Source organism: Gossypium arboreum, chromosome 3 (assembly GCF_025698485.1).
Source record: "Gossypium arboreum isolate Shixiya-1 chromosome 3, ASM2569848v2, whole genome shotgun sequence".
Lineage (NCBI taxonomy): Eukaryota > Viridiplantae > Streptophyta > Magnoliopsida > Malvales > Malvaceae > Gossypium > Gossypium arboreum.
Window position 1 is genome coordinate 122,208,660 of NC_069072.1, and position 72,089 is coordinate 122,280,748.

Here is a 72,089-nt window from a genome sequence, read left to right on the forward strand (position 1 = left end):
CTGAGACACACACCCGTGTGAGCAAAAATAGGCCATTTACAAGGCCAACTTGCCACCCATTAAGGGTCCTCCCTACAATCATCAAACAGGCACAAATTGCATATCAAATTCAAACCATTTCATAACCAAAACATACACCATTTATGCCAATGCATTTTCAACAAATTCTATTTTCAATTCATCAACCAAATCATATCAAATCTAAACTAAAATCATACCAAAACATATGTTTCAAAACTTCAAATTTACATCATACAATCTCATAACCAAACTTACCATTTTCTCAAATAAATATATATATCAAAACTTACCAAAATTGACCATTTCAATTGGTCATCCATAAGCACATCACATATCATATACCAAAATCAAACATAAGATCAACTAAACGAAGCCATATCACATGGCCAAATATATACATCTCAAAACATAATCAAAGTACTTCTAGCCTATACATGCCATACTTTAATATATACATTTTCAAAATGTACCAAATTAAGGTTTGATAGTGTGGTGACAATCCTCGATGATCCCTGAGCTCCCGATAGCTACAGTATCTATAAAATAATGCAAACACACACAAAGTAAGCTTTCAAAAGCTTAGTAAGCCATATACAAATAAACTTATCATTTAAATCATATAATCATCATCAATTTGCATATAATTCATAGCCAAATACTATCACTAACCTCAATGTTCATATACATTTCATATATTCCAAATTCTTTAGCACATATAGTATATTTTCTTATGCTTTTATCATGTATCAAAAATTGATCACTAAAGTACATTTACTTACCTTTTTACATCAAATATGATACCCATTCCAAACGTACCTGAATCGGATACATGTTCACATCATAATTCATTTTCTTGGGATGCCCGTTCAACAGTTCAAAATCATAAGGATATGCGGATAGCTCGAAAAGCTCGTACAATGCCCACGTCCCAGACGTGGTCTTACATGTAATCAAATATCGATGCCACTGTCTCAGACAGAGTCTTACATGAAATCAAGTACGATGCTAACTTCCCAGACGTGGTCTTACATATAAAACTTAAGTAGATGCCAATGTCCCAGACGTGGTCTTACACTATAACACATATCGGATCTTATGTCATGACATATGTATCCTAGCTATTCCTAAGGTTCGTACGGGGCTTTTCAGACGTCGTAACTTTGTCGATGCTTTCTCGAATATCTCATATTCAGCTCTCATATTATCATTTATCACAATACAATGAAAAATATACATGAATAAATCAATTCAAGCACATTTATTTGTATATCGACTTACCTCGTATGGATTCGGATGACGGAATTAGCTACTCGACAACCTTCGACTTTCCCTGATCTAATTCCGTTTTCTTTAATTCTTGATCTATATAAATTCAAATTTAACTCTTTTATTCACCAAATCACTCAAATAAATCCACAAACACATATTTAGGGCATTTTCCAAATTAGCCCTCACATTTTTACATTTTGACAATTTATTCCCTAATCACAAAAATCATATAATACACAAAATTTGCATATACCCAAGTTAGGCCGAATTCTCATAGCTTTCATATAAGCCCATATGTTTCATTTATTTCACATTTTAGTCTCTCAATTTACAAATTTCACAATTTAGTCCAAATTACTCAAATTTTTAAAAAATTCAAAGACAAAATATACTAATCCAACACATATCTTTAATTTACCAACATCAAACTTCTTAAAGCTCATAGTTTCATCAATAGCTCAACTCAAAATCATCAAAAAAATCAGAAATTGAGACATGGGCTTGATAGTATATTAAGCAACGATCACAAAAATGTAGAAATTATCAAAAATCAAACAAAAATACATACCTAAATAGCCAAGATGAGTGCCTAAACCCTAGCAAGATTTTTATTTTCTTTTTCTTTCAATTTTCAGTAACAAAAGGATGATAATGGCTAAATTTTATGTTTGTTTTATTTTTATTAACTTAAATACTAATTTACTTATATAACCTTAATTATAAAACATGAATTACATTTAATTCATGTCTATAATAGTCCACTCACCATGAAATTGGCATAATAAGAACATAAAGACCTCACATTTAATAAGACAAATCAATTAAGTACTTTAACAAGCAGCAGACAACTTTTACATTTTACGCGATTAGGTCCTTTTATCAAATTGAGCACACAAACGATTAAATTTTCATACGAAACTTTCAAACATGCTAATTCACATATCATAAGCATGGAAAATAATATTAAAATATTTTTTGACTTAGATTTTTTATCTTGAAACCACTATTTCAACTAGGGTCTAAACCGGACTGTTATAGTACTAGAGCCAGAACGCTCTTTCAGATGGTGAGCATAGGATGGCCATTAAGCACTTTAACAAGCAGTAGACAACTTTTACATTTTACGCTATTAGGTCCTTTTATCAAATTGAGCACGCAAACGATTAAATTTTCATACAAAACTTTCAAACATGCTAATTCACATTTCATAAGCACGAAAAATAATATTAAAATATTTTTGACTCAGATTTGTGGTCCTAAAACCACTATTTCAACTAGGGTCTAAACCGGACTATTATATAGTACTAGAGCCAGAACACTCTTTCAGATGGTGAACATAGGATGGCCATGAAAACAGGTGGAAATCGCCTTGCTTTTGAGTGAAAAAATGGTGTCAATTTAGTGCCTTACCCTTAAGGTGAAGCATCATAGTCCTGATCTTGGCATGATCTAGAATTTATTCTCCCTTGGAATATTGCTGCAATTTAGCCCACCATCCTAAAAAATCTGAGCCATCATGTAACCTCCCAAACCCGGCCTAGATGTTATGGCTAGATTGTACTTTTAAATACTTTAAATAAACTCATTTTAGAGAAAATCGTAATTGTACTTTGAGTTAGCTTAAAAGCATTCATTCATTAGGTCGTGTATGCTTAGGATTCATTTTATTGCTGATAGTATTATTTTAGAAAAATCGGTTGCTTATCGCTCTTCTTTAAAAAAAACTCGATGTTAAACTAATACAACAGAAAAATCATTTTTCAAGTCATTTTGGAAACTTAATTGCTTTATCGATTTGTTTTTCAAAAATGGTTCCCTTGTAATGCAGCAGAAACTAGGAAACAATATCAAATTTTACTTAAGCTCGATATCATGCATTATCCTGTTAATATGCTTAAATAATTCATGCATGTAAATATACTAGAAGAAAAGTTACCAAACCATAAACCAGAAGTAATTAAAAATTACAAACCAAAACCATTAGAGATTGATTAATACTTATTAAAAAAATAATCCGAGGTCCAAGGTGATTCTCCGAATGCCGAGTCTAGTCTTAATTTCAAGGTTTACCTGAAAAGTTAAACACTATTGGGCGATTGAGTTTATGAAAAGCTCAGTGTGAGTCGAAGAATTATTTAAACAAACATAAATATCGAATACAGTGAAATAGATTAGCTTTAACAGAAGAAAACAAAACCATAATAGGAATTTCATATCATTACATAGCCATCATCAAATTGATGCCAAACGGTGTATGAGCATAGATCATCATTCATTCGAGTAATAATCATTAATTTCGATACCATTCAATATAATCAAATACAATACATAGCATAAATCAGTAACATTCAAATATGTCATGGACATGATGCAATGCAAAAAGGTTCCTACCCATACCATCCGCTACACACCACGAGCTCCCCAGAACCCGTCATTCAAACTCCAAAACATTATGGGCTTAAGCCCGTTCTGATTAAAACCACCGATAACAATATGTAAAAAATTCTGCCAGTAAAAATACAGACAAGCTGCGGCTAAAAAGCTAATTTGCCATTCCCCTCGGTACTCTAGGTGCAGTGCACTAACTATGAATAATACGAACTTAATATGCTATCAGTACTTCACGGAACTCCTTTGTCAACCACAAAATCTCAACCCAATGCATATGCAATATGTCACACAATCTCATACATAATTATATTCATTTGACATTCTCAGCATGTCCTCAATAATCACATACTTTCAATAAATGGAAACACTATTCCAATCTTTCAAATTACCATTGTGTTGGTATCAATCAATATCGTTCAATTTCACTACATTACGGATTTTCATTGTGCATAAATAGCACCCTTTTCAGTACACAATATAACAAATATCTCATGCATTTAAATCATACATAAGCTTAATATCTCAACACATTATATCATTTAGTCAAACATTCTCATATCTCATAACTCAAATATGCAATTACAAACTCAATCAAACATTCATACTATCAAACTAACAATTTTGCCAACATGTCGATCTTTTAAGGCTCGAAACATACATGGTTTGGCCACTCACAAAATCAATAATTTGACTATTAAGACAATCCAATCAGCAAACTAATTTATCAAATATAACATGATATTTAACATTTTCAAGCAATTTTATGAGTTTAGGACCTACACCTTATTTTTCGTTTCCTTGCAACACACGAGTGAGTCTTCCAATTTTCCTTAATAATTCCTTAAAGGAACCTAAACCAAAATTCAGTATAAATTCAATAAATTTTCCATTAAACCAACCCCCAAACACCCACTTATGAGTTAAAACCAATCATTGATATTGTAACTATTTTATGAATCCAAGCTAGTTAGATTCTTTACATTGTATCGATATGAACCATACATACTATTGTTCTTCGTCTTTATGGATGATTTGGGGCGTTTGGGTCAGCACATAATTCAATAATATACTATAAAATCAGTAGCTAATTAATTATTAAATTCCTTCATTTAATCAATTTAAAACCTTTACCCAACTCTAAATAACAAACTAGTTATCCTTAATTGCACTTACGCTTCATGATTTGTGAGTTTCGAATGACCAATTGATCAAGAAAATTTTCCCTAATTGACATGAGTTTAAAAGCTAATTAAGAGGGTTAAAGAACTCAAATTAAGGCTAGAATTAATTGGGCAAGGTTTAAGAAACAAAACAACCACCTTTCTTGCACATAGGCGCACACAACACCACCCATGGTGCCTAAAATTGGGGTTGAATTTTAAAACATTTTGAGATCTCATTAAAATATAAAAAAAAAACTTGAAATCATTTAAAATCTCCAAAATTCTAGATCTGAAAATTTTGGTTTTTAATTGACAAGATTAATATAAAATTGAAGAGAAAAGAGATATTACCCAAGCTAGTTGAGAGAAACAACAATGACACTTTGTTGGCAATGTTTGAGATCGATCTTGGGGGTTCAATATTTCAGATTTGGGGCTGATTTAGATTAGTATAAATGACAGCAATATAATAAAGAACATGGTGCAAAATCTTGATGCAAAAAGAAAAAGAAAGACATTGTAAAATGGGAGGAGTAGGCAATGTCATTAATGGAGGAAAGGAAAAAAAATAAAATTAAAGAGAGGGAGAGGAGGAGATGAACAACTAGGGAAATGAGGAGGAGGATTAAAGGCTGATTATTTTTGAAAAACTAATGTTTATACCTAGGGTTACAAGGCTTGGGTGGTACACATATTAAAAATAAAGGATTTTTGCCAAAAATTAAATTATTTTACAGTAGAAAGGATTCGAACTTGTGACCTCATTTAATTTCTATAATTTCTCATATTTCTTTTAACCATTAGAATTTTTCCTCATTCTTGAAATAAATTTTTAATATTTATTTTAAAAACAAGGCATGTTGCATATTAGGGTGTAAGGCAAAATTTGTAAAATAATAAAAATAGTAAGAGAGAAGGGATTTGAACTTGAGTTTCAAGGAATGTTTCACTAACACTTATCCAACAAACCAATACCTCATTTATTTCCTAAAAATGCATAGAAAATCTTAAAAATTAAGGCATGATCACTCTCTCTTGATTCAGAAACCCGATTCTACTAACCTCTGATTTTTGGGATGTTACACATCAAACCTAAGGCACTTAAGCTTGTATCCTTTATTCTATGAAACCTAGATGTTAAATCAAAGTGTAGCTCCCAAGATGCTCATATCAACCACTAGTGGGAGGGGGAGTTGTTCTTTGTGTAGGAGGCCAGGTGGATGACCTCCCAATACCCCCTTTTCCTTATCAAGTGAAGAAGTAGTGGATGTGACTGGTGCTGAATTTAAATACTGTTCAAATATCCCCTTTGACTCAAATATGAAGTCATCCTTGAAATCCTTCATTCGAGCATCTAGCTTACTTTCCATTGAAAAACCTCCTGTTGGAGCTTGGTCAACTCCTACTACCAGTGTACTACATCTTTTTGAGAGCGAGTGGTGACTCCGTCGTTGACCATGAGGAACCTAGCTCTAATACCTTTAATACATTTCCAACACAAAGAAGAGAAAAGAAAGTAGAGAATAGCACGAGAGAATGAGAGAGAAAAGAAGATTCAATTCAATTTCTGCATGACATTATTCCTTCCTAAAACTAATAGAAATAAGAAAAAGAAAAAGAGACTGTTGTAAAATAAATGGCTCCAGTTATCAAAACTAACAAATGAAATGCATTGTTCCATTAAAAACTTAAAAACATTAAAACGCACCGTTTTACTTAAACATAAAAACACATCGTTTTATTTAATACCAAATGTAATTAAAGGCAACATTTTGTTAACTGCTTTTAACGACCATATCACGTCGTTCGTTTGCAAAAGTGAGAAGATCCTGGGTATTTCCGAACCAACACCTCATTTCTTTAAATATTATTATTTTCCTCTTTCATATAATATTATATATAAATAAATTTAAATTATAAGTCCTTGCTTATGAATTTCTTGAAATGAATAAATTTTAAAGAGCACATGAAAAATAGTGAGAAAATTGACACTTATTTATAGTACAAGTGAGAGCTATGAGAGTGTTCTCTAGTGAATGTAGGGAATTATGACACTTCCCTTCCTATAAAGAGATAAAATGGTTTTTTTTTTAATTCATTATCACATAAATGCTATTAATTTCTAAAAAATCAAATTATATAATTGTAAAGAAGTTATAAATATTTTTTATTAATAGTGGGCCTCACATATTATATTAATATTTTTAAGAATATTATATATAAATAAATATTTTCAAATAACTATTTTTAATTAGTATAAAAATTTTAAATTTAAAAATTGAAAGGCAAGGGTTTCATAAAATTCTATTGAGAATAGTTATTTCCCACAATGTGTAGAACCAAAAAATAACTATTATCAAGATATATCCTACACGATTAGTAAATACTATTTTCAAGATAAAATAAAATGTTTTTTCTCGAACAAAGCAATTCTTATTACAACTATATACGCCACAGAAAGGTGATTAAGTGTCGTTTCAAAAATATTGTAACCTTTGGATGGCTAAATACATCGCATTAACTCATCGTTTTAGCCTAAATTTATATTTAAAACATTATTATAATCACTGCTATTAATTTACAAATATTTCGAGTTATTTTCAAACCAGTACCTCTTTTCTTTAAACATCATTATTTCTCACTTTCATATATATATATATATATATATATATATATATATATATTCTAAATTATAAGTCATCTCTCATGAATTTCTTCAAACTAACAAAATTTAAAGAGCTCGTAAAAATAGTGAGAAAATTGACACTAATTTATAATGTAAATGTGAGTTATGAGAGCATTCTCTAATCAATGTAAAGATGAGAAGTGAGAAAATTTATCAACTATATTTTTACTCAATCTTATGTTGCATTATATTAGACAACTTAATAAGTTCCTAGTTTTATCTTCTTCATAAAAAAATTATGTCTTAACAAATCGTAATACTAAAATATTAATAATTGTGTTTCAACAAATAAAAATTAAAGGTTTAACTTTTAAAGTATTAAGTATAGTAATTAAATATCAAATTTTGTGAAAGGGTATAACCATATTTCTAAAAAGAATGAAAAGAAAATCATATATATTAAATAAAATAAATGTTATCTTAGGATAAAAGACCACAACAACACTTCATGTTGATAGAATTTCAATAAGAATTCAATAGAATTCTAGAAACCCTCATTTTTCAAAATATTTTATATTCGAAGTTGAACCTTCGGGATTAGGTCTTAGTAGCTTCCTAGAGTTTTGGTTGTTGAAGGCTCTCAATTGTTTCTTTTATCGTCAAGGAAGTTCATATTCTGTTGGGTACTTGTGATAGAGCTGGATCCATAATTTGTTATGGTTAGTCCCATGGTGTTGTTGTTGAAGGTCCTAGAACCATCAGAAGCCCTAAATTATGGAGACTAGCTTGCAAAAGGACCTAAATCATCAAAAATTTGACGGCAATGATGTTCCGGTATAGAATTGCTTCTTGCCTTCCATTCTTCTTCTACAAGAATTCTTGGCTTTGATGACTATAATCTACTAAATTTGTCATGATCTGATCATCGATAAAGACTGAAGATTCAGTAGCTTTCCTTCTCTATTTTTTTCCTATCAGAAGAAATTGAAATAAAAAGCTACAAATAGACAATGCAAAATTAACAACTTTTTTTCCCAAAAAATTAAATTTAAAATGGTTAAAATATAATTTATAAATTCATATCAAAATCTATCTTTTACATTTGTTTTTTTATTGTTGGGGATAAACCCAGTTAAGAACAAGTAAAATAACAAAGAACTTGAAAAGATCAAACACAAATATTTTACGTGAAAAAAATCCCTCCGAAGAGGATAAAATACCACGGGGAAAGATAATTTCACTAAAACAGCAAAAAGGTGTACAAAACATAGAGAGAAAACTCAACCTCAAAACCCGAAATAAGAACCCTCAAAACATAAACACAAAATTCTTTAAAAGCTTGTAAAGACTAATATCTAAATGTGTAATGAGTTGTTTTTCTAGGGTGGAAATATGGTCTAAGGTCAAGTAATATTAAGATAACCTAAACTAATCAAAGTTTAAGTGGGAAACTAAAAACAAAATTTAACTAGGAGAAGAAAATCTGAAAAATACGAGGTATAACTCCATAAATCTCTGAAAATTGCAAGGCACATGCCTGACATCTAACAGTGTCCTAATTGTCCCGTTGTGCATCCTAATATGAACAGTACCAATACTTGTTACCTTACTGGGTGAACCATTCCCCATACGCACAAATCCACCTTTAACTGAACTGTATGTGGAGAACCAGTCCCTATTGGGACACATACGAAAAGAACATCCTGAGTCTAGAATATACTCGAATTTAAGTTCGGAGTTTTCACTTGTTGACACCAACAAGAAATCGTCACCCTTTTTATTGGCCAAATTAGCACCAGTTAAATCTTCCTCGTTGCTCTCAGCAGCACTTTTATTTTGTAGTTTGTATCAATTTGACTTGATGTGACCTAACTTCTTACAATAACGACATCTTTTGTTTCACTTCCTTGATGCTACCAAAATTGAGGCTTGTCTATCTAACTTGCTATTCGAACCAAACTCATTGTCAAGTTTGTCTTTGCTCAATAGATAACCCTTCACATTATTGAATAAGAGATTATTTCTGCCATAAATTGGGGTTTCCTTGAAAGACTTGTATGAAGGGGGTAAAGAGCCAAATAATAGCATAATTTGATATTCATCGTTAACCTAAACTTCAACATTCTTTAAATCATTTAAAAGAGTAATAAATTGACTGATGTGATCTCTGAGGTGTTCACATTCGCTCATGCGAAACGTGTACAACTGTTGTTTTAGCACTAATTGGTTAGTCAGAGACTTTGTCGCATAAAGGGTTTCTAACCTTTTCTATAAGGCGAATGTTTTTTCCTCCATCAACACCTCCTGCAACACATTATTGGTTAGACATTATTGAATCGTGGATAAAGCCTTTTTATCTAACCTATCTCATTCTAATTTATCTATGTCTACATGCTTTTCTCTGTAAGGATCTTCTCAAGATTGTCCTAAATCAAAATTTTCGTCATCCGAACTTGCCACAGATTCAATTTTGTGATGCCATGAAACTTATCAATATCAAACCTTGTTCCTGCCATCTCTGAATGGGTTGATTACGGAAATCGAACTAGCTCTGATATCAGTTTGTTGGGGATAAACCCGGTTAAATAACGAACAAGTAAAATAACGAAGAAATTGAAAAGATTGAACACAAATATTTTAAGTGGAAAAACCTCTCCGAAGAGGATGAAAAACAATGGGCAAAGATAAATTCACTAAAATGGTAAAAAAAATAGTATAAAAGATGGAGATAAAACTAAACCCCGAAACCCGAAATAAGAACCCTCAAAATGTAAACACAAAATTCTTTGAAAGCTTGTAAAAGTTAATACCTAATGTGTAATGGGTTATTTTTCTAGGGTGAAAAATAACCTATTTATAGGCTAAATTTGTAGATCAAATAATATTAAAATAGCCTACACTAATCAGGGTTTAAGTGGGAAACTAATATTAAAATAACTTATACTAATCAGAGTTTAAATGAGAAACTAAAAACAAAGTTTAACTGGGAAAAGAAAAGCTAAAAAATACGATGCATAACTCCACATTTATTTAATTTAAAATTTAAAAGAATAAAGTTATATAAATTTATTATGAGTTAGTAATTTAATATATATACAAACTAATTAATGAATTGTATAAATAAATAAAACCCTAATTGAGATTTTAAATTTTATATAAGTTAAAATGTATAAATTCAATAAATATAATATTTATAATATTGAACATGTGAACGAAATTAAGTAATTGTCTATTAATATATTCTAAATTAACTATAATTATATTCATAGGAATAAAGTATTCCAAAATCTCAAAAGAAAATTTTTTTTCAAAATTTATGACATTAATTTTTATATATTTTGTTATTGACTACACAATAAACGGCACAACATCTATAATATTAATATTTAAATAAATATTCAAGATAGAAAGATTTCATGAAAAAATTAAAATATATTATGAAAGTTTGATTGAGTAAGAAAATTTTTACATTTAATTTATGAATTGTATTCTTTAATAAATTTATATTAATAGAAGTTTTAAATAAAATTAAATAATTAGAAATATTTTATTAAATATGGGTATAATCTAAAGAAAAATTTAATTTTGGTTTAGTTATAGAGATTAAATTGAATGATCAATGTTAATGAAGGACTAAATTAGAAATTAATCCTTTTAAGAATTTAGACAATGAATTATTGAGTTTGATGTGAAAGTAAAAGTTAAAAAAATTAAAAACTAAAAAATTCAAAGAAAAGAGAGAAAATAATGTGAGGTTAGATTTTTATTTTTTATTTTGTAATAGTTTAGATTAAATTTTGTGTAGATTAAGATAATTAGGAGTTTAAATTATATTATGATAATTAGAGTTTTAATTTAGTTAAGATAATTAGGATTTTAAATTAATAGGTTAGTGTTATGAAACATGCCATCATCAACCCAAAACTTGAATGGGTTTGGGTCGGGTTCTATTGAGCTTGATATGCTACTTATCATCATCGGCCCACAACCCGATGGTTCTATCAAGCTCACATAATAATGGATGTTCACAGAATGGGTACCTACATTCTCATGCGAAGTGACACGTGAGATCGTGCATAGGACCGCATAAACACATGTTAAGTCTAGAATAGGATAGATGTTGACATGTATGGAACCTACCTAGTATGTCATATCAATGAACAATACCCATATCATATAAGTAGAGAAGTCTCACAATCTAAGAGAGACAGAGAAGCAAAAAATCAAAATGGCTCACCCCAATGAGAATTTTCCCATTAATTTTTTGACAGGACAACCTGGAGTTTATAGTGCTTGTAATCAACCCGATGAGACAGATTTATTTGCTGGTTGGTTTGCCGATCGGCCAAAAAATTTGGGTAATTCAGCTCATGCAGGAGCCTCGAATTCTTTTGACTTGAATATCCCTTTTGGTTAGGGATTATCACTCCCCTCTGATTAGGAGGCATCCCCACAACAGTTTTTTGCTTTTCAGGAGCAGATGAGATTGATGAGGGAGCAGATGACTTTGCAAAATGTTAGGTTTGAGCAATAGCAAACATTTCAACAAGAGTTATTAAGGCAGAATGAAGACCTGAAAAGAAAAATACAGTCAAATAATTCTGATCTCCATGATAATACTGTGATACATGAAGATCACAACTTCTAAACAGCTTGTGACCTATGTTCACAGCTGATATTATAAAGGTTAGGTGATTTGAGATCGCATCCTAAGTTTATTTGAGTTAGCTGATTTAAGATCGCAACTCCTAAACAACTTGCTAACCTACGTTCGTAGCTGATATTATAAAGGTTAGTTGATTTAATATTGCAACCTAAGTTTATTTAAGTTAGCTGATTTAAGATCACAACTTCTAAACAGCTCTAACCTACATTCACAACTGATATTATAAAGGTTAGTTGATTTAAGATCGTAACCTAAGTTTATTTGAGTTAGCTGATTTAAGATCACAACTCCTAAACAACTGGTTGACCTATATTTGCAGCTAATATTATACAGGTTAGTTGATTTAAGATTGCAACTGCTAAACAACTCACTGACCTATGTTCACAGTTGATATTATAAAGGTTAGCTAATTTAAAATTAAAACATAAGTTAATTTGAGTTAGCTGATTTACTACCAATCATTCATATAAATTCAATATTCAATAACGCATCATGCCAAACCTTTCATAAACTTAACATAAATAACTCACAGTCATATAATTGCATCTCGTAATACAACATATACCATGCCAAACATTTCATCTATTCAGAATAATCAAATTCATAACCAACAGTATTTGCATGTCAACACTAAATGCACACACAAGACATCAACACCTCACCACAAGTTGATTTAACATTGGTAAAACACCAATTCATCATATTCAGTATTTGATGACACAGAATATATCCATTTGAGATCTGAGTCCAAGAACTCACCTAAAAGTTGACGCCAAATCCATCCTCTACGCTTCTCCCTTGCTACACGAGCCTCCTTAATCAATACAACACGATAGCTATTTCAGAATTCAACTATGACCATTCATTATAACAAAAACTACAATTTCTTCACATGCAAATGCTAGTGAATGATTATCCACTAATTTACCCCAAAACAGAACAAAAAAAAATAATTTACTAAAATCCTTAACTACCTTTTTCTTCTTGAATCTGCTAATGCAGATAGATTAGAAAACTTACTAGCATTCAAGATTTCCAATTTCTAAGGCTAAATCCTTAGTCTCTCCCTTTCATACATGAGCATTCCTCAATCTTTCTCTCTTTCATGGCAAGCCAAAGAAAAGAAGAACATAAAAAAACTAAATAATTGTCCTCTAAGAAGAATGCTTCTCCTATATATAGTCCTTTCGACCCCTATCACCCAAACCAATTTACAGTTAACTGGAATTTCCTTAATCATCATGTCTCCTACTAATATATGTGTAGTTCAATACTAACAAGATTATGGTTGAAACCTAACTTTTCTTCAACCAGCTTTCTACTTCTTATTATTTGTAAAAAGAACTTGCCAGATTAGTGAATTTTTCAACTTAGTATGCCAAACTCTTTTGCTACCTAAGATCTTACAAATCTGGGTGTGACAAAACTTGCATTTGAAAATAAACATTTTGAAAAAAAAAACTTTTAGTTATGATCATTGGATTCCAACTTATGGCCATTTGATGCCAACGTCTTAGTACTGTATTTGAAATGCAAACTTGTGGTTTAAAACAAACGTCTTAGTACTATATTGGAAAAACAAATATGCTTTTTGAAACAAACTTTTAGTTATGACCATTGGATGTCAATGTCTTACTTGGATGCCCACGCCTTAGTGTTGTATTGGAATCACCACCATTCATTTGCAAAATCTTAACATTTTGGTCGCTAAGTGCACTGTATTAGAATCACTATTCATGTGTAAAATTTTAACACTTTATTGGTTGCAAAATCTTAGTACTCTATTAGAATCACCATGGTAACTATATTAGAATCACCATTCATTTTCATTTACAAAATCTATTACCACCGTGGTCAATGTATAAAGTATGTTAGGAAAGTTCCAAGTTATTTCCAAACCAATAGAGAGATTATTATTTTATATTATTATATATCAATAATAAATAAATAAATTTAAATGATATGTCTTATCTTATAAAATTCTTCAAATGAAGAAACTGTAAAGGGCTTATGAAAATAGTGAAGAAATTAACACTTATTTATAGAATAAGTGTGAACTATGAGAGTGTTTTCTAGTCAATGTAAGATTAAAATTAATTTTTTATTTCTTAAAGTGAATCTAAAATATATCTCTTATTAATTTATTTTTAAAAATGTATCTAATTATGCATTTAATGCCACTATGGTAATTGTGATAATTTGCATTTGCAAAATCTAATACCACCATGGTAACTATAATAAAGTATGTTAGAATCCATTGCAAATTTTAGGAAAGTTATGGGTTATTTTTTACCAATAGAAAGATTATTATTTTATATTATTATATATCAGTTACATATAAATAACTTTAAACATATGCTTTGTCTCGTGAATTTATTCAAATGAAGAAACTCTAAAAAGCTTATGAAAATAGTGAGTAAATTGACACTTGTGAGCTATGAGAATATTTTGTAGTTAATGTTGAATTAAAATTAACTTTTAAATTTCTTAAAGCATCTAAAAGTATATATCTTTCTATTTTATTTATTTAGTTTAAAAATGTATCAAAGTATGTATCTTTTATTTTATTAACTTATTTATAAATTAAAATTTTTATTGAGGATATAATAGTTTTTATTTAAAAATAATAATAGGGTAAATGATTGGATTTTAAATTGACTTATAAACCATGTGAGCTACTTATTTGCAAATGTGCAAATGATACCAAGGTTAGGAAAGTTCCCAAGGAAAAAGTTCCGAATAACTGCCAAACCAATAAAAAGATTATTATTTCTATCTTTCATATAATATATTATTATATGTCAATAATTAATATGTAAAATAATTTTAAACTATAAGTCTCTTTTATGATTTTTTTAAAAATGAAATCAAATAAAGAAATTCTAAATAACTTATGAAAATAACCAACAAATTAACACTTATGACATAATAATTTTTTATTTAACAAAAGGATAATGGGGTGAAATTTTTTTTGTAGTGATAATTATTCTTGTTTTAAACTAATCTCAAAATTTTTAAAATATATATTGATTAATTAAATATAGGAATAAATTAGGTGGCAAAAGTTAAATTATTCACGTCAGTTGAGGCGGAAGACTTTGTAGTATATATGGTGTATGATATGCATATGCATATGTAATATTTTAAAATATTTTTATTTATTTAAAATTAAAAATATAATAATTTTATAAATTATCATCTAATCCTAGGGTTAAAAAAACTAAGTAAAATTAAAAATCAGCCCGGGCTAAAACGTTACGTAGAAGTTAGAAACAAACCTTATCACTTAAACCTCGCCTTAAATTAGGCAATTTATTCCAAAAATGGGAGATTTTAGACACATTTATTCTTTTCAAAAAATATTTCTATTAAAAAAAACCATTATCTGTCCATCGAAAAAACTTGTAATATATACTAGTTTTTCAAAAGAGAAATGCGGTTTCAATTGTTTCTGATCTGTCCCTCCTTAATAAAAATGAATTTTCTTTCTCTTGCTCACTGGTCTTCTTATATATTCATCTTCTCTTCTGTTCAGGCAACTCAATTTTCGCTTTCACTTTTTATTAATTTTCTTCAACAGAAACTTGTTAATTATCTCTTTCTTGAATCTGGGTTTTCCCCTTTCCTCTTTTTATTTTAGGGTTTTTGGTTGAGTTCAAATTTCAATTCTGGATTTGTGTTCCTATATCGGGTATGTTCTTTACTGACAGAACAAATACGTTATGATTGTTTCTCTCTTTCAGTATTAATTTATTCTTCATGAGTGCTTGATTAATTTATTTTATATATATATATATACAAACATTTGCAATTTAAATAGCAGAGTTTTATGTAAAAAAAAAAAATTGAGTTAAAAGTATTGCTTTCTGGTATTCATTTGCATGCATGGCAGATATGTGTTCATTCTTCACTGTGAACCTCGGGCAATCCGTTCCCTTTAAAACAAAATTAATTTTGCACTGTAATTTCATTTCTTTACGTAGAATTAGATCAAAATATGCAATCAGGAGTCATATTTTAACCTAATATTTATTTTATCACAATTTATATCTATGTTTTGAATTTTATTTATTATTATTATATTTATAATGTTCCATGAAATACTAAAATTGTATATATTTTCTCTTATGGAAAAAAGAAAAAAAAGAAAAAAAACAGGGTTTTGAGATGCAAATATCTGAAAGATAAGATACTGGAAAACCTAGCTGTTCTTGAAGCTCGATGATTTAAAACCCTATTCTTGACTTTACAGATATCGTTCCATTTCTTTTTTCTCTTTCATTTCTCTATTTATCACCTAATTTTGTTACCTTTTTTTTACAAAAGAAATTAAGAAAACCCAAAGCCAGTTTGAACGATCCAAACCGAAAACCCAATTTTCTTGTATGATGGCATCAAGCGTCGTCGTTTCTTCACCCTCTTCTTCTTTGATCAGTGATTACATCGGTTCGGAGAGTTGCCTTCATCTTGATAACAACGAAGGCCCTCGCGGCGGCGGCGCCGGTGTTGTTGATTGCAGTCAAAGTCGTGGGAAGCGAGAACAACGGCTTCAGACGATTATTAAGAGAGAGATTCCGCCACCGATCCCGTCGCTGGCTCGTAACAACAACCTGCCTTGCCCGATGCCGTGGGTGTTGAAAAGGTATTACACAAGTGACGGACGGTTGATTCTCAAAGAAGAAAAAGTTAGATTCAATGACTATATTCGAGCTCACCGTTCCAATGGTCGTTTAACGTTGCACCTTGTTTCTTTCAATGAAAACTAATATGAGATTGAAGCGAAGGTCGACGAAGTGGCTGAAGTCAGTGAAACCGATAATATTAAAAATGGCGATGATGATAACAATGACAGCAAGGCCGTTGAAACTTTGGTTGAAGAGAATGAACCCCCTTAGATTGAAGAGTCAATAGTGAAAAGTCCATTGGTGAGACTCCATAAGAGAGTGGGATTTCAACAAACTGAGGAAAATTCTTGAAATACAGCAGCAGTGTAAGAGCAAGCCCCACGTGTTTTCTTGGTTTGCCACTCCACAGTTAATTAGGGTTTAACCAAAACTCCTCCAAAAAAGAGTGGTAATGTATCGATTTTCTGGGATAAATTGGAATCTGTACGCAGTACGGTTGAGCAGCTTTAGGCTTAGTGGGGTTTTTCCTATCTTCACTTTGAGTTCAAATATTCTGTATTTTTACTGAGATCCAACTCTATATAAAACATCAATAACACTCAGATTCAAGTTCAGAGTTGAGCCTGAGTTTTTCAATATTCTAATCTAATTATCATATCCCAATTCATACGTATTAAGAGCGCTGTTCATAATTCTATGGTTTAAGGTCTCGTTATCACCAAACAAGTTACAGGAGTCCATTGTACAATTTTTTATTTGTTAATGATTTTTTTCTCCATTTATGCATATAAAAGAGAAGATGTTAAATTATTATATGAAACAACAACAAAGTATAGCACTTACACGCCTACATTTTGACGAAAAACTAACTAGTTACAATCTTTTTCATGCTCATTTTAATTTGGATTGCTTACCATTTACAGTGCTTACAATGATCTGTTTAATATTCATGACATCAAATTCGATCCATTCTTCTAATTTCAAATAATTAATGTATGGAACTCATAAAGTGTAAAATCCACGATATAATAATTGTTTTTCTTAAAAAAGAAATCCTCCAATCAGATTTAATTATTTAAATAAAGTTAATATTATATGCCTTAACTAATTCAATGGAAAATTATGAATAACTCCTTTTTATCATTTATTTTTAATTAGCAAAAATCTTAATCAAGAGACATTAATTTTTTAACCCTCTTCAGATTAGATTTGACAAATTGAGCAAAAATAACAACCTAGCTATTTTTAAATGTATGGCTTAAAAATTCATTTTTTAATAATTTACCTTATAATGGTAAAAAAAAAATGTTTAATAAATAAAATATGAACTTTTTCTTTATGAATACTGTCAAGCCTCCAACTCAAATATTAAGAATCCTACAAGCATGTAAGATGAGATATTGTACTAAACCGAAATCTAAAATATCAAACGAATCTTAAGTATTCACAAAATTCCTATTAAAACTTAACATTTTTTTATGAGGAACCCCAGACCTGAAACTTGATTCTTATACTTAGAACCAAATCTGATTCGAAAAAATGAATGTTGGTATTTTCTTGAACATCGAAACTAAATCACAAATAAATAAAAATTAAGGATTAAAGAACAATAAAAAGGAAATAAAGAAACTAAAAATAATTTAAGGAAAATAGAAGAAAAAAAAAGATAGGACCTATCCTACGGTCCCTCTAATAAACAAAGTGATTAGCAATGAGGATTATGGAACAACTTCTTACCAACTCACTTGAAAACTTATTCCTAGCAAATTGGATTATTGGATCAAAAAGTCGAAACGCCACAACATCAAAATAATTTGATAAGTAGTAAACAACTCTTCAAACAAGAAAGTAGGAAAACCTCACGGTTTAATCTTATTAATAAAGCAAAAAATCTATGAATTATAAAAAGTATACCAAGTTATGTATTTATAGCCCAAAAATCTAAGAAATCCTAAAAGAAATAAAACTCTAATGATTTTTGTTTATGCATAAGTTGCAGTATAGTGCGTCATTTGATCTATTTTAGCAAAAAAAATACATTGATTATTTGATAATCCTTAAGCCTTAATTCGAGTAAAACAAGATTTAGTTATGCAACGGAATTCCAACAAGCAAAGTCCCAACTGTTTTAGAATCGTTTCTCATGGATTATGATGAGCATCATAACAATACTATGGCTAATATTAGTGAGCATTTTGGCTGAAGATAATGATAACTTACCTAGTTGACTTTATTAATATTGGAAATGGTGGACATCAACTTGCACATATGATAATATTAAATTGTTATCCTACTTATCTGTTCAAAGGTGGCAACTACAGCAGCAACATGCATGCAACCATGCAATCATGCACGAGCATGCAAGTGACCAAGCATCACAGCTGAAGCATGCTATTGTCCAAGGAGTAATTCGATTGGCATGTCCATGTGACAGTTGACTTTTGTTGTTTCAATGTAACCTTTTGTATTTGCGAAGGTTTAGTTAGATGCGTAGTTGTTTAGGAAGTCATTATACTGATTTAACATGTTATTTACTTGCACAAGCAAGCTTTGTTTTTTACCAATGTAATCCATCTACTTATGTACATGTAATTTGAACTTTTCAAGTAATGAGAGTTGCCAACTTGTTTTCTCAATTTGTTCATCCGATTTTGCTTCTGTTTTGAGCTTTCAAACACAAAATTTCTTGCTTGTTTCATTGATCATTTGATTGAAATTTAACACATACTTCGTCCGGGATTATTGCTTTATTGCTCAAGCTTCAACAAGAGCTTCATATTTCATCCGGATAACTTTGTTTTGTTTTTCATCCTGTGAAAAATTTCAACATATGGTATCAAGAGCCTGTTGTCTTTGAGGGCCTTGGTTGTGCACAAATTTGTGGCTGACTCGTGTTTGAAAGAAAGAAGCAGGAACTGTTGTTGTTGGCCTGTTTTTAGTTGCTGTAAGTATGAGCTTTTCACCACCACCACCCCCTGTTTTTGTTAGTGAAAACTACAATATCTGGGCTGTGAAAATGAGGACATACCTGCAAGCACATGCCTGTGGAATGTGGTCCAAAATGACACTGAACCACCTCCCTTGAGAGAAAACCCGACCATTGCTTAGATCAGGCAGTATAATGAAGATTGTGCAAAGAAGTACAAGGCCATGTCATGCCTTCAAAGTGGAGTTTCAGATGTGATCTTCACAAGAATAATGGCCTGTGACAGTCCAAAACAAGCATGGGACAAACTTAATGAGGAGTTTTAAGGATCAGAGAAGACCAGGCAACAACAACTAATAAACTTGAGAAGGGACTTCGAGAATCTGAGGATGAAGGAGTCAGAGACTATCAAGCAGTATGCTGATAGGATCATGGCTACAGTCAACAATATAAAACTGCTTGGGGATGATTTTAGTGACCAGAGGGTAGTTGAAAAAGTCATAACAACCCTGCCAGAGAAGTACGAATCAAAGATCTCTTCCTTGGAGTACTCGAGGGACCTATCGACTATTCCCTTGACAGATTTGATAAATGCTCTCTATGCACAAGAGCAAAGAAAAGCAAACAGAATGTAGGAGTATTCTGAGGGAGCTTTTCAGGCCAGAGGCAGAGAAGGCTCAAACTCGAGCTCAAGTTTCAAAGGCAAGAAGCCTTGGACAGAAAAGAAGGACAAGGGCAATAAAGAAGCTACCAAAAGAAAGTTTCCACCTTGTGCTCATTGCAAGAAGACCACTCACCTTGAAAAATACTACTGGTACATGCTTGACATTCAGTGTAGAGGCTGCAAACAGCTTGGACACATTAAAAAAGTCTGCAAAAACAAGCCAAAACCACAACTACACCATCAGAATCAAGCTCAGACTGTTGAAGATGTTGAAGCAAAGGAAGAGCATGTCTTCACAGCTTCTTGTTTTGCAAGCTCAAGCAAGGTTAGCAAGATGTGGCTGATTGATAGTGGATGTACATATCACATGGCATCAAATAGAAGCATGTTCAAGGAACTTGACACCACCTTTGTGTCCAAAGTCAGAATAGGGAATGGTGAACTCATAGAGGCCAAAGGCAAAGGTAAGGTTGTGATTGGTACAAAGTCAGGTAACAAAACCATCTCTGAGGTTCTTTATGTACTTGAAATTGACCAAAATTTGCTGAGTGTTGGTCAGCTACTGGAGAAGGTGTATTCTCTCATTTTTGAAGGCAAGGTTTGTGTGATCAAAGATGCTATTGACCAGGTGTTAGCAACAGTAACCATGAATGATCGAAGCTTCACTTTAGATGTGAATCAGCTAGAACCAAAGACATATGTGGCTGATGAATCAAGTTTGTGGCATAGGAGGCTGGGCCATGTGAACTACAAGTCACTTGGCCTGCTGCACAAAATGAGCCTGGTAGAAAACATATCCTGGATTGAAGCAAAGAAGGATGTGTGTGAAATGTGTCAACTTGGTAAGCAGACCAGACTGCCCTTTCCAGTCAACAAGCTTAAAGAGCTTAAGAGAGGCTCCAACTGGTCCATACAGACATTTGTGGACCTATGAAAGCCACCTCCCTGAATAGCAACAGGTACTTTGCACTGTTCATTGATGATTGCACCAGATTTTGTTGGGTAAGCTTTCTAAAGAAAAAGTCAGATGTTGCTGACTTCTTTTGCAAGTTCAAAGCATTGGCTAAGAACCAAGCCAGTTGCAAGCTGAAATGCTTAAGGTCAGATAATGGAACTAAGTATGTGTCTTAAAGGTTCCAAAAGATATGTGATGATGCTGGAATTCAACACCAACTAACAACCATCTATGCACCACAGAAAAATGGTGTTTGTGAGAGAAAAAAACAAGATAGTTCTTGATATGGCTAGGTGTCTATTGTTTGAGGCTGAAATGCTTAACAACTTTTGGGCTGAGGTAGTAAACATATCTGTTACTTGCTGAACAGACTGCCAACTAATGCAGTGAGGGGTAAAACACCATTTGAAGCCTGGTTTGGACAAAAACCAATAGTGTCACACTTGAAGGTATTTGGTTGTTTGTGCTATACATTGGTTCCAGTAGAGAAAATGACTAAGCTTGAAAAAAGGTTCATGCCAAGGGTGTTTGTAGGCTACAGCAATATGAATAAGGGTTATAGGATCTTTAATCCATAGACCAAGAAGATCATTGTAAGCAGGGATGTAAAGTTTAATGAAGAAGGGCACTGGAAATGGGATGGAACTGATGCAAGCCTGCTTGAGGAAGACCAGAATAATCCTGACCTGCAGCCTACTGAGACTGAAGCTGATGCTGAAGATGATTATGATGATGCACCTATTCGAGACACTAGAGCACTGGCAGACATCTATGAAAGGTATGCCATGACCATAGTTGAGCCATCCTGCTATGCTGAGGCTACAAAAGAGAACTATTAGCAAGAGGCTATGGAAGCTGAATTGAGAATGATTCAAAAAAATGACACATGGGAGCTGGTCAATAGGCCTGCAAATAGAAATGTTATTGGTGTCAAATGGGTGTTCAGGACCAAGAACAATGCGGATGGGTCACTGAACAAGCACAAGGCTAGGTTGGTTGTGAAAGGCTACAGTCAACAGCAATGGGTCGATTTCTTTGAAACCTTTGCACCTGTTGCAAGGTTGGACACCATAAGGCTACTATTTGCCTTAGCAGCTCAAAAACAGTGGAAAGTGCACCAATTAGATGTGAGATTAGCATTTTTAAATGGATTTATCAAAGAAGAAATCTTCATTGAGCAGCCTAAAGGATTTGAGGTCTCTGGTGAGGAACATAAGGTCTATAGGCTCAAGAAGGCCTTGTATGGTCTAAAACAGGCTCCAAGGTCCTGGTATGATAGAATCGATGCTTACTTGTCAAGGCTCGGGTTCAAAAAGAGCATAAGTGAGCCTAATCTTTATGTCAAGAAAGCTAGAGAGGAGACATTGCTGATTGTGTCATTGTATGTTAATTACTTGCTGGTCACTAGCAGCAAAGGCAAGCTGATTAAAGACTTCAAGAAGCAAATGCAAGACATTTTTGAGATGACTGATCTTGGCTTGATGACATACTTCCTTGGCATGGAGGTAAATCAGAAAGAAAAAGGGATTTTTATAAGCCAACAAGCCTTTGCATTGAAAGTTCTAAGCAAATTCAGCATGTCAAAGTACAAGCCTGTTAGGACACTTGTTGCACTAAGAGAGAAGCTGTCAAGCACAAGTGAATATGATTGAGTTGATGAAAAGGGGTATAGAAGTTTGGTTGGTTGTCTATTCTACCTGACAGCAACAAGGCCAGATATCCTGTATGCTGTTAGCCTACTTTTGAGGTTCATGCACTGCCACAATGTTGTACATTTTAAAGCAGCAAAAAGGGTCCTAAGATATGTCAAAAGGACTTTGAATTTTGGTGTGAAGTTTGGAAGAGCAGAGGAGCTGAAACTTGTTGGTTATTCAGACAGTGACTGGGCTGGCTCAGTTGATGATATGAAGAGCACATCAGGCTACTTCTTTAGTCTAGGCTCAAGTGTTTTTAGTTGGAGTTCAAAGAAGCAACAAACAGTGGCTCAATCCACTGCTGAGGCTGAGTATATTGCAGCTGCTATTGCTGTTAACCAAGCCATTTGTCTTAGAAAACTACTGGATGACTTGAATGCAAATCAGATGGAAGCAACTGAGATTAAGGTTGATAACCAGTCTGCTATTGCCATTGCCAAGAACCCTGTGTTCCATAGTAAAATGAAGCATTTCAAGATTAGATATCACTTTGTGAGAGAGGCAAAATTGGCCAAGGAAATTTGCTTGGTACATTGTTGTTCGAGGGATCAACTTGCTGATGTTCTGACCAAGCCATTGGCTACTGCAAAGTTCGAGTGTTTGAGGAAGGAAATTGGAGTTAGCTGCTTAGTAGCCAAAGAGGAGTGTTCAAAGGTCGCAACTACAGCAGCAACATGCATGCAACCATGTAATCATGCACAAGCATGCAAGTGACCGAGCATCACAGCTAAAGCATGCTATTGTCCAAGGAGTAATTCGATTGGCATGTCCATGTGACAGTTGGCTTTTGTTGTTTCAATGTAACCTTTTGTATTTGCTAAGGTTTAGTTAGATGCTTAGCTGTTTAGGAAGTCATTATACTAATTTAACAGGTTATTTACTTGCACAAGCAAGCTTTGTTTTTTACCAATGTAATCTATCTACTTATGTACATGTAATTTGAACTTTTCAAGTAATGAAAGTTGCCAACTTGTTCTCTCAATTTTTTCATCTGATTTTGCTTCTGTTTTGAGCTCTCAAACACAAAATTTCTTTGCTTGTTTCATTGATCATTTGATTGAAATTTAACACATACTTCATCCGGGAGCTTCAACAGGAGCTTCATATTTCATCCGGATAACTTTGTTTTGTTTTTCATCCTGTGAAAAATTCCAACATCATCTCTTGAATAAAAGTCCATTTCACCAATACTTTATAGACTACGAATAGGCAATATACTTGTAAGATTGAGATACAGAGTTGTGCTGTTCAGTTTAGATTGTAATGAGCACTTTAGGTGCTTTGTATTTTTACATTTGAGTGGTTTGTTTCTATCGAGGAAAGGTGAGTGAGTAATGAGCTCATTAAGTGATACAATAGTGAGGTTGCAACGAGTTGTAATCGGATTAAGTTTGAATCATATATTTTATTGGGAGAGTATATATAGTGAATTCATTTTTTAGTAACGCCTCACAAATGTAAGTTAAGTCTGATCTATGTTAAGAACTTTCCTTATTCTGAACTTTCATTCTTCTTATTTATACTTATTAGTGTACCAATAAGTGTGCTTACCACAACATCCGACTTCATTAAAAAATGTATTTTTAGATAGTGATGGGACTGGCTCTTTGATCACAGTGGTCGACTTCTTCATTAAGTGTACTTCTACCTGGAAGACAAGCTCTCTACTTATGAGGAATAATTAGTTGGATGGGTCAAATATCACAATTATGCCAAGAAAAATGACAATTTAAACTTGTAAAGATGTACTTAAATATCAATAAGAATAGTCTTTAAACACATAAGAAAAACACAAATAAAGTATGTTTCACTAACTCTGAATACACCTTTTTATCATCATTTTTCTTCATCATTCCATGGTAAAATTTTAAATTTTTCATCACTCTTGTGTTGGATGTTTAACGGTCCTATGGAATTGACAATACATAGGACTGGATTTTTCTCCCTTAGTAGGTTGACGTTCAACTTTAGGCAGACGAACACTACCTTCATTCACCCATTTGTTCAAGAGTTCAAGTACTTTTTTCGTAAAGTATAGGAACGATGGTGGAGAGTCTCTTCCATCACAATTAAGTTTCGGTTCCTTAAATAATTTCTCTTTATTTGAAGCAAAATAAGCCATCCTCTTTTTGGTGAAAGTGATATTTTCATCTCTTATGTCCCACGATAGTATCATTGGTTCTTCTTGCAACCTCTACCAAACAATAAAGAGAAGGCAATGGAAAATTTTGTAAGTAAAGTTGGAATCATCAAACATTCCTTGGATACACACCTTAACCAACTCTTTCTCATCATGAGCTTCGTATACATTTAAAACTTTCTCTCTAAATCATTGGATGTAACACAACATAATCTTTTGGTCTTTGATTTTCCCTAGCTACCTAAGTCAACAAGACTAACTTTCTCCTAAATTGAAAAGAACTTTTAACCAAACTTTGGACAAATCTAGCTCCATGATTCCTCAAAACAAGGTTCAAGATTCAGATACCAAGTATATGCCTTCTCTATCAGGGGCTTAACATTTCTTTTATCTTTAAATTATTATCCAACACTAGAACTTCTAGCATATCTATAAATTTTATCAAATGCTCGCAAGCATCACCAGACTTGCGCCATTGTATTGTTTAAATTTAGGACTAGTGTAGTCCTTAATATATAGCTTAGTAGCTTAGTCGGGTATGGCAATTTAAGGTCAAACTCAGAGGAACTAAGACTTTTTTTTCTTTTAAAAACATTTGAAGTTTATTTTTTATGACAAAACTTTGGGTTTTAGAGGGTTGTGCCACTAAAAAGAAAGCTTTAGCCTGGGAGTTTATGGCAACATGGTTTCTGCTGGAAGCAAATAAGGTGCAGGAGGTAGGAGTGTTGGTTGCACCAATTGTCATGGAAAGCATGGGGTTTGAAGCATTATATATGTTTTCTCCTTTTCTATTTCAAATAGGGGTAACTCTGGCAAAAGTGTTTGTAATGGGAGGGATATGAGAAGGGGTGCTATTAGAAGCGGATGTGAGCTAGGAGTTGGTTTCCACCATCTTTTTGTTATTCTACTACAACATTTGCATCCTCTCCTCAATTGTCTTCATCCTTTTCGTCAAGTCTTTAATATATGAAAGGATTAAATTATTTGAATTTCCAACATCCTTCATAGCTTATGGTGAAGCTAAAAGGAATAAGGTTGGTGTTTCATTAAATGAAATTGCTCCTCCCCAGTGGAGTTGCCAAAATGCAGGTTTTTTTTTTTTAAGTGAAGAGATATTATAGACCAGTTAAACCAAGTGTCATAGAGAGATGGCAGGAGTTGAAAGCGATAAATAGTTAGGGACGATAAAAACTATTGTAAAACTGAAGGTTAGGAACTAGTAGTTGTTTATTGAGGCATGAGAATCACTGTCCTTAAGGATATTTGTAACACCCCCTTACCCGAGACCGTCGCCGGAGTCGAGCACGAGGCATTAACAGACTTAAATTACCACTTAAACAATTTCAAACAATTTATTTTACCTTTCGTAATAAACTGCCCATCTACATCATAGTCGCTAAAAAATTCATATCTCGAGTTACGAAATCAAAATTAAAATCCGTAAATTTTTCCTGAAACTAGACTCATATATATATTTAATAATTCTTTTTCTAGAATTTTTGGTCAGGTCAATTAGTACAGTTTATTAGTTGAATTTTCCCCTGTTTTAGTGTTCGACTGCTCTGACCTCTATTCACTACAAATCACTTTTATCTCTATAAAATATTGATATGACTATGCCGTTTATTTCTATTAAAAGTAGACTCAATAAGGAATCTATAAATATAAAGTATGACTCCTAATTATTTGTTTACAATTTTTAGTGAATTTATAAAGTCAAAATAGGGGATTCAGAAACCGCTCTAACCCTGTTCCACCAAAACCCAAATATCTCATGAAATAAAACTCATTTACCTGTTTTGTTTCTTTCATATGAAAATATACTTAATAAGATTCAACTTCATATTTTAATCACCATCTAATTCTGTATCTACTATTTTTAGTGATTTTTCAAACTCACGTCATTGCTGCTGTATGATACTGTTTTATAGCAAATTTCACCTTTTTATGAATTTCCATGGATTAGATAACACATTAAGCATGCATAACACCAAATATGATCTTGATTAGCCATTCTAATGGCTAATCATTACCAAACATTTCCTTACCACCCAATAGCTATATCATAAGATCATATACACAAAATGATTATAATGCTATACACGCCATACTCAAAATATACAAGCCACTATACCAAAATGGTCCACGGATAGTGTGAACGAGCCTCCAACCGTTCCCAATTTCCGAGCTGGCTTATCAAAACTACAAAGAATGGAAAGGAGGGAGAAAGCATAAATGCTTAGTAAGTTCACATGTAAATAGCAAGTAACATAATCATGCAATCCAACATAAAACATCATTTGCATAAATATCACCAAGACATTCATGTTACATTTGCATTTACTATCTTACCACGATTTCATCATACCAAGTTCTCAACCCGAGGGTTTAAGCGCATACCTATCCAATTTTCTCATTCACCACACTTACCAACATGTCACCTTCGTCTTAAGTGTTCTCCTTATTCACTTAAGATTCACCCGTTAAACACATCGGAATATAATTTGGATACACAGATTGTATGCACATAAGTTCCATACCCGTGGCTAAACAAACTCAATAGTCTGCGGAAATTATGTAGCCAAGCTACCATGTAACCCGCCCATAAGCAAACTCGGACTCAACTCAACGGGCTCAGGCATTCGCATCCATAAGTGAACTCAGACTCAACTCAACGAGTTCGGATGCCTAGTTACATCTCACGAACTCGGACTCAACTCAACGAGTTTGGAACTCAAATATCCTAGTGACATGTCACTTGTATCCTAATCTATTCCCAAGGTTCAAACGGGATTTTCCTCAATCACACATCTTTGCAGTCTCACATAATTTGCATATTACTAAATAATAATCCACAAAGCATAATATTTCATGATAATAATCATCATATCATATAAATAACATTAAATTACTTAAAATGACAATTATGTTACTACATTTACACATGAACTTACCTCGAAACAAAATGTTAGAAATCAAGCCTATTCCTCGTAAACTTTATTTTTCCCTTGATCAGGACTCGAATCTTGTTTCTCTTGATCTAAAATGCCAAATTAATTTATTCAATTTACATATTCATCAAAACAGCCCCTAATACGGCTCAGATAAAAATTACCATTTTACCCCTAGCATTTCAATTATTTACAATTGAGTCCTTAAGTTTGTACAATGAGTTACATGCATTTCCCATGACATCTAGGCATAGCCGAATTTCCTAGTGTCCATAACAGCCCAAATTTCACACTAAAAATCAGATTTTACCATCAATTTTACCCTTTTTACAATTAAGTCCCTTTTTAGGTGTTTTCACATAAAACTACTAGGTAAAAGTCGTTAAACACACATCAAACCATCATATTCCTTCATTATTCATCAAAATACAATTATGTCACAAATGGGTAAATTTTCATACATGCATCCTAGCTCAAAATATTGCTAGAAAATGATAGAACATGCTTTCTAGATTTTAAAATCGAAAAGAGTATTAAAAACGGGCATGAAAATCACTTACAATCAAGACTTGAAAATGTTGAAACCCTAGCTACGGTGACAAGCAAAATTTGGCAGCCCTTATAGAGAAGATGAGTCCATTTTTGTGTTATTTTTCCCTTTTTAATGACTATATTTACCAAATGACAAAAATGCCCTTAATGCATTTCTTTGTAATTTTTCATGTACAAGCCCATTTTTGTCCAAAATTTTAAAAATTGGTTAAATTGCTATTTAAGACCTCCTAATTAATATTCTAAAGCAATTTCATACTAAAACTTCTAGAATGCAAGTTTTGCAACTTATTCAATTTAGTCCCTAATTTTCAAATTAAGCACTTTATGCATAGAATTTCTTCACGAAATTTTCACACAATCATGCAATCATATCATAGACCTTAATATAATTATAAAATAATTATTTCTATCTCGAATTTGTGGTCTCGAAACTACTACTCTGATTAGACCCTAATTCGGGATATTACAATATTTCACGAATTCATGTATCCCTTAAGATTCAACAAGCATTTTTGTTAACTAAAAGAAAACATGGAACAAGGAAAATATACCAATTAAACACTTAGCTAAAATTGGGGGAGAAAGGTTTGAGAAGGCAAAAAACATTCAAAGAGAAGATGAATAAATCACAGGTTAAGTGATTCTGAAGTGCAATCATGCATTGTATTTATAGGTACCATGCATGCCAAAAATAGAAAAAAAAATATAAAGTTGAGAAAATAATAATGTTGGAACAAAAAATATGATTTTGCTAGTTAATAACATTAGAAAATATAATTCTGAACCTTGTTTGACTAAAACAATAAAAATAAAATAAAAATGGAAAAAAGCAAAATAAAACTCGACTTAGAATCACGCACAGGGGGAGACTAGCCGATTGAACTGAGTTGAGCTTTTGGGTTAACTTTTGTACACAAGTGCCCATCCTCTTGTTTTGGCTCTTATAGGCCCAATGTAAAATAATGTTATATAAGAAATCATTTCGAGAGGTTTCTTTAAAGGATATGAGATTGTGTAATTTTTTGAAATACATAAGAAAAACTCCCATAAAACTTGCACCTATTCCAAAGCATTAGTAAAGAGTTTTAGCTGAATATTTGGATCCAATGTAGTAATCATGGTGTCCTTTAGACTATGAACCAGAACTTTTGACCAATGAGACATAATTTACTAAATAATTGGGGAAACAAGTTTTTATGAACCAATTATTCATTATGTAAACTAACATTCTCATTTATCAATGTCATGCCCTATGTCTTATTTATTTTTTGTGCTAGTTTATGACACAAGAAGTATAATAGCCTAGTGATTAAGTGTGTGAATTAATTTCAAGTGGTCTTAAGTTCAAGCCCTTACAATCTCACTTTTATTGCATTAGTAAATATTTTACCTTTCATTGCATTAGTAGCACCCAGAGAATCAGGTTCGTGTGGCATATGACCAGGCTCGCTAACACATGGAACCATGCCTAGTTCTGGTTGGTAAAGCTCTACATCAAAACTAGTTTTTGGTATGAAAGCATCACCATTTGTTGAACTCATTGCTCCAGGAGCCTTCGTATTGCATCTATCCTCTACTGATCTAAGAATAGATATTTCTTTTTGAGTTCTTTGTTTGAGATCTTGCAGAATGCCAAGCAATGCCCCTAAGTCTGAATGAAGGAACCTATGGTCTCTTTGATGGTAATTCAAACATGGCTCATTTTGAAGTTCCCTTATCTTAGCCTCCATAGCTAAAAGCCCCTTTGACCAAGTGACCTCTAAGTCTTGAAAGATTCTGGTCTTTCTTAATAGGTTCTTTGCTATTCAATGGAGGGTATGGCTTAGAACTTGTCATCTGCACAAGGTCACCTTTCAACTTCAAACATTCAGATCGTAAAGCAGAAACCTCTTTTGCCAACCTTTCTCTAGAAGAAATCTCAGCAACAAGTTGCTCAGCAAACTTCTCTGTTTCATCACCCATTTGATTAGCATGATTCTGTAATAAACTTAGTTCCATCTTTAGTTCCTGAATGGATGACTCTGCCACTTCCAAGAATCCTCTAAGTCTGTTATTCTCTTCATAGGCAATAGTCATGTCATTATCTGCGGAGTAGTCTGAACCCTAGCCATGAACCCAACCGTTAGTCCCCAGTGCCAATAATTGATGAACTGAGGAATCCCCTCTCTTTTGCTGAGGGCTGTGACCAAGTCCTGCCACATAGACTGTACTCTTCTGGCCATCATTTTCATGGGCACTGGACATTTCATGCTTCTCTGCATATAAACTATCTGAATTATTTGAAGAGCCATGGAACCCCACATTTGAGTCTCCACAGTCATCATTCAAGGCAACATCTTCAAGCAAAGGTTGTTCTTTAGATTTTTCTATAAATCTAACCCTTACATTGACCTATATATAAAACAAAGCAGGGAAAAAAAAAGAAGATTATCCCTTATTTGTAAAGCCAAGCATTTACTGGAAATTCATAAAAAAGCTCAGAACAACTAAAGAGCCTACAATACGGCCTTTCACATGATGTAAACAGCAAATTTTTCACCCAAAAATAAAAATAAAAAAAGAGCATGTCATATTTAAAGATACATTAAAAGTACTTGTTGCATATTACTATTGTAGCATGGGACAGCTAAAGGGCTAAATGGAACTCATTTTAACCATCTTGACTCTTATCTTCACATACTTATAACCCCACAGCCTCTTTGAGGGTTTCTATAACAAAGTGATATAAGTCCATTACAATATTAATGGCATTCTTAGTAACAACAAGCTCCATTCAAACATTATCTCCATAATTTTATTGTGCTTCTGAACTGAACTGAACCAGGGAGTATTTGCAGACAGTTCTCTTGAAGAAGTGATATCATACACCTTAAAATCACTGATTTTGATAAGAGGAACATATCTTGTAATCTGTATTCCTCAATAAATGAACTGCCATGGAAAGAAGAGAACCATGACCGATTATTCTCTTCAGCAATGAATGTGTATTTGTAAGTAAAAGAGTAAAGGGTTCAATATAAAAGTGCGAAATAAAAGCAAAGAACCTTTAACAACAATACAATACATGTAATATCTAGGAATCTAAAAGAAACAAACTAAACTTATCAATGCGATTGTTGACAATCTCCTCAGAAACTGATACTTTCCCAGAATAAGACTGATCAGGACCATTTTGGTCTGGGCCAACCTGCAAACCTCTCCCACTAAGTTCTCGTTGCTGTTCAAACTCCCTGAGACGAAGCGTAACTACATATAAGTAGTTTGAAATTAGATGCAAGCAAAAAGTTTAAATGTTTTTGATAGATACCTGAAACCAGTTTTAGAGGTTAGCAGTTGTACAGTGACCTGTCATTGAGTACAAATTAAAAATTATTTAGGTATGAAACAATACAAATCTCTAATAGGAAAAGAGTTCGAAAGACTTTCTAGAAGAAGCTACACAAACATTTTTTCTTCTAACTACACAAACAACCCAAGAAATACAACAAGCAAGAAACAACCCCCAAAAGTTTTTTGAGAAACTCAAAAGCCCTTACATGTAATGTAGCTCCAGAATCACAGCCAAGAAGAGGCAATGAAACGACAGAAGGTTTTGATGCATCAACATAATCAGAAAGATTGACCAAGAAGGCTGGATCTTGGGGAACCCTGCCAAATAGTTTAGGTAAAAGACGGTTAAGGTCATACTAAGACTGTGTGTAAATGTTGCATCTAAACTGTAAGGACTAGGATTTAACCATTGCCGCAACAAGCTTATAGAGTTTTCCATCGAACTGCTTAGTTTTGATGTCTTGGAGAAGCCTTGTAGTCTCATAGACTGGATCAGCCCATTTGCAAGTTCCATTTCTCACATTTGCTTTGGTTGTCTTCGCAGTCGTTTTTCCAGAATCAGCAGGAACAAAGGATATATACAGTTTATCCCATCCACTTTGTGGAATCTGAATTGTTCCGAAAAAATATACATGGTACACAGTCATTGCAGAAACCAAGATGAATGATGCATTAGAATATGTTTTCCAGAGTTGAAGGACAATCACATATTATGCTAGAAATATATATAGTAGGAAACTTTAGAGAGCTTTTTAACACATATCAGACTAGATAGTGGAAAAGATTTATTTACATGAACTGAAGTTAGTTGACTAAAGTTAAACCATCAGATTCTTCTCCCAATATTATGGTTGATTAGAATAATTAAGTGCTGAAAAAATAGCATGCAATACAAAGCCTATAAATTAGCAAGAAACATAATATTTAAACACACACAAGATACAATGTATGACAAGGATTCACTTAGTTGATTTAAGTAGTTTAGATTGGAAGTACGGTGGACTAATGTCAAACCTTCTAATTCTTCTCCTAGTAGAATGGATACTTATTATGAATCACCAAAGCTAAGAAGAGAAGCACGAATTTAAAGCATTGACAAATTACCAATTAAACCATTAAACCACCCACAAAGGTTTTATACCTTCTTAAAATCTTTACAATCTTTTAATACACCAAGGCCCAAAGGCAGGATTCAAGAATGGTCATGTGTCAGTTGCAGAAGCATGAGGATTGACAGCACTCTCTTATAGCTATGATGGTACTGAATCCATATGTGGGTGAACCATACACTAAAAGTATGCAACCTGCAGTTAAGGAACCAGTTATGGAAAAGGCTAGATTCATGGGCATACCTACTGCATAAAAATTAATCCCTCAAGCGGTTGACCTTATGAAACTCCCCAACAAGAACATTATACAACCATTATGTAAACTTTCCATTCTGATTTTTCATTGGGAAACAGAATATATTTGTTTGATGTGCCAGAAAGGTTGACTTAAACTCTTTATCCACAAACACAAGCAAAAGACTCAAAAGCAAATACTCCACACTGAAATACATATTTCCTACCAAAATGCAAGCAATTTATAAGAAAATGTAGTTTCATGATAGAAGTACCATATAAGATAAAATCACAAACTATGTGAGCAGCTTAGACTATCATATATAAAACTAAAGTTATACAGTCAAATGCATTGTCATTAGATTTATTAATTCACCTAAACAAGCTATATTATTCAATTTGGTTCACATCTATTGTTAGATAAATTCAAATATACCGAAATTTCAGCCTTTAATATGATCTTACCTCTAGGGAGATCAATGAGGGATTAGCTTCAAAAAAGAAATACATACTACAAAATGTCACGAATACACATTGTGACTTACATGTGTAGCATGGAACTGAAGCCAGAATACAAATTTTACTTTTGACTTCTCAATCTTCCACTTAGTGATCCTCGACATTATGAGCAAATCAATTAATCAACAATTGTATGACATAACAATCCCCTTTTATAAACTGCCTCTGCTTATAACAAAACAACCCAACAAGGACTACATCACTTCCAAGACAGCAGAGACCAGTTAAAACTAGTTCAAGTGCAAGCATAGGACAAGCTTGAAACATACAGCCTCCTAAAAGCATTTAGATTCCATGAGTAAGTGTTTTTCACCAAGACATTAAAATAATTATGAGAAGTTCATATTAAGACTGCACAAAGAAAGGGAAAAACAGAGAATAGAGTAAGCAAAAGAGAATCCAAAACCAAACAATTCAGCTAAATATAGAAAAAAGGGAATAGTATAACTTCAACAACACAACCACTCTTCTTTTCCTAGAATACCCATATTTGTGACCGGAAAATCATAAAAAAACAAAACTGACCCAATCGAGAAAACGTCAATGAATGCCAATAAAAACAAGCATCCGTGAAAAAAAAAAGGTCGACATTTTTAGTCCATTCAACCACCTAAAGATAAAGAAAAACAGATACACAGTGAAAAAGGCAAAGGACCGATGAAGGTAGGTACCTGATAGCGGATCTGCTGGTGCTTAAGCTGGAAGAAAGAGCATAGAATGTTCGGTTTTCAGACAAAACCAGAGTGAAGAAGGAAAGGGGAAAAAACTTGTTTTTTTTGTTAATATTTTTGAACTGTTGGGATGGTATTTTGTAAGTTGAAAACTTCCCTGTTGGATGAGATATTTGAGAGAGTGAAACAAGGAGAAAATATTGAGATTTTCTGCTTTTGATTTAACCCAAAAGGAAAGAAAACAAGGAAAAACAATATTTAACAAGCAAATTAAATTAGGTGCAATGGAGATTTGTTTGCAGGTAAAATATCAGCTTTCAGAATGATTGGTATTTACTAAAAAAGACATCCCGCCAAAGCTTTGCAGTTGCTCATCTATTTGTTTGCTAATTAAATAAAAAGTAGATTTTTTAGAAAGCAATTTTTATTTGGGTAAACTACATTATTATTCACTAAATTATGGATAAATTTTTATTTTGATCACTTAATTAAATAAGTTACACATTGATCATTAAACTATTTAAAAGTTTTTATTTAATTTATTACGTTGTTAAAATACATACTACATGGCTTTCTCTCTCCGCACTACTTGCACTAATTAAAAGTTCTATTTCTTTTTCTCTTCTATAATTTAATTTTTTTTCATGAAACAGCTTTGGAAGTCACGAATTTGCAAACTAAAATTCAAGCGGTTTTTTTTTTATCTTCAACACTAACCATCAGATCCACTTGAATCTAAGGTATGTTTTTCTACTCATTAATGGGTAATGATCCACCGTACCGACAGTCAAATTGTCGCTTGGAGCTCATTAGTGGAACTTTAAAAAAAAAATTTGAATAATTCAATGGCTAAATGAAAACTTTTGAATAGTTCAATAACCAATTTGTAACTTTTTTAGTTAAGTAACCAATACAAAAACTTACTCATAGTTTAGTGACTAATTGTGTAGTTTAATCTTTTGGCTGAATTAGAGTTATATGCTTTTTTTTTCTTTAATTTAGAGAACTACGTTGCTTTTGGAGAGATAATGTGAAAGTACGCAATTTTTTTTTTTTTTAAGTTTAGAGATTTTTATATTAAGGTTTAGTATTTAGTGTTTTAGGAGTAAAACTATGAAAGTTTATAAATAAATTTGAGTGGTTGAGGATGCGATAACGCGTCTCAGAACACATATATTTCATATGTCATGTCAGGATAGTACCATTATCTTAGAAACTCGTCTTATAAAAGTCAAGTTTTGAGATGACAGTGTTTGATATGATCACAGGTCAAAGTCTAAAGGCAAGTTTAACATTGTTGTTGATAAGTGCTTTTAAAAATATTATGAAAAAGTACTTATTAAAAATGATTTTGAAAAGCTTGATTTAATATTTAAATTTTTAGCATTTATGTGAAAAAATTGCTTTTAAAAGATGCAAGGACTATTTTAAACATGATGATGTTAAAAGGAAAAGATATATTTAAATGATATTAAAATTCCTTAATGTTATTATTTATGAAAATTATAATAAAATATAAAAAATTATTATAACCTATAATTAATATTTTAATACATGAATTAGAAAAGTTTAATATATATTTAAATAATTTGTATTATATAAAACATATGTGCTTGTCTTTTGCAGTATCTATTAAAAAACTACATTTTTTGTTTGGAGTTCCATGTTTTCCTATAATTTCTTTGTGTATATAGGTTAAGTACTTTGATGCTGCTGACTGTTCGTTTCAAACTGATTTATGGTTTCCAATCTATATAATCAATACTCTACAGACAAAACATGATATATTTCCATTTGTTGTATTATTATAGAACATTTGATCTTGTTTTTCTACGGTTGTTTGTGCTAGTCCATATTTTGTACGACAAGCTGATCATCATCCTCATCTAGGCTTTTACCCTCAGTGTCCCAAGGTTCTTCTCCCTAATGGATCAATTAAAAGAAGAGGCAGGCCTATTTGTAAAATTGGAAAGGCTCTATTTTACAACGGAAATGCTTATGATCATACCATGGTTCCATCACCTGATATTGAAAACTTATATAATGGAGCATTCAACAATGGCGGCAGCGCCACTAATCATCACGAGACATTGCCACTGTTTCCATTGCATCCGACTAGTGTTTTTGAAGAGACGCTAATGGCTTCATCATCACCAACTGGTTCAACTTCTGCAAAATTTTAGAACCAAAGAAGATGAAAGGGAAAGCAAGAAGAATTAGAGAAAATAAAAGGCAAAAGTTTAGAACTAGAGAAAACGAAAAAGAAAAAGAACGTAGGAGCTGCAATAATATCTTACCTGTTGGTGTCCTTATGAGGGGTGAAAAAGTATTTGAACTTTTAAAAATGTTTTTGGCTGCAAAAAAGCACCAAATCTCTGCTTTCACGTTTGACAAAAAACTGTTTTTCAAAAGCACAAATTTTCTAAAAAAAAGTAGGTTGTTTAGCATTTTTTTTTTCAAAATTGCTTTTCATGTCAAAAATGCTTTTAAAAAGCATTACTAAACATAACCTAAGTGGGGATCTCAATTGTTGGCCGTGATATGGTCACGAATTTGAGTATAATAGGGAGCTAATTGACGGTGGTTATGCAGTCACAAGTTGAAGCTTTTTGGATACCCACAAATAATGCATTATATATACCATACATAAAATTGAGGTCATAATCAAAGGAAAAAACGATGGGCTTTTTGATGTAATCAACGTAATTTTTTTCTCTATTTCCAGGTAGTCGGTATCTTTAACCTTTCATTCTTATCCAAAGGTTGACACCGAGGTGAACACAGAGCAGATGTTTCAGTATAGTAAAAGTCAAACTTGAGTCAGCGCGACATCGGTTGTAGTTATTAATGAGTTGTTTAATAACGGTAATCGTTGTCACCCTGAAAGGAGCTTCATCTTTATTGCACCGCAACAGTCGCTGCCTGCCTGAAAGTTCTCCTACGTTCACGACGATGTTGGCCTTCGGATATGAAAGAATGTTAAAGATTCCGACTGCGTGGAAATGAAGAAAAAATTACGCCGATTATAGTGGGAAGCCCCATAGTTTTTCCCTATAGTTATGCCCTCAGACTTCTATATGGTATTTATAAGGCAACGTCTTTGGGTATCTGAAAAGTTTGAGCTTGTGCCCGCATAATGACAGTTAACTGCCCCCATTATACTCCGATCTATGACCTCATAATGGTCAACGAACGAGACCTCTATATAGACTTCCACCCATGACCGTATAAAGCAAAATCACCCCGGAACTCGACTTTCACAAGATAGGTTTCCGAGGTAATGGTCTCATATTGATTGGATTTATGAAATGTGTGTGTCTCAAAAAGATATCACATCACCGACGACTCAAAAGTACCTCAAATCGGAAATTTATTAGCGACAAAAATTTTTAGCATTGAAGTGAGGAAAAAAACCGAGAGAGAGAAATATTATAAAGTGGAGGGATGGAGGCCGATAGAGATGATGGGTTTAGGGATGATAGAGTTTGGAGGGGGAGCCCCCTTTTATAGGCACAGGGGAGGGTGAGATATGAAAATGTATATGTTCTGAGACGCATTATCGTATCATTGAAACCTCAAATCTACTTATAAAATTTCACTATTTCACTCCTAAAACACTAAACCCTAATTTCTTAGTTTATGTTATATCATCTTAAATCTTGAAAGTACCATTGAATTTTATCGCTCAACATATGGTTTGTTTTTTCTGTGCGTAGGTACAAGTTTTCTTAGAAGCCTCGGGAAGTGAAGTCAGCATCTGGATTGCCGTTTTTAACTCAAAAAAGTTTGTATAACTCATTTCATTTTGGTCAAATGGCATGTACCTAAGATTACCGTGTTAAATGTTGGAAATGGTCAAATTAATGTACATGAGTTGTGAATATATGAAGATAGTTTTGGTCATGTATAGATTTGGTATTAGTGGCTTGAAAATGGTATTTTAGACATGTCTATTTGTGTTGAATGAATGATTGGAACCTTGGGGCTAAACTTTATTGTTATTAGGTTGAATCATATGAAATTTGGAATTAGGGGTCTACCATGAAAGTTATGACTTCACATCTTGAACGTCACAACATCAAGCCATCTTGTTGCGACATTCCTTGTTTAAGGTCACGAGTTCAACTCTGTTTTATTTTGGAAACTTTACATGTAACACCCTAAAATTCGTTACAATATAAAAGTAGAGATAAATCGAGATTGTATTTTCGATAAATTGAAATAAGGAAATGAAGGTGATAAAATAGGAAGTCGAATGGTGCTAGAGAAGATTTAATTGAGAAGCATGATGTGATGCATTAATTTAAAGTAGGGAATAAATTGTAAATATGTGAAAAGTTCTAGGGCCCAAGTGTAAATACTCAGAATTTGAGATGTTAAAGTATAAATATGGAAAAGTTGAAGGGTCAATAGGTGCAAATATCTTAAGGGTGCAAGGATATAGAAAAAAATGAAAATGGATGAATAAAGACCAAATTTAATAAATAGAAGAAGTATGAAAGACTAAAATTTAATATTAGGAAAATTAAGTAATAATTCAATAAATGAATTGTGAAGAATGTTGAAGGGTAAAATGGTCATTTCTCAATCAAGAAAGGGTCTTTCATCTTTCCTTCCACCTTTTCACGCTACTTCCTTAGGGGAAGAAAGAAGTTTTCATTTCTTTATATTTACTCCTTCCACCATAAATCCACCATTTTCACCTAGAATTTCAAGGAATTTCCATAACCACCAAGAGAGAAAAGTAATAAGAAGACTATGGAGAAAAATAATATTACCTTGGATTCAAGAAAATAGAAGTTGGAGGAGAGAGAAAATCAATTTAAAATTTGAAATCAATAGGACAAGGTAAGAACATTAAGATTTCAACATGTTTTTAAGTTTGATGTTGTTGAAAAAGCTTGAAAATGATGTTAAAGTACAGTTTTCTAATATAAATTTTTATGTTCTTAATATGTTTGTGAAGGAAAATAAGAGGAAATGATGGGAAATGTTGTAGAGAAAGGAAATGAGAGTGTTACAAATGTGGTTATCAACATTTTGCACTAAAACAATTTTGGGCAATAACAGTAGCGTGACTTTGAAAATTCATCAAAAATTGTAGAAATTGATTTAGATATTGAACCAAATATGAAATTAAATCTTATTAAGTCTAGTTTTGTATGGAAGAAACTATGAAAGCAACAAAATTGTATATTTTGAGATATATTAGTTTTTGTGGGTCAAGGTCTAAATAGATTCGAGTTCCCCTATTCTGACTTTGGAAATCATCAAAAATTGTATAAAAAAAAAGATTAAGGTCTGAAATTTATATGTTTAAATTCTTAATGAGTTATTTTCAAGAGAAACAAATCAAAACATCATCCGAACGTTATACTGAGAGATAATTAATTTTTAGTAAAGAAAGTTCGAAGCTGTCAAGCAGCAGAACAGGAGCAAATTTGAAGAATTTATTGTACTGATTGGATAAAGTAGAAATTCTGAAAATTTTATGGTCAAAATATATTTAAGTCTAACTTCAAAAACATAAAGCAGATCTGAATTTCAAATTATGTAGCTCAATATATAAATAATTTATGTAGATTTAAGATTAGAAACAGGCATATGTTAATGATATGTGTAATGAATTGGTTTGATTATGACATTTGAATATAGTATAACATGTGAAATAGAGTGCTCGTCGTGATGACGGATAAGCCACATCGCGACAACACAAGTCAGTTCGTCACATGGCAATGAGGAACCCCCAACGTTGCGATACCGCTCCAAAATTTTGAAACTTTTACATTTTAGTCCTTGTTTCTTCTTAAATTATTTTGAGAGCTATAATAAGCCCATATAAGACTCATAAATGATTTTAAGGCATATCAAAAGCATAAATTGATCAAATTGATTAAATATGTACTTAGAATAAAAATGAATTTGACTGTTGTTATTTCGACAACAAATGTAGCATCCCAATATCTTGACCTGACGATCAGGTTAAGTATAGGGGTGTTACATTACAAATTGATCCTCAGGTTGGGAATTTCAGTTGTGACATCCTAAAACTCGGATCTAACGATCAGGTCAGATATGGGGTATTATAGCATGGGTTCAAATTGTGTGAAGCTAATCCCCTACCTTCAATATTGTATAAAAAAATGATACCATTTAAACCAACATATAAGTAATATATATTATATATAAAATGGTCGACTAAGCTGTTATGAAACAAAATTACTAAAATAACTTTCCTTTAAAGAGCAATTAATATTATTGTAAGAGTATTTTTGTTATTTCATGCTTTTATATAATATTTTAAATAAAACGATTGAAAAACATTATTTAGTAATTGATTATAAGACCAATATATTAATTTCTTATCAAGGTAATTTTTTTATTTAATTTAAAATTTTGATGTAACTTGACTTCTTAAGAGATAATATCGATAAAAATACCAGGGAAGCCCCTGTACTTTGGGTTGGATTACATTTTGGCCCTTTTACAGGAAAAATGGACAAATTGGCCTTTCTACTATAATAGCTCGTTTTTCAGTGGTAACGGAATAGTAGTTTTGAGACCATAAATTTCCATCATGTTGACTAGTAAATATTATTTTTAGAATATTGATGGAGTCGTTAAAGTCGTATTAAAATTTGGTTGAGAAATTTTAACGTTTAATTAGTTAATTAAAGAAAAAGGACAAAATTGTAAAAGGTGTAAAATTTAATAATTATTGCATTTAGATGATTTAATAGCTTAAATATCATAGGAGGGTGGACCTATGTAGCAATTAAACCTTAGTTAAAAATTTTGGACGGCAATGGAAGTAAAAATAGTAAAATAACCTATGTTTTAATGGCAAAATGGTAATTAACCTAAAAATTAAAACAAATTAATTAGAAAAAGACATCATCTTCTTCTTCATTTGTTTTGATGGTTGGTCGAATATGCCATAGGAGAAAAGCTTAACATTTGGCTAGTTTGAATCTTGCATGGGTAAGTTTTGAGTCCCTTTTTTTTTTATGAATTTTTATATTTTTGAGATCGTTGCAACTAGATCCAACTAGCATGTACATTTGTTTTTGAATTAGTTAAAAGTTTTGGAAGTTACCATTGATGAATTTCGATTGTTTTTGATGAATTTCGATTGTTTTTGATGATAATTATATGTTTGAAGCTTCAGTTATGATTTTTGATGGTTTTATAAAGTAATTTTAGTTAGTTTTTTATTTAATGATTTAATTCTTAAAATGTCAAAGTTCCAAGAATTATATGAGGTCTTTTATGGCCTGGTTAGAAGTATTAGATATTCGATTGTAAGGTTGATTTGAGAAAAATGGTTAATTTGATGATTTTCAGGTTAATGGATTACATTACAAAAGTTGTAAAAGTTAGGGGTAATTGTGTAAATTTAAAAAATAAAAAGGATATAAAATGTAAAGTGAATTGGTAGGTGAAATGTAAGCTAATAATTGAGAAATTTTCCCTGAACTTTTGCAACTACTATAATTCAGTCCAGGTAAGTTTGTACAATTTATAATTTAACATCTATATGAAATTTTTGATGATATAATATGATATAATAGATATATTTGATTATAAATGATGAAAAGTTGTTGAAATTCATTACTTGGATCGGATTGAGCATGGGATAAAGTACAATCGAGATATGGTGTGTTATGGGGGATTGGAGTGGAGATTGTGGTGGAGTGATGTATATACATATTTCTCAAGTAGACTGAGGTTCAACATTTGTTGCAAACTCTCGTGTTATACTCTTTGTTTTGGTGTGTTTTCGGTTGGGCTAGCTTTTCAGATCCATTAGTGTGTTATCGGATGGACTGGCTCGTATGAGCATTTGGTGTGTTTCGGATGGATTAACTCTTATGAGCATCTGGTGTGTTTCGGATGGATTAGCTTTTATGAGCATCTGGTGTGTTTCGATTGGAATATCGATGTACTCATATTCGTGAGTCGTTCATCAGATTGTAAATCTCTGTAATGTAACTTTTTAATGATTCTGATGGTTATGTCATGTATATAAATTTTGAATTGAATTTTACAATTCACTTTATTGAGATTGTGGATGACAGGAAACACATATGGTTATATTATTACTGAATGATTTTGTAACGCCCCGTACCCGAGACCGTTGCCGGAGTTGAACACGAGGTGTTAACGGACTTAATTCATTTACTTACGCAGTTCATTTTAAAATTTCCAGACAAGCTAGCTAACTGCATCACAGTCACTTTAAAAATCATATCTCGAGTTCCGAAACTCGAAAACTGATTCCGTAAATTTTTCCTGAAACTACACTCATATATCCATCTACAAATTTTTTTCTATAATTTTTTGTCAGGCCAATTAGTACAGTTTATTAGTTAAAGTCTCCCCTGTTTCAGGGTTCGACTACTCTGACCTTCATGCATTACGACTTAGATATCTCCCTGTACAGAGCTTCAATACTTATGCCGTTTGTTTCTAGTGAAACTAGACTCAAAAAGGAATCTATACATATAAAGCATGACTTCTAATTATCTCTGTTTAATTTATGGTAAATTTTCAAAGTCAGAACAGGGGATCCAGAAAAAGCTCTGGCCCTGTTTCACGAAAACTTAAACATCTCATAAAATACGGCTCATATGGTCGTTTTGTTTCTTTCATATGAAAATAGGCTCATCAAGATTCGATTACATAATTTATTCACTATTTAATTCCATTCCTACTATTTTTAGTGATTTTTCCAACTTACGTCACTGCTGCTGTCAGCATCTATTTTAGGGTAAATTTTACCTATTTCATAATTTTCCATGAATCAAATAGTAAATTGACATACATTATTATCAAGGGTAATCCCGATTAGCCATGACGTACGTAGCACCAATAGGACCATGATTTGCCATTCCAATGGCTAGTCATTACCAAACATTTCCACGCCACTTAATAACCATATCACAAGACCATAATGTTATACTTCGAAATATACGAGCCATTTTCGCATGGCTATACGAATACACATTACCAAAGGTTACTTAATTAACAATAAGGGTCAGCCCTATACATGCCATTTTCAAAATTGAACTAAAAGAGTACCAAAAGTGGCTTAGATAGTGTGGATGACTTCGACTTTGACACTCCCGAGTCCGATGGTGACGAACAAAATCTATAAAACAGAGAATCAAAGTAACAGTAAGCATTTTAATGCTTAGTAAGTTCAAGTAATGAAATTATTCACAACTAAGGTATAACGTTCATATGACTACATGAATAATTGCATATATGCATGTTCTCAAATCATACTTACTTCATGCTTCAACCATTATATTCATACAGGAATCAAACCTAACTAGAGGTCTCAAGTTCGTTAATCAATTGAGCGAATACTATTTAAAAGGAATCAACCTTTCCGATGCATATACGAAACATACCTTATCGTTTGGATTTTATGAGCATATTAATTGAAATTATTACAGCAAGATCGCTCACTCCCAAACCCAAGTACCTTCGGGATTTAGCCGGATATAGCAACTCGCACAAATGCCTTCGGGACTTAGCCCGGATATAGTCAATAGCACAAATGCCTTCGGGGCTTAGCCCGGATATAGTCACTAGCACAATGCCTTTGGGACTTAGCCCGGATATAGTCACTAGCACAAATGCCTTCGGGACTTAGTCCGGATGTCATCCAAATAATCATGCACATATATCAATAAATCATGACACATCCATATTTCATTTTCATTACTAAAGCTCAAACACAAGACACTTATCAAACCTTACCAATTTCGGCTCGATAGCCACATACAAGGAACATGATTTTGATTGGCTTTATAACATGATCTCTATACACATTCGGCTACCCGTCATAGGTATAAACTAATCACCTCAATATATCATTCAAGTAAAGTCATTATATCTCCGTTTATTCGTTATGCTTATATGTCATGACTTAATCAAATCATAAACTAAGTTTCATTACTCGAAGACTTACCTCAGATGTTGTCGAACGACTTCAACGGCTATTCAATTACTTTTTCCTTCCCTTCATTGGATTTAGTCCCCCTTTGCTCTTGAGCTTAAGTTCAACAAATTTTAAACTAGTCATTAATCGACTATTCAAGTATTACTTTCAGAATAAAATACATATAGATTTGACTTTCACACATATAGATTATAGTAAGCTTTATAAAAATCAATAAATTATTCATTAGCAAATTTTCATTAATGTTTACAATATAATTACAATTTCCCTATAAGCTGACTTCCTGAGCAATAGTCACTAAAGTTTTTTATAACTGGAGCTACGAAACTCCAAATCAATTGTCGTAAATTTTTCTTGACAGAAGACTCATTTATATATTATCCATAAAATTTTCAAAATTTTTAGTTTAGCCCAACAATACCAGATTTTTCTTAAAGTTCACCTTGTTTCACTGTTTGACTAAACTGACTACTCTTCACTACGAATCAAATTTCTCATTGTACAGAATTCAAAATATGTTCTCGTTTATTACATTTGAAACTAGACTCATTAAGGAGTCAAAGCATATAAATTTTATCTTAGGGCCATTTTTGTACAATTTATACTGATTTTATAAAAACAGAACAGCGAAACTAGTAGTCATTTTGACTCAACCCCACAATATTTCAAATATCTCAAGATTGGTAACTCTTTTGTTTTTATAGTTTCTTTTGTAAGAAACTATACTCTTCAAGCTTTAATGACATAATTTATTCAGCTTCTAACTCAACTCCTACAAATTATGGCGATTTTCCAAAATCACCTTACTGCTGCTGTCCCCAAGCAGATTATTACCAAATCAAATACTAACATTTGCATTTCACCTCAATAGCTAGCTTAGCAAACCTTAATTTAACATATAATTGTTCATAACACAATTAAAGCATCCTCTCCATTCCATCAATTCAAAACACATACATTGCCCAATAATATCCAAAATCATATTCGGCCTTAATACACAACTTGTTAGCCGATTTTTCTCCATTTAGCAACTAATGCACATATGTGCTCCTTTGTTAGACTCTACTTCACCTAACTACCATTTTCTTTTTCATCCAAATAACATGAACAACAACCATTTCTTGAACATTTTCTCTTCAACAATTCTTCATAAACATAAAGACTATAACCCAATCTCATCCTATAATAACTAAAACCGAATCCTCAAGACACCACACCATTTCAAATTTTGGTCATGGGTTAAGCAAAGAACTTAAGAACTAACTCAAAATATACTAAAATTTCAAGAATTAGCATGAACTACTCACCTTATTTTGAGTTCAAGATCACCGAATGCTCTTGTTATTTTCTTTCTTTAGAATCGGCTAGGAAGAAACATGGATGAAGACTTTGTTTCTTTCACCCCTTTTCTTCCTTTAATTATCATTTCTTTATTTTATTACATCCTCCATACTAATATGGCATCTAGCTATTTAAAGTTAATAGAAAATTCACATTTGATTATATAATTTGTAGCATGGCCGGCCACTACCTATAGTTTGGCTAAATTGACATGCAAGTACAAGCACTTTCCCACATACATTAATAGGCCACTTTAGCATTTGCCTAGCACATTTCTAAATTGTCTCACATAAGTCCCTACTAATAAATTTCACATATACTGACCAAATTAAAGTATGGAACTTCCACACATTCATATTCACATATAATAAGCATCAAATATGACGGTTAATTATTTTTATGACTCAGTTTTGTGGTCCCGAAACCACTTTCCGACTAGGGTCACATTAGGGCTATCACAGATTTGTTGTACTTACTTCGATAAGATTTATTGTCTTAATATGTCGAACTTACTAAGCTTACTTGTGTTATTTTTTGTTCTTGTAGATACTTTGAAGGTTGGACGGTCGGATCAGCACTCAAGTCACACTATCCACTCATTTTCAGTAGTTTTTGGAATGTTCATTTCAGATTATATGGCATGTAATAGGCTTGTATGTCATTACTATTGTTTTGATATGTAATATGTTAAAGTATGATCTTAAGTGCAAGTAGTTAACCTAATATGATAAATGAACTAAGGAATATGTGTTAGTGCAAATATATGGTATGTGTTATTGGAATGTTGTGATTGAGGTGCCTATGTTAGGCATATTGGTTAAATGTTTGATGGTGTGATTTATCATACTTTGAATAATAGTTCTTTTTGCTGTAAAATTGTATATTCTTGTGGTATCAATGAGGATACATTGGTTAGGCACTTAGGATGGTTGATTTAGCATGTTTTTTTATCTTGTTTAATGTCACTTTGAATAGGTCTTTTGGTTGGTAAATGGATTACTTAGAGTCCAGGTAAGCTTGAAATGGTAAACTTGTTGTTTAAGGTTCATTTTGGGTCCACACGGCTTGATACACCGGCATGTGACTCAACTGTGTGAGATACACGACTGTGTATCATCTGATGAGTTCTTTAGGGTGTAAGCCAGTGAGTTACACAGCCTAACACATGGCCTGGCACACGAGTGTGTCGGGCAACTCAGAGAGTTATACGTCCTGGCACACGGGTGTGTGACACAACCGTGTGAGATAACCGTGTGACCCTACTTAGAGAGTTACACGAGTGTGAACTCAGGTTGGGACACGGCCGTGTGTCCATAGTTCAATTGTTGTATAGCCTGAGACACGGGTGTCTCAGCTGTGTGAGGCACACGGCTGTGTGATCCTTGTTTTGTAAAATTTTGCATCTTTTTCTTAAACTTACCAAATTATTTCAGATTGGTCCCAAATTGTTTCTAGGTTATTTTTAGGGCCTCGAGGACTCGATTTAGGGACGTTGTGCATGAGTATGAATGGTTTGTGGGTGATTATTATATTGATTGATAAAATGTTTAAATGTTTTTTATTGTTTTGTAATACTCTGTAACCCTAATTCGACAATAGAGACGGTTCGGGGTGTTACATATACATTTCGAAATGTGCAAATTAATCATTTCGTTAAATTTATATATTAAATGATGACTTGGAACGTTAATTGCATGTTGAAAATTATCTTTTAATGGGTAAACTATAAAATGGTCACCCAACTATGCCTTTCATCCTATTTTGATCACTCAACTATTATTTTTCAATTTAGCCTTTAAACTTTTCAAATTAAATATTTTAGCCACTTTAAGTTGATGTGGGCTTTCTTTGTTGGTCTAGCAATAAAATTAGCCTTCTAATGTTCACATATTCTATTAATTTGATCCTAAATATAAAAAAATTCAACAAATTTAGCCCTCAATGTTTACAAAAATTTTCATTTTAGTTCCAATTCTAAAAAAAATAATAAATTTGGCCTCAACATTTACAAAATCTATCAATCTAGTCTTAACTCTAAAAATGGAAATATATATATATATATATATATTTTAAAAATTATTTTAGCCCTTTATAACCCATCTACTAAACTACATAAGATATTAAAATAAGAAAAAATGTACCCTCTTCCAAGTCACTCGCATCAATTTCTTTTACTATAATTTAGGCTTCACACTGGACCAAATTAATTGATTTAGAACCTATATGGAATAATTGGTTGCATTACTACCCAGACAGATAACGTTTTTAATGCCTTCATTTTCTTTTGGATCTTAAATTTTTGTGTGTTTTATCCAATCTTTTTAGAGTTATTTTGCAAGTGACTCGAAAGAGGGTATTCTTTTTCTTATTTTAACATCTCACATAGTCGATGGGTTATAAAGGGCTAAAACTGATATTTTTTAAAAAATATTTTTAAATTTTTAGGGTTAGGACTTAATTGATAGATGTTTTATATTTTGAGGGCCAAATTCATTGGATTTTTTTATAATTAAAACTAAAATGACAAATTTTGTAAACATTGAAGGCTAAATTTGTTAAATTTTTTATATTTAGCATCAAATTGATAGAATGTGCAAACATTAGAGGGCTAATTTTATTACTAGAGCAATAAAAAAAAGCTCACATCAGCTTAGAGTGGTTAAAATATTTAATTTCGAAAATTTTAGTGATTAAAATGAAAAAATTAATGATTGAATGACCAAAATAGAATGAAAAGCATAGTTGGGTAACCATTTTTATAGTTTATCCATAAAGAATATAATTTTCAGCATGATTTAACGATGCATGTTGTTATTTAACAAATAAAATTTAATAGAGGGGCTTGTAAGTTTCGAAATATATAAGGGTTAATTTACCCAGTACAGAGGCCGAAATGCAATCCTTCCCTAACTGCAGTGGCTTCCCTGGTATTTTACCAAAATAATATCATACTAATTTACATAAAACTCGGAGTCCGGATAACGAAGCTGTACAGAAACCAGGCACACAATGTCAAAACGGTGTCGTATTCAGTTGCAGTCTCCTACGTCGTGGTACATCTCCGGTGGTGACTGATTCATCATAGACGGTCAACTCCATCTCAGCTCAACCTCTGCAACGCTTTACCCTTCAAAACAACGAAAAAAGGGGCGGCGGTCAGGGGGAATCCCTATATTTTAATCCACACTAATATTCTCTTTATGGATTTCGATTTTCAATTCTTTTGACGAAGAAGACGAAGATTTATAATTATATGATGTCAAAGAAAGCCAGCAACTGCGCTATTTGCGACAATTCAAATCGCGCTTCTATTTGCGCCGTTTGCGTCAATTACAGGTACGTTAAAAAATCGTCGCTAAAAAAGTGAAATATTTTTATATTATAATATTTAAAATTTTAAGCTGTTAACTTGCTCTTTGATTTCCTCGATGAACTGTTCTTTGCAGATTAAATGAGTATAATTCTTTGTTAAAATCATTGAAAAACCATCGTGATTTGTTATATTCAAAATTAAACGAACTGATTGCCGCAAAGGTTTGATTTCTTTCACTTAGTTGGAAATTTATTTGTTTATTAATGCCTTTTTCTCTTTTCGAGATTGGTCTTGATTTGTTTTTATTATTTAGGGGAAAGCTGATGATCAACTGAATTGGAGAGTTCGTCAAAGCGAGAAGCTAACTAACTTGAAAGAGAAGCTTCGTCGAAGCAAGGAACAATTAGCTCAAGGTTTTGATGCTTACTCCTTAGTTCTTATTTCTGTTTTCTGGAAAAAAAATTGTTTATATTTATTTATTAGGATCTGATAAACAGTTCTTTATTATAGGTAAGGTTAAGATTGAGAGAGTGTCTCATGAGTTAAAGGTTAAGTATGGAGTGCTTAAATCAGCTCGTGGCACGGTACTAACTTTGTTCATTTTCGGTTTCTTCACGAGAATCGAAAGCTTTCTGAATGATAGTTATAGGTATTTTATCTTTGCAGTTGGAAAAGAATCGTGTGGAAAAGCTCGAAAAGTTCTATCCCAATCTTATTTGCACACAAAGCCTGGGGCATGTGAGGACTATTTGTCTTTTATGTTTATTTACTTATGAGGTTTTAGATTTATGTTTATGCTAGGTTCTTTGGTTTTTCTCGTCTATTACAATGTACAACTTTTGACTTATGACATTATCTGAGTTGCAGATGGCAATTACCTCAGAACGCCTTCACAAGCAATCGGTTGTCATAAAACAGATATGCAAATTGTTTCCCCAACGTCGTGTAAGTGCTTCTGTGCTAATTGATATGCTTTTTTCACTATCAACATTATCTTTATGATATGTGTTATTGAGATTTAACCAAAAACAGAGGGTGATATTTGCAAGTCAAATATGCAGGTGATATTTTTGCTTTTGCAAGACTTAAAGACATAGCTAATGTGGTTAAAATGAGGATGCTTAGCTGAAAACTTATAGGCCTTATTTCCCCTTTCCTCCCTCTTATTCTAGGCCAAAGTCTCCTAGGTTAAATCATGTTGCTTTGACATAAGCTAAGTTTGGTTCTGTTTCCACAGGTACATTTAGATGAGGAGCGAAGAGATGGATCTAGCGGTCAGTATGATCTGATTTGCAGTGCACGCTTGCCAAGGGGGCTTGATCCACACTCTGTTCCCACAGAAGAGCTTGCTGCCTCGTTAGGGTATTGTTTTTGCCTTTTAAGGCTATGCAACAACTCTATCCTGCTACAATTATTTTCACCTCATTGTGTATTATACATTGGGATATTCCTTCCTCAGTTTTAAATGTTCTTCATTGTGAAAGTCTTTTATTAGTATGAATACTCCAGTTTCTGACTCTCTGTTAATCCATATGACTTGAAATCAGATACATGGTACAGCTTCTAAATCTTGTTGTTCATAATTTGGCTGCTCCTGCTCTTCATAACTCAGGTTTTGCGGTAAGAACTAACAACTGACTGTACCTGTATGCTGTCTAAAATATTTATTGAAATGTCTGGTTGAGTTATTTTATTGTTTTAGGTTTTCAGTCATTCAGGTTTCCTGTGACAATCTTCAAGAGGTCTAAAATTGCAAATCATAATAAATTATTACTAAAGAATAAAATTTTCTTTTAGACAAAGTTGGTAAAGTAATAGCTCATCCCTGTGCATTTTCTTTAGAATTTGTTATATATATTTAGATAATTATTCTATACATCGGCAGTGGAATAAAAAAACTCCACAAGCGAGGTTCTAACACTGCCATGTCTCCTTTTTCAAAAAGTTTTCATCTTCTTAATATAATAAAAGGACATGTGGCAGCATTATACCCCTCTTATAGAGTTTTTTATTCCATTGATAGTGCAAAGAATAATACACTGGGGCAAAGACGTGGCCTTGCCCCCCACCCCAAATGGTAAATTGACTATATAGTCCCTTCAAAATTTATGAAGCCACAAGTTAATATAATTGTAAAATTGCGCTATGGCCCCAAAAGATTTATTATTCATTTCTGATCCCTAAAGCAATATACTCCCCTTTTTCCCAATCTTTTAGCTTCATGTTTTTGTCAGGTGATACGTTTTCTCTGTTCTAATTTTTTTTAATTTGTTGTTGTATATTGTTTATTTCTGGTGGTGAGAAATATCTACTAGCAACAATCTGTTGGAGATATTTCCTTATGGAAACCTGCTGTTTCACATGGAAAGTTATTGGTTTCTATAATGATAAACAAACAAATTTGACCTTATGAGAGATCATTTTACCTCAATTATTTTATACTCATCATATAATTGTTTCACCTCAGGGTCTTGCTCCCGAATATGGCAACGGATTCTTATTGGGATGCACGTCCTTCTTCTCAAGGTATCTCACTAGATAATGTTATTTTACATGGCTAACTGAGGTTTTCTCCTGTGGGACTGAATATTGTTTGTGTTCTGCAGCAATGAATATCCGCTTTTATACCACGCCAAAATTACTGCTCCACTAGTGGGGATAATTCATGGACAGATAAAAGCTCTAGTAATTTTGGTGTTGCTTCAATGGAATCCGAGAGAAGGCCTCATCTGGATTCAATTAATAGCTTCAATTATTCTTCTACCTCTCCACACACCGTTGAAACACACAAGGACTTGCAGAAAGGGATTTCTCTTCTGAAGAAAAGTGTGGCATGTGTAACAACTTACTGCTATAACTCACTCTGTTTAGATGTTCCTACCGAGTCATCTACCTTCAAGCATTTTCTAAATTATTGGCCACGTTATCTTCAACTAGGGAAGTTCGATCTGTTTTTCCTTGAAAATGGCTTGTTCAAGGTACAACCTGCTTTGTTTTTACTAATTTATGAGCTCGATTTCATTTGATTTGTGCAGTTTGGAAAAAAATTGTTTATATTTATTTATTAGGATCTGATAAACAGTTCTTTATTATAGGTAAGGTTAAGATTGAGAGAGTGTCTCATGAGTTAAAGGTTAAGTATGGAGTGCTTAAATCAGCTCGTGGCACGGTACTAACTTTGTTCATTTTCGGTTTCTTCACGAGAATCGAAAGCTTTCTGAATGATAGTTATAGGTATTTTATCTTTGCAGTTGGAAAAGAATCGTGTGGAAAAGCTCGAAAAGTTCTATCCCAATCTTATTTGCACACAAAGCCTGGGGCATGTGAGGACTATTTGTCTTTTATGTTTATTTACTTATGAGGTTTTAGATTTATGTTTATGCTAGGTTCTTTGGTTTTTCTCGTCTATTACAATGTACAACTTTTGACTTATGACATTATCTGAGTTGCAGATGGCAATTACCTCAGAACGTCTTCACAAGCAATCGGTTGTCATAAAACAGATATGCAAATTGTTTCCCCAACGTCGTGTAAGTGCTTCTGTGCTAATTGATATGCTTTTTTTCACTATCAACATTATCTTTATGATATGTAAGTTATTGAGATTTAACCAAAAACAGAGGGTGATATTTGCAAGTCAAATATGCAGGTGATATTTTTGCTTTTGCAAGACTTAAAGACATAGCTAATGTGGTTAAAATGAGGATGCTTAGCTGAAAACTTATAGGCCTTATTTCCCCTTTCCTCCCTCTTATTCTAGGCCAAAGTCTCCTAGGTTAAATCATGTTGCTTTGACATAAGCTAAGTTTGGTTCTGTTTCCACAGGTACATTTAGATGAGGAGCGAAGAGATGGATCTAGCGGTCAGTATGATCTGATTTGCAGTGCACGCTTGCCAAGGGGGCTTGATCCACACTCTGTTCCCACAGAAGAGCTTGCTGCCTCGTTAGGGTATTGTTTTTGCCTTTTAAGGCTATGCAACAACTCTATCCTGCTACAATTATTTTCACCTCATTGTGTATTATACATTGGGATATTCCTTCCCTCAGTTTTAAATGTTCTTCATTGTGAAAGTCTTTTATTAGTATGAATACTCCAGTTTCTGACTCTCTGTTAATCCATATGACTTGAAATCAGATACATGGTACAGCTTCTAAATCTTGTTGTTCATAATTTGGCTGCTCCTGCTCTTCATAACTCAGGTTTTGCGGTAAGAACTAACAACTGACTGTACCTGTATGCTGTCTAAAATATTTATTGAAATGTCTGGTTGAGTTATTTTATTGTTTTAGGTTTTCAGTCATTCAGGTTTCCTGTGACAATCTTCAAGAGGTCTAAAATTGCAAATCATAATAAATTATTACTAAAGAATAAAATTTTCTTTTAGACAAAGTTGGTAAAGTAATAGCTCATCCCTGTGCATTTTCTTTAGAATTTGTTATATATATTTAGATAATTATTCTATACATCGGCAGTGGAATAAAAAAACTCCACAAGCGAGGTTCTAACACTGCCATGTCTCCTTTTTCAAAAAAGTTTTCATCTTCTTAATATAATAAAAGGACATGTGGCAGCATTATACCCCCTCTTATAGAGTTTTTTTATTCCATTGATAGTGCAAAGAATAATACACTGGGGCAAAGACGTGGCCTTGCCCCCCCACCCCAAATGGTAAATTGACTATATAGTCCCTTCAAAATTTATGAAGCCACAAGTTAATATAATTGTAAAATTGCGCTATGGCCCCAAAAGATTTATTATTCATTTCTGATCCCCTAAAGCAATATACTCCCCCTTTTTTCCCAATCTTTTAGCTTCATGTTTTTGTCAGGTGATACGTTTTCTCTGTTCTAATTTTTTTTTTAATTTGTTGTTGTATATTGTTTATTTCTGGTGGTGAGAAATATCTACTAGCAACAATCTGTTGGAGATATTTCCCCTTATGGAAACCTGCTGTTTCACATGGAAAGTTATTGGTTTCTATAATGATAAACAAACAAATTTGACCTTATGAGAGATCATTTTTACCTCAATTATTTTATACTCATCATATAATTGTTTCACCTCAGGGGTCTTGCTCCCGAATATGGCAACGGGATTCTTATTGGGATGCACGTCCTTCTTCTCGAAGGTATCTCACTAGATAATGTTATTTTACATGGCTAACTGAGGTTTTCTCCTGTGGGACTGAATATTGTTTGTGTTCTGCAGCAATGAATATCCGCTTTTTATACCACGCCAAAATTACTGCTCCACTAGTGGGGATAATTCATGGACAGATAAAAGCTCTAGTAATTTTGGTGTTGCTTCAATGGAATCCGAGAGAAGGCCTCATCTGGATTCAATTAATAGCTTCAATTATTCTTCTACCTCTCCACACACCGTTGAAACACACAAGGACTTGCAGAAAGGGATTTCTCTTCTGAAGAAAAGTGTGGCATGTGTAACAACTTACTGCTATAACTCACTCTGTTTAGATGTTCCTACCGAGTCATCTACCTTCGAAGCATTTTCTAAATTATTGGCCACGTTATCTTCAACTAGGGAAGTTCGATCTGTTTTTTCCTTGAAAATGGCTTGTTCAAGGTACAACCTGCTTTGTTTTTTACTAATTTATGAGCTCGATTTCATTTGATTTGTGCAGTTTGGAAAGTTTTTATAGTATAGAACAACTGGTTAGTTGTTCTTAAATAGACTAGAGGGGAAAGTATCTGTAGTTCTTTTCAGATAGTAGTTTAAGTGCTAACTTGGTTTCTTTTATGAAGTAAATATTGAGAAATTTACCGCTAGAGTTGGACATTACTATCCGTCTTATCCTTTGGTTATGCTTACCAGTTGATTAGTAGCCTTTATATTTTAAGATGCACCTTATTGCCTGTTTCTAACTTGCTTCAAGTGAATAGATGACCAATGTAATGAATAATAAGTGGTCTGAAGTAGGTCTCTTGGGCAGGATATGAATAATCTTTTTCTTTTTCTAGTTTGGTAGAACTTCAATTTATTTGTCTTTTTAGCTCTTTCATTTGTTAAACCTCCTTGCAGCTTATATTTTAAATTAGAATTTCGCCAATTATTACTTTTTTGGTCTTGTCAAAGTAGAAATTGTCTTCTTGACAACCAAATGTAAAAAATGAGACTTTGAAAATGGCCTGCTTAAGTGTTTCTTGACTGTAGAGGGAGCCTAGCATGAACCAACTCAATCTCTCTTGTAGAAATTTTGGCACAATGAAGAAGAGAAAATTGTTGTTTATTTTCTAATTGCAGTGTTTTTATACACATGGATGCATGTGAATACATTGTATTTCGGAGTTGTTCATTGTTCTCATCTTTTTTATTTTCAGGTCAGGTAAGCGAGCTCAACAGCTTAACAAGTCTGTCTGGAATGTGAATTCTCCTATGTCATCGAGCACATTATTGGAGAGTGCACACATGCTGCCTTTGACGGTATAAGATGCCTTTGGACTTTGTTCCACCGAAACTTCTAAGATTTTAGCTTGTTCACTTTTCTGATTCCATGCTTCAGTATTCTTTCTATTCTATCGACCTTTCTGTCTTGTGTTGCTGTAGGCAATTGTTGAGAGGGTAGAATTTCCTTGAAAATATGACTAAAATATATTATAGTACTCAGCACTTGCCTTTCAATTGGGAGTCCTTTGCATAGTTTTGAATTCTCGATTTTCTATATGCCTTTTCCAATTGTTACCTCGACTTCTGGAGAACTGTAATAAGCATGATGATGCAACTGATTTTAGACCGTAACTTGGAAGCTTGGTAATTTGAATAAAAGCATTGTGATTTTGTTTTGCTTGGCGGTGCAGAAAAACTTATCCGATCACAACCTTCCGAGTTCAGCTGCCAGTTTTCTTTTCGGCAATGAGATATCTGATAACGGGAAGAACGAAAGCCTTATTGATGGATGGGATATAGTGGAGCATCCGACATTTCCCCCTCCACCATCAGAAACCGAGGATATTGAGCATTGGACTCGAGCAATGTTTATCGATGCCACAAGTCGATGACACATTGCTTGTAAGTGACATATTGCATATGTGATCTAACGCAGTCTCAACTAGCATTATGATTATCCGTATGTATGTTAAATAGAGATGATGTCGAGCAGTGATGTGTTTATATAATTATATATATTTATAAATGTTAAATCAGTGGGTTTGTAAGTTTATATTTAAGGAAAAGTGCATTTAGTGTTTTTCTTTTTTGGAATTTCAATTAAAGTAATGCATTCAATGAAAAATATTTTGTATAATTTGTAACTAAATAATCCTTAACAAGTGAATACAATCCCCACTTAATGGAGTCTTTATCTCAAAATAAATTGCCAATTTAATTGTCCATTTGATACAAAAATTATTATTAAATTGAGGACATAAAGAAGTTTTCTTAAAATTGATTATATGAACCATCGAGTTTGTGATTATTTTTAGATTCTAAAATAGTAAATTTTGATGTGATTTGGAATGACCGTAATAATAAAATGAAAAGGAAATTATTTTTGTTATTATTATGATGATGATGTTGTTGTTTTCGTGGTGAAAGTGTAATAGTGCCAAATTGATAGATATTTGTTAAAAGCAAAAATGGTCCCAAATTTTGGAACTAAAATTGAGGCACGACGCGCATTGTAGGCAGAAAAGTAGCTTTGGGACAACGGGGATTTTGACATTAAGTGCTGAAGAAGCCTTTTCTGGATTTGCTTTCGTGGAAAAAAATCTAACCAAAGATTGATAGAAGTGAAAGGTGACATCTTTGACGCCCTTCAAATTTGCCCCAAATTAGAGAGCGAAGTTTGTTCAATTTCCACAAATCTTGATATTTAATGATGAGGTGGATGTAATAATAAAATATATTATATTTTTAAAGAGAGAATTTAAATTTAAATTTTAGAGACGATATTATTAGTGAAAAAGTCATGAACTCGAAATGATATTATTGAAAGGGAAAATTATAAATCTTGGAAGGATTAATTTTCCTATACAATAGAACAACTTAAAAGGGTTAAATCACTTTTTTGGGTCAAAACTTAGCAAATATTCTTATATTGAGGCTTGAATTATTTTAAGGTCTACGTTAGGCCTTGAACTTGACAATAGTTTTTACATTAAAACTTCAATTTTTTTTATCCAAGTTAGTCCTTAATATTTGATTGAAAATCCTAAAGTTCATACCTCAAGAAACAGTTACTAAGTTCAAGGATTAATTTGGATGAAAAAATTTCAAGCCTCAATGTGAGAATAGTTTTCTAGTTCAAGCCTCAATGTGAAAATAATTGTGATGTTTAAGACCTAATTTGGACAAAAAAAATTCAAACTCCAAAATTAAAATAATTGCTAAATAAAAAACCAAAAAAATGATTTAACCTTACTTTCAAAATTGTTTAATGCGTTTAGAGAGATCCCAAAAGTCTCTATACGAATGCCAAATAAGAAACCCTGAGTAAGGACAACATAGTTTAAAGTTTGTTTTATGCTATTTCTATGTTAAAAATTTTTAGTCCATGTCAAATAAATCTCGAATTGTAGTTAAATGAGATACTCTTAATCTATTTTTAATAAATTGATTCAACGTTGGCTCTTGAAACCTTTGTTGATTATATCATCATCCTCTAAACAGCAAAATCCAGAACCACCATTCCATGTGAGAAAAATTCCAACTTCGAGTTTTTCTTTTTTTTGGGTTAATGGTTACATCAGAATCGAGAATCCCCTTCCCAATTCTGGGAACCTAAACTCTTCTTTTGCCACTTTACGTTTGCACCTTTTTTTTAGACTTTTAGACCACACCACATGATGTTTGAAATAATTGAAAGCAATTTCAATGGCTTCAAATCCTTCCTATTGTGTTTTTTTAGCCACCAAATTTAGCATAGAATTGTATCCATTAAGACATCCAGGACACACTCAAAAAATAAAGAAGAATATTGAAAACAAATAAAGCAAAGCCCAAATGCAGAATCAAAGCATAGCATGTTATTATTGGTGTCTTTCTCCATGACAGTGAATGCCTCATATTGCAGCATATATTGTGTTTTCTTTATACTTTGATACACTGTACATGTATTTGTACATCCACTCATATTCTCTACTTCTTTTCTTATCAAGTTTATATTTAAAAAATTATATTTATCTTTAATCAAATACATATCAATATTCCTTGCTCCTTTAATTCTTTGTGCCTTTAACGAGGCACTAGGTTTGAAGTCTAAGTATGCAAAGCTTTCTGGTGTGTGAACTGGGATACGTTCTTTTCTATTATCAAGTAATGCATGGCTCATTTCCAATATGTGTATATATATACCTGTGATGAGGTAATGAGCTTTTAGAAAAGGTTTACAATTATTGGAAAGGAAAAGGGCAAAAGAGAAGAGGTCTCACTCTCAAAGTGGAGACTTATCGTATAAATCATGTGGTCTAATCAGCTAGATGTATTAGTGAACATGTTACATCAAATGATTTCATGTTCTTTTTTCCGTGCAATGCAAGCACTAAAAGATTGATTGCTTTGTGATCACAGCAAATTTGTTCACTACTTTCTTTCTCATTTATTATCAACTTTTATATATATATAAGTTTTTCTGCCAAAAATTATCCATTTAAGTCTTCAATTATTAAAATTCATTAGTTAAACTCTTTGATTAATAATTTTCATTGTTGACTGTTTCTATGTTAAAATGACCGTTAACAACTATTGAATCAATTATCATGAAATTGATATGGCAATCCATGTCAACAATAGTTGTTTGTCACGAGCTTGAGTTTTATCCTAACAAACCATGCGACCTTAGGCAGTAAAATCATAAGTCAACATGAACCCTCGATTTGAGAAATCCAAAAAATTCTTTTAGGTATTGATGCTACAAAGCTATTGGGAGAAGCAATCAAAAAGATACAAAAAATTTAATAAAGCAAAAATTTAAGTAAACTCTCCCAATTGTATAACTGAGTAATGAATGATACAAGATACAAAATGAAGATTTATAGTTGAGTTCCATGACAAAAGGTATAGATTGAATTCTATCAACAACTTACATTCAAAGATATCTCCAAGATAGAATCCTAAAAAAATTAAACTTTTTATTATCTTTATGCTTAGGAATACAAATTAACTTAGTAACTACAATTTATTGGAATGTTTACTACGTCACCAAACTTAAAGTAGACGAACTTTTTACAATGTTCTAAGAATTGAGTTTATGGTGAGTTAAGTAAGCCCAATTTACTTAAATGATTGCATCGGATTGTTCTACACGCCTTGGTCATGGGCCTTTATGTACAGACTATCACGTGTTGACGTGGCATTATCACAACAATTAAATTCAAAAATATATAATCTATTTAAAAATTCAAGCACTTGTCCATGTTTATTCTAAATGTAGTTTTAAACTATGAAAAACTTAAAATATTAAAAATTTGTAACATATTATAAAACTTATAAAAATAAGAAATAAATTTTAAAAGAATAAAAATATTTAAAAATTTGAGTTTAGTATGATATTAAACAAATGAATGTCTAGATTCATTTGAATCTGAAAATTTATTTGTCTAGATTCATTTTAAACATAATTATTAAATTAAAAAATTAAAATTAAAAAATATAAAAATATGTAAAACATTATAAAATTATAAAAAATAAGAATAAAAATTCAAACAATATATATAGACACATACTTTTATATATCTTGTTTTTATTGTATTTTATACACGTTAAACTATAGTATCAAGGGATTCCAGTAGAACATGATTGTTGAGAATGTTACTTTATAACATTTGGTATATATTAAAAAGTATTAATTAAATTCTTCAAAAAATACACTAACATATTCGATACATTCAACACTTTTTAAAAATGAAATTTTACTTTAGAAAATTATCTTTATTAAACAAAAGATAATCTTCATGCATTTTAATAATTGCAATAATTTTAATTGTTAACAAATATTTAAAATTAATCCATAACATTTGATTTTCTCACGTTTTGATCAAATTTGTTACATGAATGCATTCAAAAATAACTTGCATATTAACTCAAGATTGTGAAAATGTACAATTTGTAATTTTTCTCATTAAATTGTAGGTATAAATTCAAGTGTTTTAATGTATAACATATTTATAGTTTAAAATGATCTTAATATTAAAATTTAATATCGATTAAAAACATATATTTTAAAAAAGTATTTATAAGAAAATAAAATATAAATATTTAGCTAGTGATATCCACATGTATGATCTGTTAAATAGAGAAAGATATAGAGAGAGCAAGATTTGCAATTTGAGAATTAAACCATACATTATTTTGGAACAATGAATTTAGATGGTAGAGATTAGAGAACGAGGGACAAGCCAACTATGATTTTTTTTTCTTTTTTACTATAAATAAGTTAATATTCTAAACATTAATAAAAGAAATGCTAATTTTGTCTTAGGTTTTTCCTTTTTTTTTTTTTTCTACTTTTTACTTTCCATGTAAGAAAGTAACTATTCCACTTGTTATCAAGAAAATCATTTCCCATTAATTGTTGGAAAGTAACTTTGAAGGAAATGTTAAAGGAAAGTAAACCGATTTTTGTATGCCAAACATTGAAATCACATTCAAACTAATTAAATTTTTTAACTTTCCATCATATTAAAAGCTTTATAAGAGTGTTTCTCGGCATTGTAGTCTTACATCTTGCATTGAAGTTAATAGTTAACAGAGACAATGACCCTGGAAATACATCAAGCACCAATGCCAAAATTAACGAATTAGATAAAAAAATCAACAATAAGAATCAAAACTTTTAAAATGAGATTTACATATTGCAAGAAAAGTAAGAAATATTATTTCTTTTTTATTTATTTATAATTTCCATAATATTTTTACAATTTTAAATAGTATATTTTTATAATTTTAAAATTATATCCAAAATGAATTTGGACAAATGTATGCCCAAATTCAAATGAACTGAATATCCATTTTCTAAGTTCATTCGAACATGAAATTTAAAATTATTTTTAAATAAATTTTATAATTTTATTTTTTAATATTTATTTTCATTCTTTTATATTTTTAAAATAAAAATTTTAATAAATTTTAAAACTATGTCTACAATGAATCTATATATAAAAGATGTCCAAAATTAAATGAACCTAAATGTCTATTTATCTAGATTCATTTTGTACTTAATTTTTAAAATAAATTTTAATTTTTAAAATTTTTGATGTGGCACTGTCACATCAACTTCATTGCAGTGACTCAACGACCATTAACAATCACCAACGAAAATCGTTGACCAATGACTTAATTGATGAACTTTTAACATTTAAGGGTTTATTGATTTCACATTTACTCACACACTTACAAACAAAGATATTAACCAATTCAATCAAGGCAAAATCGCAAGCATATGGTGCCAAATTGTAATATAGTAGTACAATGAAAAATTCACAGAACCATTCCAATAGGTCACCTTCCACAGAGATTGACTAGATACTATGCACTAGCTATTCACTTTACTAGTGAGTGATTCACTTTACTAGTGAGTGATTATCAATTTACTAGCTTTAAGAATTATTAATGTGATCAAATTCAAGAATAAAACTAGCTAAATGGTTTACTATTTGTTTTAGAGTAATGTAAATGATTAGAACAATGACCTGTTGGTCAACTAGTTGCTAAGGGTAATAATATGCATGCTTCAATCGAATTGATTGTTACTCATAAGTAGCAATTTCCTCTCGCTTTCATCCTAACTTTCGAGTTATCGCCAAGGTTCTGCTCCCGGTCTCATCTAATTCGTAGATTGCCTCTTTGTGTCAATATTTGATACAATTATGTTGCTTTTTACACAATAATGTCTCATCTCAATCTCGTTTATCTAGATATTCAGTTAGAGTCATTAATTATAACCTACTAAATATAGCAACACAATCAAACAATCAATTTAATCACCTACATGCATTTTTAGTAGCTCTTAACACTAACTCCAAATCAGCTAATAAAAATTTAGTTCAACATAGCATCCAACACTAGTCTTTATAGTACAACCTGTTACGGTGGACGTTTGACTCTATCAAAATATACGACTCATGATGTTGGGGCAATGATGATCTCAAGTCTGAGGATCATATACATAGTTATCACTATTAGTAATGTTGTGACTATTACATAATAATCCAAGAAACATACTCATAGCGGGTCAGTCCAATATGTTGTTCTCTAACACATACTCATGTATTGATTTTGACATTCTTACCTCAATGACAACACTTTTTCATCAATCAACTACAAAATAGTCTCAATACATTATTATTATCCAAGCTCACAATAATATTTGACTAAGGACCTTTTAAGAATAATCATATTATTCTCAAGACATTATATTTATCAGTTTATTTACACACAAAGAAAAAGAAATTAAAATAACAATGGCAATGTCTTATATTAACAAACAAGGAAAAAATGAGTATGTGATTACAATTTTCTCATGATTGGTCTTTGGGCATACTCTAACAAAACCTACACCGCAACTTCAAGCTTTCCCACGTCCCATCGCACTCCTTTTTTACAACACCTCCAAGCCTTATTCATACAACATCGTGCCCTCAACATCTTGGCGTCGCAATATTTCCTTGACTACTAAAACCTCTCATATATAAAAAGTCAGTTGGGTTATGACCTTAAGTACTTCAATATTGCGCCCTTTGATGCATCGTAAACTAACTAAAAATTCGACTAAGGCAAGTGCACCTATCAGTTAATAGTATATCTACGTTGAGCAAAAAAATCATTCCCACGAAGACCAAAAGTACTAATAACTACTGTTTTTCTATTATTTAACTGAATAAATCGAGTGATTGATTAAAAACTAAAATTAACTACATTAATTACTAACAAACGCGACAAAGAAAAAATAAGGAAAATAAATGATTAACAACCAAGAAGCGAGATAATACCCAGGAAAGAATTCACCTAGATTTCATCTATCATTATTAATCAAAATTACACAATTTCTTTACTTAATAACTTGATCCATAGAAATCCTTAAATTATGCTAATATCTTTTTCGAGAGTAAGAGCAACTGACTCTAGGTTGATTAATTGAAATTTGTTTCTAGTTTAAACCCTTATTATCGCATTAACTTGTGCTATGAATTCTCTTATTAGATTTGACTCTAATTCGGTAGATTTATGTCGTCCTATGTCTAGGATTGCATGCAACTCCACTCAATTACATAAGATCTACTCTTAAACAGAGTCTATTCCTCCTCTGATTTAAGCACATCAAACATGGATAAATAATCTAGAAATATCAAACCAAGAATTAAGCATACATTATTGAGAACAAGAAACTAAGTATTTATTGTGTAAAATAATCAAAAGGCAGAATTCATCATAGGGTTCATGTCTCTAGGTATTTAGAAAATTAGTTCATGGTTGAAAATAAAAACATTCAAAACACATTATAACCAAAAGAAACAAAGAAACTCATGATAATATCCTAAGAAATCAACTGGGAATATTCAATCTTGACGGAAATCTGCTTTAAAATCAACTTCAATTGTGTTTTTTGAGTTGTTTTCTTGAATATTCTATGGTAGCTCTCTCATATCTTCTTATTTTTGTTATATATACATCTTACAATGCTCGAAAAACCTAAAAATCGTGTTTTTCTGCTTTCAGAGTGCAAATTTACGCAATTGACATGACTTACCACATGGCCATGTGGTAGCTTGTATGGGTCACACGGCTATGTGGCTAGGCCGTATGGAATAGGTCAACTCATATGGCTCCTATTGCTTGCTTCGATTTTTTGATTTTCACTCGTTTTTCACTCATTTTGATCCCAAGTGCTTTATAAAGCATAAAAACATGATTTTAAAGAATTAGGAGCATAAAATTCACAATTAACATGGAATAATCATCCAAATCCGTATTAAGACTGAGGCTAAAACATGTTAACTTTAGCACTTATCAACCTCATAACTAGTCACATTAGGACATACCAGGACAGTTTCTCACATTGCGACATCAAGCTTCCTCATGTCACGACATGATTGTAACACCCCAAAACCCGACCCAGAAGTTTTGATCAGATCTCAAAGGTTACATTCACCACCGAAGCGATCTAAAGGATTTTTACAAAAAGAATGGTTAAAAACTCATTTTGAATACAGTTTGTTAAAACCAAAATGAATCGTTTAACAATTTACGCTTTAAATCGATAATTCTTGTATAGTTTCAAAGTGTATCACTTTACCCAAATTGTAACACGAAATTTAAAATTAAATATTGTACGAAAAATGTATGATTTTCTCAAATAAATAGGTACTTTGACATAATAGTAGAAACCCAATTAAAATTTGCGTGCTAAATTTCCAAAATGAAGTTCAAAGTGAAATCGTATAATTTAACGAAAAGTCTGAACCAAAACCCATACCATAGTTTATATAATCACTTTACAAGTAATCTTAAAGCAGCCGTACAAAACTTATGTAAATTTTATTTAAACCAGAACAAACTCTATATTTTTGAGACCTTCAACTGCCGAGTCTAGCTTTAGAACACGAGAGTACTCGAAAGGGAGAAACTAAAGATGGAATTCCAAAAGTAATATCCCCATTAAGGGCACACAGTCAAATTATGGCAACCCAGATCTGACGATCAGAAACACAACACATTTACATAAACTAATCAAGGAAAACGTACGTTACTCTAAACGCGTAGATGTACTAAAACACATCAACTTACTATTAAGTTCGCAAACAATTCAAAGACTTCATAATTAGAAGCGACCATGATATTCCAATAGTTTTTAGCCATATGAAAACTCAACTACATGATAGTTGCAATGGACCAAACCCACGCAAATGATGTCCAATCCACATGTAATAATCTAAACACATCATAACACATTAACCATATTATTCACATGACAAATGTATATTCAAATGCAAAATGGGTGCAATAAGTCAAAGATCCCACCCCACCCCACCAACCAAACTCTGCTTCGTCCACTCTGCACATCACATAAGGGCTACAGAAGTCCCGTCCACCCTACACACCACATAGAACCATAATAGGCTCATCCACCTTACACACCACAATGTGGAACTATACCATTGAGATAACAATATGCAGCTGAGCTGACATATGTATCTTGTGGACGTACCACTATCATATTATTATGCAGTTTAACTGCTCAAAACAATCTTCCTTCTCTTCACAACCAAAATCCCAAGTTTTAATGCATATACACTGTAACAATCTGATAGTTAGGGGTGTCGAAAAGTGCATTTTTGAGACTCCGTTTCCGTAAATCAGACTCATAAATATTTTTAATAAATATTTATGAAGCTAGTTGTGTAGTTAATTAGGTTTCGATTAAGTGAATTTACTTGAATTAGAAGTAATTAGGTATAATGACTAAATTGCATATAGGGTGAAAGTTGAATTATATATTAAAGAATAATTAAAGGGACTAAAGAATCAATTTTACCATTATTCTTTAAGTGGGATGGTTAGTGATATATATTATATGTAAATTTAATTTATATATTATATTATAATATGAAATCTTAATTGTTAAGTATATATATTATATAATTATAATGAAACAAATAAGTAAAAGAAAAAGAGATAAAGCCAAACAAAATTAAGAAAAGAAAGAAAGAAAAAAAGAAAGAAGAAAAGAATGAGAACTGTAACGTCCCCTAACCCTATACCGTCACCAGAACAGGGTTATGAGACATTACCAGTCAGTACAGTCCAATTCCAGTCATTAATTAAAATAAATATTCACACACATCCTAGTTTTAAGATGTCGTCCCTTTAATGGGCCCTCGCGGTCCAATATAAACAGTAAATTCAATTCGGGACTAATTTAGAATCACTACGAATTCTTAGTAAATTTCAAAATTCATACTACATATCGTTGCCAACCATAATTTACTCATTTCATCAATACTTCTATAACCTAAATGACTCTCATAAAACGTACTAGGTACATGCCATTATCAATACTCAACATACTTTACCTTAATGAATTCGGGACCGTCTTGGGATGCTGATTCAACGTACTATCTTTACTTAACTGCAAGCACGAAACAAACCGACAATGAGTATGGTATACTCAAGTGGTATTTCTATAATCCGAACAATTAATAATATAACAAATACTTAAGATCATAATAATAATTACAATTATTCAATTATTTATTCATAGATAAATTTCAACTACTTACCATATAAATTTTATACAGTTCATATAATAAACACAATAACATAATTGTTCAATTCTTAAATAAATCCATTACTATTTACTCCGTTCTTTCACTTACTATTCGGTATAGCTTTCCTTAATTTACTCACAATTCAATATCATTAAACTATATTCAACTATATACTTATCAATCATATTCCATTTTAATTCATTTCAATAACATCAATTTCATTTATATCGTATCAACTTACTATCCCGATAGCTTTCAAGATATACATACGATTCATATATCTCAAATCACATTTCACTTCATCAAGTGGCATCATATATCATCAATTCGAACTCCAATCATTTCATGAACCTTTGGTTCATATTTTCAATTTCATATCTAAATTTTCAATTCTCAATTCAATTTCTCGTTTCATTTCAATAGCTTGATCAATCAAATTTATTCGATTTATCTTTCACTTATTTACCCCTATTAACAAACCCGGACTTTGACGGATACACGGATTCCAACCTAAACACACCAGTACGGCACATTGTGCCTAAAACGGTACATAGTACCTGATCAAGATAACGACACATAAAGTGCCTAAAACGACACACGAGGTGCCTGATACGACACACGAGGTGCCTGAAATACGACACATAAAGTGTCGATCGATAAAGCCGCAAATCCGTACACTTCCGGATCCTATGGCATGCCAATTATATCCGACTCAAATTCGACTAGTTAATAGGGTATTTCATTCACTTTCTCAATTTAATAATTCTTTCATCAATATACCATTCGATAATCACATATATTTACCCATTTTCACAATTCATACAATTTCATTCAATTCAACAATATATTTCAATTATTCACATTAATTCATAATTCAATACAATTCAATTCACTTTTCAATATCAAATATTCAAATATCACAATCGATATATTCATATCAATTTCCTCATATTTCTAATCAATATATTTTTCAATATAACATTCATTCAATATTCAAATTTCTACATAAATCATGTATATTATATAATTCAATCAATATAAATTCAATCAAAATAATTTCAATCAATATAAATTCAATAAATTCATCGCATACCAAAATCAATCCATTCCAATTGTAAAACATCATAATTCTAACACTAACAATTGCAATATATATATAAATATAACAAATAATAACTAAGTTCAGATTATAGAAATACAAACCGTAATTTTCGAGCTAACTCCGTTGACTTTGTCTTGTCCTTTCTTAGCCGAGATTTCGGTACCACATTGACTACTGAAATTAATACAATTCATAATCATTAATACATTACTAATTCATATCTTGAGTTACAGAATTCTAAATTAAGCTCCGCTAATTTTTCCTGAAACTAGACCCACAAATCTTCTTACGATAAAATTTTCAGAATTTTTGGTTTAGCCATTAAGTACAGTTTATTCTTTAAATTCACCCCTATTCTGCTGTCTGACAGTTTCGTCCCTTCTTCACTAAAAATTAATTATCTCAGAGTACAGAACTCGGATAATATTCCCATTGATTTCTCCTGAAAATAGACTCATTAGGGATTCTAAAAACATAACTTTAAGACTCTAATTATTTTTCTTCAATTTTTGGTGATTTTTCAAAGTCAGAACAGGGAAACCCGAATTCTTTCTGACCTTATCTCACAAAATTCATTATATCTCATAATTTACAACTCAATTGCTTATACCATTTCTTCTATAAGAAACTAGGCTCAATAAGATTTAATTCCATATTTTATTAATCCTCTAATTCAATTTCTACAATTTTTGGTGATTTTTCAAACATAGACTACTGCTGCTGTCCAAAATAGTCTTAGTACAAAATATTGATTTACTTTAATTTCAATTTAATCCTCACTAAATTCACTTACTTTTCTATCTTAATTCATACTTTATTTTTACTCAATTTTTAACCAAACTTAGACATAATTATCTATTTTTCATCATAAAACCATAATTTCGAAATTCTTTCAATTTAGTCCTTAAAGCATAAAACTTATGAATCACTTTACAATTCAATCCTTAATCATTTCTACCTTGAATTTCTATCAATTTAGCCCTTAATTCATCATTTTATTTAACATGGACAATATCTAGAAATCTAATAACTTTCAAAATATCAACTTAATTTCATCAAAACTTTGTTCTAAAACTTCTAAAACATCAAAATTAAGTAAAAAGGGCTTGATTGACTTACCTATTAAAGCTTAAAGCTTCAAACCTTCAATTTTCTCTTTTCTCCCTTTCTTTCTTTCTTTTTCTCCCCTGCTCTCTGTTTCGTTTCATTCAGTTTCTATTTCCTTTCTTTTGTTTCTTTAGTTTATATAATATAATATAATATAATTAAAACATAAAATATCTTTATTATATAATAATATAATCATATAATAATATAATAATATAATAATATATTAAACATAAAAAAATCTTAGATTTTCTTCACGGTACACCGCCTCAATTTATACTTTTGTATAATTTCCTTTTAGTCCTTTTATTTTCTTTTAATCTATAATTTAACTTTTACCGCTTATTCAATTTAGTCTTTTTCTTAATTACTCTTAATTAAATTAAATTCACTTAATTAAACTCTAATTAACTACTCATTTTACTTAGTAAATATTTTTAATAAATATTTACGAATCCATTTTTCAGAAACAGAGACCCGAAAATACACTTTTTCGGTAACGGTAAAATTCGGGTCATTACAAGAACGCACTGCCAAGGGTTTCAAAATTTCAAAGTTTAATTGGTTAGTCAATTTAATCCATTTTTCTTGTAATTTGTATATTTTTGGAATCCCAATACCTAGGGTTAACTGACACATGTTGAAATTTTAACATTGATTGAGTTTTTAAAGGTTTTTAATGTTGAATAATTTTAGTATTAGGGATTAAATTGATAGATTTTTAAGCTAGAAATGAAAAAGGATTAAATTGTAAAATAAATTGTAAATTTTGAATAATAGGAACTAAATTGTGAAAAATTAAAATTTAGGGTTTAAGTGAAAATGGGGAGTTGAATTTAGTTTAAAGTGGAATTTGTATGAAAATATAGAATTAAATGTGAAGAATAAAAATTAGCCTTGGTTTAGGGACTAAATTAGAATTTAGGCAAATATTGAGTAAAAAATTGAAATATTCAATATGAAATTGAATCGTGTTATATTGATGAATTTTAATTGTTTTAATTCCGTAGCTAACGTCGTATCGGAATCCTTGACTAAAAAGGGGAAAGATAAAGTTGACGTGGAATAGCTCGAAATTCACGGTTTTTGTTTCTATAATCCGAACTTAGTTGTTAATTGTTATAATTCAATTTAATGCATATGGTAAGTCTTGAGGTGATTATTTGGCACTTTGATTTTGAATTCAATTAAAGTTGATTGAAATGGATTGAATTGGTATATATATTATAAATGTATTGATTATTTGAATTGAAATGAATATTCATGTATATATGTGATTATATAAAAATTTTATATTGGATATTGATTGTTTTTGAAATGTGAAATTAAACCCTATTAACTGTATCGGGCTGAGTTGGATATAGATGGCATGTCATAGGATAGGAAGAGTTTAGGGATTTCTTCGACTTTGAGTTGATGATGCACTGGGTGCCAATTTACTTTGGTTTAACTGATGAGACATTGGGTGTCAAATTTATATAGCATTGGACACAATTACTACTTCGGATTTATCCGATGAGATACATGAGTTATGTACTCATGAAATGATTAATGTTATTGTTTAAATGATATGTGAGTCAAATTGTGAAAAGCTATTATATAGCAAGTGATGAAAATTGAGTATGGTATGAAATGATGTATTCATGAATTGAGTATTGAATGGTTAATACCATTGTATGAATAAATGTGGTTTGATATGTGAATAATTATTATATAGAAATTGTGTGAATTGGGATATTGTTTAACAAATGAAATATGATAGTCATGATACTAGACATTAATATGTGCTTATAATTTAATTGTGCATATGATATTATCTTGTTTTTAATATTTGGATTATAGAAATACCACTGAGTTTTACTCAGCGTACAATTTTGTTTTCAGTGCGCAGGATAGGTACTTAACTTTTGATCACCGGTTCAGCATCCAACAACGATCCCGAACTCAAATGTGGTGATGTTTATCTTTTGTGTCGGCATGTACCTAGGATGTCTAAATGATAATTATTTTGTGGATGGATTATAATAAGGTTATAAGTGTAATGTTGGTTTGGTATATACCTATAAATATGTGTTTGTGTTTGAAGCCATATTATGGCATGGTAAATTGAATCAAATCTTGATAGGTGCATGTGAATTTAAGTTGATGTTTAAGTGCTCATGAACTAGGCAAAATGGATTTAATTAGGTATGTTTATAATTTGGATTTGAGTGATGCTTTGATTATATGAATTGAGGATATAATCGCGGTACCAATGAAGGTACATTGGTTAGACACCTAGGATGATTGTTTTGACATGTTTTGATTGTATTTGATCTTGTTTTGAACTAGTTAAACAAATGATTTTTGAATTTTTTAATGTCCAAGCTTGTAGGGAATGGTAAATTATTGTTTAAGGCACCTTTTAGGTCCATACGGCCAGACACAGAAGCATGTGACTTGGCCGTTTGAGTCACACGGCTAGCACATGGGCGTGCGAGGCCAAAGGGTATATGTCCTGGCACATGGGAATGTGGCTTGGCCGTGTGACCCAAGTAAGAGAGTTATACGGGCATAGACAAGGGCTGGGACATGGCTGTGTGTCTCTACTTCGAATGCCCACACGGCCAAACACACAGGCGTGTGACTTGGTCGTGTGAACCTTCCAGCTAAAAATTTTCTGTTTTTTTTTAAATTTTCAAATGTTCCCGATTTAGTCTCAAATCATTTCTAAAGTGTTTCAAACTCTCAAAGGCTTAATAAGGGACTCTATGCATGTTAATGATGTATCATTTTATTATTTTTGAAATGTTTGAAATGAATGATTAGATTACAATTACTCGGGAATGCTCTGAAACCCTATTCTGGCAACTGATACGGGTTAGAGGTGTTACATGCACAATTGTTCATCACATACAACAGTTATACTGAAGTAGAAGTACATATATTCAATTACACAGACTCAGTATCAGATTAACTCAGATTCTACCATTAGGTAGTGTTTCAATTTCATAAATCACATCACATTAGCGCTTAAACAAGTAGTAAAATTAACACTATAATTAGGAACACTCACACGATTCTAAGCCAAAACAGAGTCCCAAACACAAATACAGAGGCCTCAACGAACATTGGGAGACACAAGAACTGAAACGGGTCAATTTATGACACAAAACGAAAATCTACAAAATAGGGCCACACGGCCGTGTGGAAGTGTTGAGGCTGTATGGAGGGGACACACGCCTGTATAACCTAGTTACATGGCCGTGTAAGCAGCCCGTGTAACTCACTATCTAAAATTGTTAAAATAAAGTACAGAGCAGACACAGTCATGTGTCTAAGGCACTCGCCCATGCGAAGATCGAAAAAATCCCCAAATTGCAGCCACACGGCCGTATGGCACCAACAATCGCCCAAAACCCTAATTTTCCAATTACACACGACCGTGTAGACTGCCTGTGTGTGGCACATGCCATGTGGCCACCCATGTGGTCATGAAACTAGACCGAAATAGGCTACAAATCATGTAATTGCTATCGAAATGGTC

The 72,089-nt window shown here is 32.0% G+C and overlaps 3 protein-coding genes and 2 long non-coding RNA genes across 6 annotated transcripts; 2 read left to right on the forward strand and 3 right to left on the reverse strand.

The window, feature by feature from the left end:
• Window positions 1-27,082: 27,082 nt before the first annotated feature.
• On the reverse strand, window positions 27,083-28,130 carry LOC128290355 (uncharacterized). Its single transcript, XR_008280118.1, has 2 exons — window positions 28,095-28,130; window positions 27,083-27,342 (listed from the first exon to the last, which is right to left on the reverse strand). It is a non-coding gene; the product is annotated as an uncharacterized LOC128290355 (long non-coding RNA).
• A 2,950-nt stretch (window positions 28,131-31,080) lies between these two features.
• Window positions 31,081-34,868, reverse strand: LOC108458352 (uncharacterized). 2 transcript variants are annotated; one of them, XM_017757707.2, is made up of 7 exons: window positions 34,510-34,868; window positions 33,118-33,280; window positions 32,384-32,584; window positions 32,183-32,294; window positions 31,954-31,991; window positions 31,748-31,876; window positions 31,081-31,577 (listed from the first exon to the last, which is right to left on the reverse strand). In XM_017757707.2, the coding sequence occupies exons 3-7, from the start codon at window positions 32,488-32,490 to the stop codon at window positions 31,427-31,429; spliced, it is 537 nt and encodes a 178-aa protein (XP_017613196.1). In that variant the 5' UTR covers window positions 32,491-32,584; window positions 33,118-33,280; window positions 34,510-34,868; the 3' UTR covers window positions 31,081-31,426. The 2 variants fall into 2 exon arrangements, with proteins under 2 accessions (XP_017613196.1, XP_017613198.1); XM_017757709.2 differs by lacking the exon at window positions 33,118-33,280.
• A 1,426-nt stretch (window positions 34,869-36,294) lies between these two features.
• Window positions 36,295-36,961, reverse strand: LOC128290111 (uncharacterized). The gene is made up of 2 exons (XR_008279754.1): window positions 36,807-36,961; window positions 36,295-36,678 (listed from the first exon to the last, which is right to left on the reverse strand). It is a non-coding gene; the product is annotated as an uncharacterized LOC128290111 (long non-coding RNA).
• Window positions 36,962-48,679: 11,718 nt separating this feature from the next.
• On the forward strand, window positions 48,680-50,786 carry LOC128290396 (uncharacterized). The gene is made up of 8 exons (XM_053025843.1): window positions 48,680-49,156; window positions 49,267-49,354; window positions 49,447-49,546; window positions 49,644-49,717; window positions 49,800-49,871; window positions 50,001-50,078; window positions 50,371-50,495; window positions 50,681-50,786. The coding sequence occupies exons 1-8, from the start codon at window positions 49,074-49,076 to the stop codon at window positions 50,769-50,771; spliced, it is 711 nt and encodes a 236-aa protein (XP_052881803.1). The 5' UTR covers window positions 48,680-49,073; the 3' UTR covers window positions 50,772-50,786.
• Window positions 50,787-51,616: 830 nt separating this feature from the next.
• On the forward strand, window positions 51,617-56,384 carry LOC108457995 (uncharacterized). Its single transcript, XM_053026307.1, has 11 exons — window positions 51,617-51,659; window positions 51,807-52,111; window positions 52,216-52,302; window positions 52,385-52,456; window positions 52,586-52,663; window positions 52,959-53,083; window positions 53,270-53,342; window positions 54,202-54,263; window positions 54,344-54,718; window positions 55,474-55,576; window positions 55,951-56,384. The coding sequence occupies exons 1-11, from the start codon at window positions 51,617-51,619 to the stop codon at window positions 56,149-56,151; spliced, it is 1,524 nt and encodes a 507-aa protein (XP_052882267.1). The 3' UTR covers window positions 56,152-56,384.
• The last annotated feature ends 15,705 nt before the right edge of the window (window positions 56,385-72,089 follow it).

Excerpts from the sequence above, each read along its gene's own strand:
- LOC108457995 (XM_053026307.1), top strand. The coding sequence starts at position 51,617 with ATGGCAACGGATTCTTATTGGGATGCACGTCCTTCTTCTCAAG. Across the intron at positions 51,660-51,806 it reads TGCACGTCCTTCTTCTCAAG|ATAAAAGCTCTAGTAATTTT; the intron begins GTATCTCACTAG and ends ATTCATGGACAG. Across the intron at positions 55,577-55,950 it reads CACACATGCTGCCTTTGACG|AAAAACTTATCCGATCACAA; the intron begins GTATAAGATGCC and ends TTGGCGGTGCAG.
- LOC128290396 (XM_053025843.1), top strand. The coding sequence starts at position 49,074 with ATGATGTCAAAGAAAGCCAGCAACTGCGCTATTTGCGACAATTCAAAT. Across the intron at positions 49,547-49,643 it reads CAAGGAACAATTAGCTCAAG|GTAAGGTTAAGATTGAGAGA; the intron begins GTTTTGATGCTT and ends TCTTTATTATAG. Across the intron at positions 50,496-50,680 it reads GAGCTTGCTGCCTCGTTAGG|ATACATGGTACAGCTTCTAA; the intron begins GTATTGTTTTTG and ends ACTTGAAATCAG.
- LOC108458352 (XM_017757709.2), bottom strand. The coding sequence starts at position 32,490 with ATGGAACTTGCAAATGGGCTGATCCAGTCTATGAGACTACAAGGCTTC. Across the intron at positions 31,992-32,182 it reads ATTCTGGAGCTACATTACAT|GTCACTGTACAACTGCTAAC; the intron begins GTAAGGGCTTTT and ends ACTCAATGACAG. Across the intron at positions 31,578-31,747 it reads GTCAACAATCGCATTGATAA|TTCATTTATTGAGGAATACA; the intron begins GTTTAGTTTGTT and ends TTTCCATGGCAG.